General features: G+C 35.9%; 1 protein-coding gene across 1 annotated transcript; it reads right to left on the bottom strand.

The window, feature by feature from the left end:
• Positions 1-24,692: 24,692 nt before the first annotated feature.
• LOC145665345 (uncharacterized) lies at positions 24,693-25,532 on the bottom strand. Its single transcript, XM_081732643.1, has one exon. The coding sequence runs from the start codon at positions 25,530-25,532 to the stop codon at positions 24,693-24,695; it is 840 nt and encodes a 279-aa protein (XP_081588769.1).
• Between the last annotated feature and the right edge of the window lie 35,416 nt (positions 25,533-60,948).

Below are 60,948 nucleotides of genomic sequence, written 5' to 3'. Positions count from 1 at the left end.
TTCCATTTGTTAAGACTTAAATTGTAGGTTGCATAGTAATTTACCTATGACTGCTCACAGCTACGTCAGTACTTTTGAACCTAGTTTCCCAATTACCTGGAAATTTAGTCCACGAGTTCCATATCTAATTTATTGTATAATTTATTTTTGAATCGTTTGTTCTTATTAAATTCATTGCTATCTCTTCAGTATTACACCTTTAAGGATCACTTATGTTAATTACGCTTGTCGAAAATTTAAATTTGTTTTATAAGCCTTTTGCTAATACCTGATGGCACGTAGATAATAATTTTTGTTTTTTCTTTAGCTAATGAGAAGGTATCATCTTCACAAATCTTCAGAAAATATAAACATTGATCTGATCTAGGTATATTGTAGCAAGAGTAAAAATTTGTATCAAACATACACTTGCGTATCCGCTTGAGTTTATATTCCATATAAAGCTTATATCTATTTGTAATTCAAAAACAATTGCTCATTTATACCTGTCTATTCTTTTCTTTGCCATTAATCCTAAAGTTTCGTCTTGTTACAAACTTTTACCTATACATGCACCTTTTCTAAAATAATATCTTACAGGTATCATTTCAGGGAAATCTGAAACAATCGCTAGGCGATTATTATAGGAGAGTTGTAAGTCTTGTAATATTTCATTAATGGAAGGGATTTCTAACGCTTTATTGTCCCTGGTGTGAAACTAAAGCAATAGGAGACTTCCACCACATGAATTACTTGCGAATATATTATTTATGTATCAACACTTATTGAACCCGTAAATTATGGAGTACTAAATTTTCTACCCATTCTACGTATAACTTTAAAACGTTCCAGAAATATATGATGAAGCATTAACTTTAAAATAACATTTTTTTCCATTGACAAAGAGCTTGATATTTAAAGAAAGAGCGTAAAGTTGTTATTTATCTTTCGTATTTGTACTCATGATTCTGTATGTTCTAAAACGAATAAATTCCTTTAGCAATAACCTTAGTTCTCTTAAAGCATAACTTCGTTACTGCATAAATATATAGAATATTTATACGTCCAATTATATGTAAATGTTTAAAATTCTTACCTTTCTGAGGTATAAATAATACCCAATATGTCATGCAAAATAATAATATTTTTAATGTCTTAAGTTTCTTATACTTGCTGTACATGAAATTTGTACAGTGTAGAGTTGTAAAAATATTCGTGAGTTGTAAATTGTTTGTACTTATTTTGAATTTTGCATGAATTACGTTTGGATTGTTGTTACTTCACACATACATTCATACATACATTCATACATGCACACACATACGCACACATATATATAACAATGTTTCAGAGTCGAGACGTATCGGTGCAGCGGATTTTATAGAGGGAGCTGCTGTATGGGTTCGCTCTTTCTCCCCTCTCTCTAAAATCAAATGCACCGGTACAAGCTAACTCTCTCCTTTTGACTTCTCTAATAATTTTCTAGCTAGACAGCCTCAAGGTTACAATTTTCATGATTTTGGCATTCCGTAACTTGCAAACAATGCTTTTATTGCCCTATGTTTATATAGACTTTTTTAGTGTTTAGGTGTGAGGATTTCATCAGTGAATTTTAGCTACATAATAAATGAACAATATATATATATATATATATATATATATATATATATATATATATATATATATATATGTGTGTGTGTGTGTGTGTGTGTGTGTGTGTGTTCGTTTGTGTGTGCATGTGAAATATCCAAACAGAAGATTAGTGCATATGTAAACGTTAAGCATAGGGAGTTGGATAGACATAAGTATCCTCATAAAAAAAATCAGATGAGAAAAACAAAGAAAATTAATTGTTTGTTTCATTAGTGTTTTACCTCAAATTAAGACATTACATATCACTACATGTACTATAACTACCGTGTGTAAAGCTCAGAAACAAATACTAGTGACATCTATAGTCCTCCGACGTGCTATACCACTAGATGAATAACAAAAACTACAACTACATGACAGGATCAACTACATGAGAGGATCATAACGTCACAGCAATGCCACATGGACTGACTGCGAACGTACTCTACTGCTTTCGCACTTTCTTGCAGCAACATCTACTTTGGAATGTACGGAAGAAATGCCTAGAACTTGAATATGATGCACTTCATTTTTCTAAACACACCACAATCCACACGGTAGCGTATATTTAAAATTTACTCAAACGATGAGGATGGGAAGTATTCAAACATCCGCCTATTCTCAAGGCTTGTGACCATCCATTTCCGACCTCATACCGAAAGAGAAGGAGCCATTACTTGGAACATGCTATTGAACACGTCACGACATTGCCAGAAATTGAAAAATGAAATCAGAAGATTCGCTTATAGTGAGGCAATGGGTATTGAGTGACTTCCACATCTTGGTAGTATGTAGTACATTGTCCCGAAGGCTACTTTGAGAATGCCAGTGATATGTGCTTCCGGTCCTGTTTGATAATTGTAATTGTAATTCTAATCATTTCTCAAGTTGTAATTTGAGGGAAAACACGTACGAAACAAGCTTTTTGTAGTACTCACTTTTCATGTACTGTAATTCTGTTCATCAAACTCCCTATATATACAAAATAACTAGATTGAATGATGAAAGGAAGATGCGATATTTAAATATCATACAATGACTTAAACATAATTTTGCAATAAGTAACTGCTTAAGTAAGTCTGAATTTACAACTTTCTTCTTAATTTCAGCGTAAACGTCTGAAAAATTGTTTTACTCTATTATTATGCAAAAATAAAATTCATGTAATAAATATGTACCCTTGCAATAGCTAATTCTTAACAGATTGATTATATTGTGTTACTCTAGTTATCCATTTGGAGCGACGACGTTTTCGGCAAGTATGTGGAATTATCCATCTTTTATATTTGTTCGGGATGTCATTTACGATTGGACAGATTTGCTTGGTATGTAAGATGTAAGCTCAATGTTATAAGCAACACTAACGTTGTATAACTTAGTACATTATAGACATAAATTAAATTTTGAGGTTTGCAACTTAATATTCAGTAGACCAGCGGGTTACGGTAATTTCTCTGTAAGCGATCTCATCTTTAAATAAATTAGTTACATTTACAAAATTATTTTGTTGAGATAGAAGAATAGTACCAAAAGAACAATGTATTGGAAGTCTCAGGTACTAACAACCACTTGTTCAAAATGGCTTTTTGCTCATACAATGCTCTTGTCCAGTTTCTTTAGACGACTACTTTACTACAAAAGTTTTTTTCCCGTCAGAAGATATTCTAGTAGTACTAACAGACAATAGCAAAATCATTAATCTTCTCAATAACAGAGTAGTTGGATAAACCAAGGAAACTGAGATAAAATTAAAAGAAATCATGGAAAGAGACAAACGATCTTGTAAATGAAACTCTCTGTAAAGTGCATGTTTCATAAATACTCTTATACTTTTTTCTTCTTGTTATATTGCTCAATTTGTGACATATTTGTAAAGCATTCTCTGAGGTTAGGAAATTGATGACAACAATTGTTTCTACAATTTCGAATACGTTTTCCTTTATCTTTATGAATTGATAATAACAACGTAGCCTTCTAACAGGTTTCACTAGGCTACTACAGTTGTTTGAAGATTTCTCTTTGTTATTATTGTAATTTATGTATGTCTAAAGTAACTTTAGGATGAATTAAATGGTAACGAAAGTATCGAAAAACACTAAAGACTACACAATTTAACACTATTTTTATTGGGCTTTTTAAAACAAGTCATATCCTTGGTAAATCATAAATCTCTTTTAAGGAAATCAACGGTCTAGAGAAAACATTTTTAGTATTATTCAATACCTCCTAAACGAGTACCACAGAACCTGGGGAAAGTATTGATTAATTTATTGTTAATTATGTTATAGTCTAATTCAATATGCACCATGTTTCAGAGAAGTAAATAGCTTAGTGTGGCAATCTGTGCTATATTTTATCTATTTCTCACTCCCTTTACCAAACATTACTTGGAGAAAATTTTATGGCTAGAATACGAAACAAGATGTTGTATAGAATTGCAAATGATGTAGTTGAAAATACTATTACAGATTTAGGATATGAAAGAGCAAAAACATATCCAGTTGATTGAAAGAAAAACTTGTAGAAAGTGTATATTAGGACCTGACAAATACTTTTAACTGATTCAACTGGGGATTATTGAAGTCAGATCCAAAGAGTGTTGGATTAGTTAGAAGGATTTAAGACTCATAAAAATTAGACATAAGGCAACAAGTTATATAACGTTATGGATAATATTTAATCCGTCCTTATCACTCGCCTATACCAGTCATCCAAGGACAAACAAATAGTTTGCGGAGCTAAGAAAGAACAAGATTTTAGTCCACACCAACAGCTCTTAGTTTCTGAAATCTTGTTTCGAAACAAAAAAATGAAATAAAAATTATCACTAAATGTGCTCATTAGTATAAACTGTTATTAACGAAACAAGGAAGCAAAAGAAGAAATTGTGAATAAGAACTATTTCTTAATGTTCTATTGACACAAACTACTGTAAAGTACATACATTGAAATATTAGATGGTAAATACTGATTGCTGTAACATGTGTATCTACTCGATTAAAAAAAAACAGAGTATCATTATCTCCCCAGTAACCAGACATGAAACAAATTGTCAATTGTGGTAGATAATGCATCCTATCCCATCTCGTCCCTGGAATTTGGCTGAATAGACTACCAGCAAGTCGAGAGATATAGAGATACTCAGATAGGATCTCTTCCTAGTGTAATTCAGTGGTGGAAAATTGATAACCCAAGTCAATATGTACTATTTATCGTGTGTTCTTAGAGAAAATAAAGTAGACTAGTACATTATTCACATTGTTGTATTATCTGTCAGGAAAGTAAATGTACACCTATTTTTCGAGTCTGGCATTCCTGCGCTCCATCCGTGGAGAGTATGAGAATTAAATCAATCATTTTTTCTGAGGGGCAAAAAGAAAAGTTTAATCTGAATAAGACATTGCAGAGGAGCGCAAGCTGTGAATACGAATAGTGCATAGTGTAAATAAAGGACGACACGAAAGAGAAAGCCAGAAACAGCTGTTAAACTTAGAGAAGAATATCCGAACAAATGCCACCAACATTCCTCATATTTTGAATATAAACGCCATTTGCAATTAGTAAAGAATAAAAATTGAACGTTCCGATGTAGCTGCAAAAAGTAAAAAGAAAAACATGGAAGTGGAGTGTTCGAATCCATACTCATACAATTTTTACATGCTTTACACCTCCCGACCACGTTTCTACGTTAGCAATTAAGAGGTCTGTGTTTAGGTTAGGCTGGTCAATACGTTTTGCAAAGGGGCCCGGTTTAGCTCTGAAGCACCACAGGTGCGAACAGGGAGCAAAACACCTTTTCTCTCTCCCTCTGTGTGTTTATTTATCTATCCGTATATATATATATATATATATATATATATATATATATATATATATATATATAACGCTATTTGTGAATGCCATAACCACCCTATTTTTCAGCGGATTGAGACGAAACTTGGCACAAACATTAATTGTTGAAATATCTTGATGAGTTCGTTAACCAGAATAATCAGATGAAAATGTTCAAAATGGCGGTCCCTCAAACTCTTAAAAACTTCCAAGGGAACCAAATTTCGCCCATAAATAGGTATTCAGAAAGTTTGAATAACTTTTCCTCTTTTACTGAGATATATGTGTGCAGGGATTTATTGAAATATTGGACCCGATTAATAGCATAAAGAAGGTTCAAGCCCTTTCGCTACGATCAGGCTTTTTTTTGCAGGAGGGAGTTATTTTCGTATCGGAACAAGATGATTGTTAGTGATGATATGAAATTACACATTGAATGTGAAGTAACTTGTGAAACGTGTTATTTGAAAGAATAATATAATAAACGTGCGTTCCCCTAACACAGAGAACTGTAAATCATGTATTTCGAGTTCGGGAGCGTGAATGGCGAGAAGTGTTATTCGATTTGCAATTTGAGTAACATAATGCATTGCAAATAAAAGTAGGCAACATTAGTGGTAAGTAAAATATTATTATTATTACTATTATTATTATTATTATATTATGAATAATAATAATAATAATAAGAGTAATAGGTGTTGTTTGTGGCAAGGCAATATCTTCCTCAATTCTTCTTCAAACGTAATAATTGTAACGCCATATCTCCCTTCAAAATATTACCAATTTATATCGAGAGAACGGGAAATTGTAGAGTGATGGGAGCAACGTTGGACAGTATGCACTCATAGTAATCAGAATAATAAGCGATTTCAATGCAAAATGAACGAAGAGTCATTGTCATGAGTAGTCATGGAGCCACAGCAGAGCCCTCTTTAGGCAAAATGTCGATAACTTATATCAAGAGAACAGGAGGTGATAGTGAGATGGGACCACCGTTGGACACTGTGGACCCATAAGGCGCATAGAAAAAAATAGTGGGGGGGATTAGCCCGCCTTACTTATTTCCACATAATATAAAATTATATTGTCGAAATGTACACACGAGTTACCTAGTAATATTTGATATTATTATTATTATTACTATTATTATCGACAGCGACTTTCCATTACGTGTGCATGTTTGACATGAAGCCAAAGAGAAGGTCCATCATTCGTACAAAGAATAAGAATAGTCAGTTACTTTAACTGTGAACGACAGCGAAAAATACGAAAAGAGTGATTAGCTGTAGCGAAATGAAACAATACTTTCTCTCAAATGGATAAAAATCCAAGCCGAGATAGATTCGAACTCGCATGGACGGCGAGAAAATTCAGTGCTTTGTCCACTTTTCTTTTAACTGACTCACCGAACGTGTTTCAGTAACTTACTTATTGCTAATTTTACTTGCTTCAATCGTTTAACTTGTTTTTTCTAATAACTTATAACGACAGAGACACGAACACAGAAACATAAGGAGCAGTTAAAAATCATAGATGTTCTCCCGCCGGGAATCGACACCGGGACACCAGACACCAAAGTCGCACGTGCTAGCCACTAGACCAGAGGGGAGGGCACTGCTTACTCTCTGTGTCGTTAGGGATTTCGACCACTGTATTGCCAGCTATCACTTCTGTGGGTTGTATACTTTGATCACATGTTTCTTGTTTGCTGGAAGAGTTAAACCTACATTCTATGTAATACATGAGGTATTTAGACCTACATGCTCTTCATATAATGTAATAAAAGGGTCATGCTGGGGATAAGAAAAAGAGCATTCCTTGGACAAAACGTAAACTATTGGCATCAGAAATATTTATCTACGAGGCATGCGCAGTAGTATATTTCAGAATAGTTACTGTTTAGTTCAGTAAACACGTTAAGAAAGGGGTATAAAAAAGTAAATATGTCGCTTCAACGAGATCGACCAGAGTTGACAGAGGCCGAAGCAGATGTGTAGTAATACAACAACTTGGTTAAATTGATAATTGGTTCTTTATTCTGTAGTAGATCGTATTATAACTTTACGGGAGAGCAGAGAAAGACTTACTAACGCTGTCATATAGTAAGCTTTAGTAACACGATCATATAGACACAAATAGACAGCTACTCGATTAGTGTTCTGAAAGGTTGTGTATAAACTAGGGATAGCCAATTCCAGAATTATTACTTTCCGGACTCCCGAAGGTAAAACCGGATAAATTCCGGAATTCGGAAAATTCACATTTTGGAATAATTCCGAAATTCGGAATAATCCGGAATTTAGAAAGTTCTGATTTCGTTAACATTCCGGAATTCGGAACAATCCGGATTTTTTCGAAATCGGGAGTTTCTCTCAATTCCGGAATTTTCTAAATTCCTGATTCTTCCCGAGTTCCGGAATTTTTCGCAATTAGGGACTTTAACTGAATTCCATAATTTTCCGAAATCCGGAAAGTGAATGTTCCGCTTCCAAAAAATGAATTTATTTTGGTTAATATGAATCGTGGCGGAAATAAGTCTTTGACCGGGTAATGGCGACTGCTTTGAAAGAAATGGTGCGTATGAGAATTCAATCTGTCATATTTGTAGTTTCGTATGGAGAAAAAACAAACTTGTGAAGCAACGGTTTAAGAAAAACTCAAGTTATTAATGTAAACTTTGCCGACATCATAGAAGAAATACGAAAGACATTTTGAATGAAAGAAATATAACATACAAGTTTGCAAGCAGAGACAAAGAAACCTAACGTAACCAGACTAAAGACGAGTCGTTTACCGCGTAGCGGTCAAGGTCAAGCTGTTTTCGAGTTTGATAATGGCTCGCTCGGTCGTTCAGTTCGTTTTAACTCGTTTTGAAATAATGGTCTGATTAGACTGGAAAGTGAAAGCCATGAGAAATGTAAGCAGTAATGTGGAAAACTTTTAGAGTTGCTCACGACAGGGGTGCGTTTCGTCTCGTAATTTTAGTGCATCTCGTGGGGCAATTTTAGTGGATCTCTTGGGGCAATTTTAGTGTATCTCGTTTCATCTAGGTAACGAGAAGACAAGAGATTTTTTTTACAAGACAGCCTCAAATGTCGTAATCACCAATATAAGTATATACTGTAGTTCTTAAAATCAAGGCTGAGACCTCCACTGTCGAATTCTTGAGCCCAAGCAGAAGACCAACTCGGGTAGTGATATCAACCGGCTCGGCTCGTATCAAGTAAGCGAAAAGCTCGAGTCGGCTCGGTTGAGATGAGCCGATGACCCGAGCCGGCTCAGTTAGAACGAGCCATCGACTCAGCTCAATTGAGCCGATGGCTCGAGCTTTCTCGGTTGGGATGAGTCCCCTACTCGGCACATGTGAACCGATTCAAGCCAGCTAAGTTGAAACTAGTCCATCGGCAAGTTTCGATTCAGCTGAACTAAGCCGATGGCTCAAATCGGCTCGGTTGGGTGAGCTGTTGGCTCGGCTCACTTCTCGGTTCGGTTCGATAGTGAATGAGCTGTAAGTTGAGCCGCTCGGACCGTTGAAAAGCCTAAACCCGGTCCCAGCTGTTTTGAACATGTTTGGCTGAACCCTATAACTTTTAACAATTTTTGGCTCGAGCCCGAATACTTGCCACTTCGGAACTCAAACCCAGAACGTGACCGATGTCCTTCCCTCCTGAAGACTTCTCGACGACCGAGATCGACAGTCAATTGGCTTTTACTATTCAGATACAAACCGTATATCTTTTAAAGATTATACACGGTGTGATATAATAATAATAATAATAATAATAATAATAATAATAATAATAATAATAATAATAATAATAATAATAATAATAATAAAAGTTTTAACCCTGCCGTTGAAATTTGGCAAAACTTACTTAAAAGTAGAGATTTCGGGGAAAGGGTTCCGTACCTTCAAGACACAGCTCTGCAACTACCAACATTTTAAACTACAACGTTCCGTTGAAGTTTCATGTAGAAAGTATCCTACTGTATGTTTTAAGGAAAATAACTGTAATAAATATAACTGAATATCATGCAACAGTAAGGCATATAATAAACTAATTTTTAGGATATGCAGAGGTAAATATAAAAGCTTTGCTACAAAATACCTACACAGAGCATAATTGAATGAGCTCTGAAATATAATGTAACGAAATACCCTATGAGATTCAGTCTACAGAGCAATTGTTACTTAAAGAATGGACATACACTATTTCGAGAATCGAGACAAGACGGGAAATGTTTACCATACTTTTCGTCTCGTATCGATTCTCATCTCCAAAGAGAGACGAAAATTTTGAGTTAGCTTTGACCCGTCTCGAATGTAAAATGTTAATTCTCATGTTATTTTATTTGTTTTAGAAACGAGATGAGAAACTCCTCTTGACCTGAGCGATAATTAGCTCCTAGATTTTAATCTTCTACGAGATAATAATAATTATTATTAGTTTATTATTATGACTATTATTATTCCTGAAGTTTTGATAGTTCAAGTATTAAAACATCCGAGTATTCAAATATCTGAATATAATAAAACGTATGTCATCGCTGATCAATCGCCATCAAAGATCCTAAAGTAAAAAAAAATAAATGTGCATTCGCACAAGCACATTGACCACTGAACCGCGATCGCTACGCGGTAAAAGATTCGTTTTTAGTCTGGTTACGTTAGGTTTCTTTGTCTCCGCTTGCAAACTTGTATGTTATATTTCTTCGATTCAAATTGCCTTTCGTATTTCTTTTATGAAGTCGGAAAAGTTTACAGTAATAACTTGAGTTGTTCTTAAACCGCTGGTTCACAAGGTCCTTTTCTTGCTCCACACGAAACTACAAATATGACGGATTGAATTCTCATACACCCCATTTCTTTCAAAGCAGTCGCCATTATCTGGTCAAAGACTTATTTCCACCACGATTCATATTAACCAAAATAAATTCATTTTTTGGAAGCAAAACTTTCACTTTTCGGATTTCGGAAAATTATGGAATTCAGTTAAACTCCCTAATTCAGAAAAATTCCGGAACTTGGGAAGAATCCGGAATTTAGAAAATTCTGGAATTAAGAAAAACTCAGGATTTCGAAAAAATCCGGATTTCTCCGAATTCCGGAATGTTAACGAAATCCGAAATTTCTAAATTCCGGATTTTTCGGAATTCCGGAATTATTCCAAAATGGGAATTTTCCGAATTCCGGAATTTGTCCGGTTTTACCTGGGGAGTCCGGAAAGTAATAATTCCAGAATTGGCTATCACTAGTTTATACACAACCTTTTAGAACACAAAACTAATAGCTGTCTACAAACAAACAAGTAATGCAAAGCATTTTGTATCCTGCAATACGTCATGTATTAAAATCCGACAGCAGTTTCAGTATCTAACCAGAAATTTCATGTATCTAGTTACTGGAAGTTGAGGTATGAAGAATTGTATTGTGTCATATCTTTTGTGTCTTATACAACCCTGCAAACCACTGAATATCTAAACGGCTTTCGTTAAATCCAAGTTGTAGTACTCAGAGTTACACCCATTTGTGTCTATATGATCGTGTTACTAAAGCTTACTATATGACAGCGTTAGTAAGTTTTTCTCTGCTCTCCCGTAAAGTTGTGATACGATCTACTACAGAATAAAGAACCAATTATCAATTTAACCAAGTTGTTGTATTACTACACATCTGCTTCGGCCTCTGTCAACTCTGGTCGATCTCGTTGAAGCGACATATTTACTTTTTTATACCCCTTTCTTCGTTTACTGAACTAAACAGTAACTATTCTGAAATATACTACTGCGCATGCCTCGTAGATAAATATTTCTGATGCTTATAATTTCCGTTTTGTCCAAGGAATGTTCTTTTTCTTATTACCAGCATGATCCTTTTATTACATTATATGAGGAGCATGTAGGTCTAAACACCTCATGTATTACATAGAATGTAGGTTTAACTCTTCCAGCAAACAAGAAACATGTGATCATAGTATACCACCCACAGAAGTGATAGCTGGCAATACAGTGGTCAAAATCCCTAACGACACAGAGAGTAAGCAGTGCCCTCCTCTCTGATCTAGTGGCTAGCACGTGCGACTTTGGTGTCTGGTGTCCCGGGGTCGATTCCCGGCGGGAGAGCATCTATGATTTTTAGCTGTTCCTTATGTATCTGCGTTCGTGTCTCTGTCGTTATAAGTTAATAGAAAAAACAAGTTAAACGATTGAAGCAAATAAAATTAGCAATAAGTAAGTTACTGAAACACGTTCGGTGAGTCAGTTAAAAGAAAAGTGGACAAAGCACTGAACTTTCTCGCCGTCCATGCGAGTTCGAATCTATCTCGGCTTGGATTTTTATCCATTTGAGAGAAAGTATTGTTTCATTTCGCTACAGCTAATCACTCTTTTCGTATTTTTCGCTGTCGACCACAGTTAAAGTAACTGATTGTTCTTATTCTTTCTACGAATGATCGATCTTCTCTTTGGCTTCATGACAAACATGCACACGTAATGAAAAGACGCTGTCGATAATAATAAATAATAAATAATAATAATAATAATAATAATAATAATAATAATAATATCAAATATTACTAGGTAACTCGTGTGTGTATTTCAACAATATAATTTTATATTATTATGTGGATATAAGTAAGGCTGGCTGCCCCCCCCCCCACTAATTTTTTACGATGCGCCTTATGGGTCCACAGTGTCCAACGGTGGTTCCATCTCACTATCACCTCCTGTTCTCTCGATATAAGTTATCGACATTTTGCCTAAAGAGGGCTCTGCCGTGGCTCCATGACTACCCATGACAGTGACTCTTCGTTCATTTTGCATTGAAATCGCTTATTTTTCTGATTACTATGAGTGCATACTGTCCAACGTTGCTCCCATCACTCTATAATTTCCCGTTTTCTCAATATAAATTGCTAATATTTTGAAGGGAGATATGGCGTTACAATTATTACGTTTGAAGAAGAATTGAGGAAGATATTGCCCTGTCACAAACAACACCTATTATTATTATTATTATTATTATTATTATTATTATTATTATTAATAATAATATTATTATTATTATTATTATTAATAATAATAATATTTTACTTACCACTAATGTTGCTTACCTTTATTTGCAATGCAATGTGTTACTCAAATAGCAAATCAAATAACACTACTCGCCATTCAGGCTCCCTAACTCGTAATACATGATTTACAGTTCTCTGTGTTAGGGGAAAGCACATTTATTATATTATTCTTTCAAATAACAGGTTTCACAAGTTACTTCACTTTCAAAGTGTAATTTCATATCATCACTAACAATCATCTTGTTCCGATACGAAAATAACTCCCTCCTGCAAAAAAAAAGCCTGGCCGTAGCGACAGGGCGTGAACCTTCTTTATGCGATTAATCGGGTCCAATATTTCAATAAGTCCCTGCACACAAATATCTCAGTGAAAGAGGAAAAGTTATTCAAACTTTCTGAATAGCTATTTATGGGCGAAATTTAGTTCCCTTGGAAGTTTTTAAGAGTTTGAATGACCGCCGTTTTGAGCATTTTCATCTGATTATTCTGGTTAACGAACTCATCAAGATATTTCAACAATTTTGGTTTGTGCCAAGTTTCGTCTAAATCCGCTGAAAATTATGGTGGTTATGGCATTCACAAATAGCGTTATATATATATACAGATAGATAAATAGACACACTGAGGGAGAGAGAAAAGGTGTTTTGCTCTCTGCTCGCACCTGTGGAGCGTCAGAGCTAAACCGGGCCCCTTTGCAAAACGTATTGACCAGCCTAACCTAAACACAGACCTCTTAATTGCTAATGTAGAAACGTGGTCGGGAGGTGTAAAGCATGTAGAAATTGTATGAGTATGCATTCGAACACTCCACTTCCATGTTTTTCTTTTTACTTTTTGCAGCTACATCGGAACGTTCAATTTTTATTCTTTACTAATTGCAGATGGCGTTTACATTCAAACTATGAGGAATGTTGGTGGCATTTGTTCGGATATTCTTCTCTTTCAAAATTAAGAAAAGAATAAAAGCAATACGCAAAGACAAAAAGTATTATCAGTACTAAACATTACCAATAATAATTGCTACGAAAGACTAAATACGACCTCTTTTACCCTCTCTCATGAGCTGTATGTATTATTAACAAAATTTTTAAAAAACGTCTTGACGTGGATTCGAACTCGCGTCCTTCTCATTTGTAAGCCAGCACCTTAACCACTACACCAAGATCATGGCGTGGTGAACGTTTAGTTGTCGGCGTATTTGTTGTATTTGTGTTTTATGTTCCCACTTCGACAATTTTTACTCTTTTTTCTAAGTTTAACAGCTGTTTCTGGCTTTCTCTTTCGGTGTCGTCCTTTATTTACACTATGCACTATTCGTATTCACAGCTTGTGCTCCTCTGCAATGTCTTATTCAGATTAAACTTTTCTTTTTGCCCCTCAGTAAACATTTGATTGATTTAATTCTCATACTCTCCACGGATGGAGAGCAGGAATGCCAGATTCGAAAAATAGATGTACATTTTCTTTCCTGACAGATAATACGTCCCTTCAATTAATATTATCACGATTAAACATCATCAGATAACTCACAACAACACTTTTTTATGCTCGATGCACCCAAAAGGAAAGTACAATGGAATTTGCGCAAGAATTGTGACTATGAGTTTTAAAAAAATGATAGTTAAAGCAAGTCATTATAGTTCCTTCACTTTTTGCAAAAGTAACAAATGCTAGAATGTTTAATGAAATAAAAACTTTTCTGTAATAATATTTTAACAGGAGCATTTGTTGTCATAGGAAACCGTATAAAATTCATGTGTTGATTTAGGAGTTTCATAGCTCGTACAGTCTCATTCACATGTATTTTATGTTCATTTGTCGCTGTAAATATTTTGATTGGTATTTATTGTTGTTGTTGAGTGGATGATCGATTACTTTACGTTTCATACGGACTTCAAGGGCGCGACTAATTGTCTCCGTCAGGACAAAGACAAATTTGTTGGTACACTCTGTACCTAATAAACACATAGGAAAAGCTCACGAATTATTTAATCGAAATAAGACGTTGTTAGAAACCAAGAAAAGAAAAGAATAGTGTAAAATTCAATATGGGAACTTAAAACAGCTAAGAAAAAGATAAATGAATTATAAAATAAATAACTAGATAAAGATCACGGACATCTATACGCGTAACGTATAACATGAACATTTAAAACGTAAACCTCAGAAGACGTTGCCTATTTCACTCTCATGAGTACATGACAGACTTGGTCAGTAGACATCATATTGCACTCTAAGAAGTGATTAAGGTTTTCCGACTTACTCACAAACTCGTCATTGAATAGTTGAACGTAAAGTTGTAAGAAGGGTGTTTTTCAAATTTCATTTTCTGAATATTCAGATACTTTATCTTAATTCACAGCGATCTCTGTGTAACTTACACCACTTTTGTTTTGACAGCATGCACGTTTTTTTGTGAATGTTAGTTAACCCAATACTCTACAGAGGACAGCAGATTGCAGATATCACTTACATCCATGTTCCTGAAATGCATCAAGGTGCCATCAACTGATCAAACATGATACACTATTTCACTCCACAGAGTTACTTACGTCACTGTTCTTTTCAGCCCCTCAAATAAAATCAACAATCTTAGGAATGGGGGGTGGAACAGTTAGGAAGAAGAGCTGTATATTTTGTGTTTTTGTTCATAGCGTTAAGAAAAGAGCTCTGAAGATATTTAGTGGTTAATATTGAACTACATTGGGTAAAGAAATAGACATTACACGAAAGAAGGGAAAAAGGAGTTTGTGAAAGAATAGACCAAATTGGATGAAAATGAATTTCCGAATAGATAAGAACACAAAGGCAATGGCGATTCTTGATTAGAGAGAAAAATAAAATGAAGAAAGTAGATCATTAAAGTACATTAAGGTGGCAAGCAGTGATATTGCTCGAGATTTTTAATGACTCATCGAGACAGAACGTAAACCACCAATGTTAAAGTGAAGGAGAAAAAACTGAGCGCTAGCCAACACTGAATACTAGAGTGCATCGAATTTCCTGTCTTCTTAAAAAAGCTTACACTTCATTATTTTTATTGTGAAATTGCTTCCATATAACCTGTTCAAAATTGTAGATCAATTGGTAAATTTCTTGAAGCATCATCAACAACCTAGTTTTAGAAAACAGTAAAGAATGTTAGAAGAGCATTGCCAGAAAGAACTTAAAAAGAATTTTTTTCGAAATTTGTATGAAATTCTATATTAAATTTATTGGTTAAATTCAATTGATAATACCATATATATAATTATATTAATATAAATTAGAAGTGTGAAGCAAAAAATTCATTTCTTTCAGATAGTTTTTAATACTCCGTCAAATGCAGGGCTTGAAATTGAAAAATTCGCCAATAACAGACACACACACTTACACAGATATAGAGAATCAGTAATTAATATTTTGTTTGTTGAAACTTTACAAATACACATTTGCGTCTAAAGTTACAATATTTACTTTTACGATATGCATAACACTACTCTTAGTTGAATTTTTGTTAGAAAAGTCTATGTTTACGTGTCAAGATTACCGTTTTATCAGCCGTCATTAAAGAGCTTAAAATTTGGAGAATTTTTCATTTCTGTAAAATTAGATTTCAGTGTTTCTTGTTATTCGGAACAGCTTATTAGGTACCCGAAAGAAACAAAACTTTAGCATCTGCATTTTTGATTATCTCCAATTATTGATGATGAAAGTAACCCAGAGTTCTTTAGCAGTGTAAAAGTTACTGCAGCTCGTTTACCGCCTACCCATTCATTTTAAGTATTTGGTGGTAGAGGTATATATACTTACTCTTTTTAATTGATCCTTTGTTAAATTGTGTATGTTTTATCTCGATTGCCTGGTTCGTGAGATAAATCCATTTCGCGCCTTCTTCGTGTCGAAAATTATATGAAGCTTTTCCAAGTTCAAGTGTTTTATTAGCGATACCTTAATCATCATATAATCTATTAATCATATGAACTTAGTTTACACATACCAAATCCCGAAAACTACGATTCTAAGTGGAATAGGAGAAGTAAGTAAGTTCTACAATATGTTCCTCAATACCAACCTATGGAACAAGGCAGCATCAGATCCGACTCAAAGCTCGCCCAGAAGACACATTACGCAAAAGAAGAAAAATGCCAAATCGGAGCTTCTCCAATCCAGAAGCACCGGAAATGTGCTCCACAACATAACCAACAACGCGACAATATCGAATAATGAAAACGTTGAAATATACCTGTTTATATCGGAAACGGAAAGGGTGAGGAGCACAGGGATGGTATCAAGATACCTGCTATGCTATAATCCTGACTTCTCAGTCGTCTGGTATACCGATATCGTGTAGATATCGTAAGGTACTGAAACATGAAGGGGTCGTGTGAAATCAATGTAGGCTATAGATGGAAACTAAAAACAATGTCCTAATCCCTGATAACGTATGGAGCATGGATGGACTGAATAGGAATTCATGCGAGCAGAAGATGAGAAAAGAACTTCCGTTATGCACTGAAAAAAGGTTTGGTCAGATTGATCAAAAAATAGATGCTCGTGACCAAATCGTTTGGTCAATATAGTACGAACCAAACGTTTGGTCACCAGCACGAAATCATTTGATTACGATTTCTTTGGCTGCAGGAACCTAGTATTTGGTTACCAACACCAAGTATGTCTTTGATGATTCTGAGCAAATAATGACCAAGTAAGTAGGATTTTGTCATGAATACCAAAACCTTCGTTAAAGTGATCCAGTTTTGGTTCTTGGAACTAAATAATTTGGTTGTAAATACAAAACTTGTATATTGTGAATTTGACCAAATCATTTCGTAGAAATCACCAAATACTGTTGGTATAGGTACTAAACTGAAAATAATAGGTTAACGCAAAAGTCATGGGAACATTCTTCTAACAAATATGGCAACAAAACAAGAAATTCTTAAGTACAAACAAGAGAACGCCAAAAGTCACCAATCGTGTGCACGTCATGGTACATTTCCACTAATCGCAAACCATCTGCGTTAAATGACTCCCACAAGCAAAAGTCGTAACGCAACCTCCACAAAATGAAATCAAATCTTTCAGGTTTACGACCTATGCTTATAATGCGGAGGCAAAAGGAGACGGTGATGATGATAAACGAATGGCATGGTGGAATGAAGAAAGTGGGAGGAAAGTGGATAACCCCGAGGAAACCCACGCACACGGTGTTTGTCTAACAGCAAGTTCATTTGACGAGAGTTGGTAGCGAACCAGGTACCGCATGCACCAGAGATGAACGCTCTACCAAAGTTCCACCGCTAGTCCTCTCCATAAAATAATTCGTTTCACATACTGTTTGTGTCTTTTATGTCAAAGGTGACAGGTTGTTAATGGAAGGTAATAATTGTAGAAAATATTGGAACGTGAATATCTGAGGAAACTGGGGAACCTTGAGGCAACTCACGAACAAGATAATGTCCGCCACAAACTCTCGTGAGCGGAAAGAATAATGATTTTTCAACAATTACTTCTGGTGACCCCTTGAACTTTACCTATAGCAAGTAATATATTTTCTTGTCGACCAGTGAAAATCTTTTAGGGGTCATATTTCCCATGGTGTCCTAAACGTAAACTACCACGCTTTTATTAACATATTTCTTAGGAAATAGCGATCTCACAGGTACGAATTCCCTATTAGAATTCCATATGAAACGTTCTTTCAAAATTGTGCTTCATATTTCGGATATTTAGTATTTCCCCATCTCCCCCAAATCCATCGACGGCTCCGGAGCCGGTACTGTGGCTTAGAGTTCTTAAATATCTTGTTTATATCAATACCCACTGTTGCAGACTCGTCTGCTACTATGGACGCATCCCGTTGCTAAAGCATGGACACATCTGTTGCTAAAGCATGGACAAAGCATAGGCGCACCTACCTGACTCGGTTAGATACCATTCGCACTTTATAGTTGCCACGTAGCATAAGTTGGTTCGCGTTTCATGCACCATAATTTCAATTCTATACGTTCACACTACTTTTATATTCATGACTACATCACTGTTACAAATAACGAATGGTAACCACTACCAAGGTAGCCAGAGTCAATACCAAGTAATCTGGGGAAGAAACTAAACAATACTCCGTATTTCTTCCATATATTTTAGATCTTGTGCATCAGTAAAATGTGAATGCAGCAGTTTTTTTTCAAACTTCTGGTGTGTCGCTTCGTTTACCCCTTCCGGAAGATTCTAATGACGGAATACGAAATGCCCCATCCCTGTCCCTAAAATTTTACTCCCTACCCTTGCGATATTAATACAACTTGACCGCTTCATCTGTATACAAAGGCCAATTTACGCCAAATTTACCACCACTAAAACAACCAATACATATTAAAATACAGTAAAGTAATATATACGAAAAATCAAGATTACCTTGATTTACAAAATTAATCAAAAATTGAAATATTAATTCTGCGTTTTCAAATAGTAAGTTTTAATTTTCACTTATGCTCAAACCGTTGATACTTTCCATTAAAATGACCAAGAAATCAAATCGATACACGTAAGTAAATACTCTGCTCAGGAAAACCAAATCTTTATCAAATAACTCAACATATGGTTGGCATAATCAAATACATCAATCAAATGTTCTGACCCAAAAATATAGTGTTCATGACCAATCGTGCTTGGTTTAAATGATTACATTTTGATTAAACTAACCAAATGCCCTGACAAAACAAATTTGGTATTCCTGCCCAAGTCATTTTTTTTTCAATGTGTTGGTAACTCGATCAAACAGAAATGGAAAAAGAACCCGGAACATATGGGTGGCGCGTCAAAAAACATACACAAATAAGGAAAAGCAAATCCGTGTGTCAAAATTCTACACACACACACACACACGCATATATATATATACAGAGTGTTAATGAACTATACTGATAAACTGCAAGGGGTGATTGCTCGCATCAAAATTAAAGAAAAAGTCCATATGGACCTACGACGAGAAATGCATAGTTTCAGAGCTAGGGGTGCCCAAAATCGCGGAAAAGCCAAATTTCGACAGGCCCTAACTCGAATTCCGGAAACTGTCGGTGATGGTCCTTAGCGTAAAGGAACCCACACATTCACAATCCAAAAATGCATATTTCATGAATTTTCAATAGGTGTGCAGGATATTCCCAACACTGAGTGATTCTCAAATATGCTCTGAGTACACTGAAAAAAAATACTTGGACAGGATTACCAAATTTGTTTGGTCAGGGTATTTGGTCATGAACACTATATTTTTTTTGTCAGAACAATTGGTAGATTAATTTGGTTATGCATACCAAATCTTGAGTGATTTGCCAAAGATTTGGTTTTCCTGACCAAAGTATTTAGTTACAAAGTCACATGTATCGATTTGACTTCTCGGTAATCTGTATGGAAGCTATCAGTGTTTTGAGAGTATTTAAGTGACAAGTAAAATAAACTATTTAGCAACACAGGATGAATATTTATAGTGTGTGATTAATTGTCTGAATCGAGGTAAGCTTATATTTTCGCATATATTACTTTACTGTAATGTAACGTGTATTGGTTATTTTAGTGGCCGTAAATTTAGCGTAACAAATAGGTCTTTATATACAGATGAAGTGGGCAAGTAGTATTGACGACGCTAGGACAAGGAGCAAAATCATACTGGCAGAGTTTATGGCATTTCCTATTCGCCCACTAGAAATATTCTAAACGCGGTAAATAAAGTGACACTAACTGCAGAAGTTTGCAAAATAAACTGGTGCCTTCACAGTTTACAGATTTACGAAACCAAATATGAGGAAGAAATAAGGAATATTGCTTACTTTTTTTTCCAGACAACTTGGTATTGACTCTGGCTCACTTGGTAGTGGTTACCTATCGTTCTTTTTAACTGTGATGTAGTCATGAATATAAAAGCAGTGTGAACGTAAGGCATAAAAACTGCGGTGCATAAAACACGAACCAACTTGTGCTAGGTGGCCACTAAAAAGAATGAATGTTATCTAACCAGGACAGGAGAGCAGAAGGGGTTTCCAAGCGTTAGCAACGGGGTGCGGCCTTAGGGAGCAGAGGCGCCAACGACGTGGGTATTCATAAAAGTTAAGAACAGCTCACCTTAAGTCGCAGTACTGGCTCCGGAGCAGTGGATGGTTTTTAGGGAAATACTAAATGTTATCCGAAATGTAAAGCGTAATTTTAAAAGAACTTATCATATAAAGTCAAATATAAAATTCAAATTCTTACCTTTGAGATCGATATTTCCCGTGAACATGTGAAACAAAGCTTGGAGGTTTACGTCTGGGACACAAATCTAAATAATTATTGAAGAAATATAAGGTCTATAGTTTACTTCTTACTTACTTCTAAAAGATGTGAACTTGGCGACATGAAAATATCTCACTTGGTATAGGAAAAATTCAAGGGGGCCTCCAGAAGTAATTGTTGAAAAATCACAATTCTTTTCGCTAACGAAAGTTTGTGGTAGACATAATTGTGCCCGTAAGTTTTCTTGAGATTCTCCCGTTTTCTCACACATGCACATTAAGCCATTTGTTTTATAATGATTCTATACTGATTATAATGAAGCACCTATAATTTGGTGAATTTGACCAAACCTCTTTTTCAGTGTAGTTTTCAGATATACCCTGATTTCAAGAAGGGTCCAAAGTAGGCAGGAGATAAGCCTTGACAATAATGGACATCCAATGCTTCGGAGTTATGTCGGAAGAGTTAGAAACCGACAGCTCCATTTTTCGTGTGTGTGTGTGTGTATATATATATATTGCAATAACGTGTGATGCGATATATTTAGTCATGGTGTAATTCACGTTTTCTTCTGGTCTGAAAGAAAAAAATCGCGGCACGCGTTTTCGCGAGTACAAGAGATCGTACTGCTGACGATCCTTTACACTTCCTACATCGCACCAAAGAATTCCGTGTTCACTGCTATCAAGACTTATCATTTGCCTTCTTTGGACCTACCATAAAGTCAGAGCATATCTTAAAATTCGGTTGATGGAATGTCTGGGAATTTCACCCTGTATGGAATACTCTGTACACCCATTGAACTTTAATGAAATATACATTTTTGGATTGCGTATGGGTGCCTTCCTTTACGCTGATAAGGGCCACCATCCACAGTTTCTCGAATTCGAAACAGGACATCTGGAAATTTTGCTTTTTGCGATTTTGGACACTTTTAGCTCTAAAACGATGCACTTCTCCCCACAGGTCCATATGAAGTTTTTCTCTTATTTTGATGTGAGGAATCATCTCTTACAGTTTGTCGGTTTATTTTATAAACACTATCTATTCTGTCTCTCTCCCTCTCAATATATATATATATATATATATATATATATATATATATATATATATATATATATATATATATATATATATATCGAGAGGGAGAGAGACAAAATAGATAGTTATGTATAGAGATAGATACGTATATGAGTATATGTCTATTTAGATAACGGACGAACGGGAAAAACAACGGTGTAGATGAGGCAAGGTTGTGTTATCGAGAACATGCTACACGCTGCTAGACAAATATGCGACATGCACGATTTGCATACGACAACGTGTATGGTGTGTCATGATTGTACTTATTGTTGAAAATCTCAGCAGTAGTTGTATTGAGTAAAGAAATGGATGACATCAGCTCCTGCAAACACTAAGCATATTTGATTAAGGGAGTCCCTGGCACTTGCCTGTATAACACTCACGCTGTAGTAGATTGAAACAATAGTCATGTACTGAAAAGTAATGTCATCAGGTTAATCCAACTACTTTTCACCCGCATTGACGCTTGATGTGAAATCGTAGTCAACAAAATTTGTTTTTTTAATAGTGAATGCCCGTTAAGGACAGTGTCTCGCTGCTGAACATTCACGTTGTAGTGGCTCGCTCGGATCATAGTCACTATCAGACGAGGACGGTGTTGCATGTGGTTCAGATGAAGAGTCACTCCAAGACAGTGTGCCGTCACCCCTATTCGCAGCATCCACTTCACTCATTTGGACCGGACCGAATTAGTACTCATTAATGCTGAGAGTCTTATCCACATTCTTTCTGCTGTATCGTAGGGGTTCAAATTATCCAGCATGGTTCAGCTACTTTTCGTTCAACTATGTCTGTTCCGTCAATTGGTTGTAGCCTTGTTTTCAAAGCTCACTTTTCATCATTAACACCACATGTAAGTGGGTTCATCACTGCACTTCTACAATGAAGTTTGTAGATGAACAATAGTGCGGACACATTCACTACATCGGATATTACTCGTTTCGACTCGCGTATGTCACAAACACACTATCACTTCTCACTGGTAGGCCCCTGCTATTACGTTCACTTCGGTCCATCTATGCCAATGAAACCAGCAGACATAATTCGAGTTGTCTCATTGTGTGATAAACTAGCCCTATCGTTGGAGATTCCGACAACTCATGGAACTCATCGAGTAAATGCGGAACACTGAGTTTCGCTGATAGTGTGACTTTGTTTGTGACAGTCCAAAAACAGTGCAGCAGAATGCGCAAAGGAAACGAAACATGTGTATGTAAGCTAGAACATGGCTGGGCTTTGTCAACAGTACACACTTTGTTTCAGATACCGTTGTTTAAGCAAATGTAGGCCGAAAGGTACTTCATTCACATCAACAAAGAAGAAAAATCGAAAATGAAACGTACAAAACATTGTTTAGTAGTGAGCTGCGATCCCAGGTAGGTCGTGCTTCCGATCACCCAGGGGTGCCCATCTCCCCCAAAGATGATGGCGCACTCCCCCCCAAAACTAATAATCTCTTCCCTCCTCAAAACTCAAGTCCTCTAAAAACAATTGCCCAGTGTAGCAGTAGTTTTTATAGTACTAGTAATTGTTATTTTTGTTGTTGTTTTTATTTCCTGTAGTAGAATTATAGAATTCTTGTAGTAGTAGTAGGGGCAGTAGTAATTATAAAAATGGCATTACTTTTATTAGTAGTCTTGGTAGTGTACAATACTAAATATGTTCTATAAGGATATTGAAGGGTGTAAAAACTTCTACACACTGTGTATGGCACAGGTATTCTTTTTTTACAATTAGTAGTATTTTTTCTTTACAAAATATTGATATAATTCCCTTGTACTGTACATGAAAAGTAAGACGCAAGTTGCAAGTTATTGAGTTTGATACCAAAAGAAAATGTTATCCTCGAAATTAGCCTACAAAAAGAAGTGATATCCAACAAAAAACATTCCTGTAAAAGAGCCAAGTACGAGTGCCCTTAAAAAGAATTGAAATCACAAAAATAGGCGCCAAGTTTGGGTGGACAACAGTTACAAACACTCACTGGCTCACTTCAAATTTAGATTTGAAACTTGGCTGTTGTCTGTATGGTTACCAGTAGCTCACAATTATGTCAAACTACTTTATAATATTCAACAGACAACATAGGCAAGTTTCAAATCTAAATTTGAAAGTGATTCCTTGAGTGTTTGTAACTGTTGTTCACCAGAACTTGGCGCCCATTTTTGTGATTTCACTTCTTTTTTAACGCCGCTCATACTTGTTTCTTTTCTTTTTTTTTACAGGAATGATTTTGTTGGATTAAATTATTACTGGTCGTGGTGGTGACATTAACCTACCCTTGATGTCCTTTATAGAGGAATATTTTTTTTCTTTGGTCACTCGACAAAGCAAATTTGTCTATAATATCGCTGTTGGGAATGCATTTTAAAATGTCTTTTTCGGAAGAAAGGACAAGCATGTCAGAGAGCCATACATCTCCCATGCTGCTTCTTAGTCTACTTTTTACAATCTTTACTTTACTCCTAATCCTCTCTGTTGAGCAACTCGTTGCTGGTAATGACAGAAGTATCTGGTATAATATTGTTAGGTATGGAAAACCAGACATATTTAACAAACACCTGTAAGGCCAAATGAATCCTTTCTTCACCCACTGATCCAGTGATCTTTGTTTGGCCATTTTATCGTCATTACTTACACCATCAGATTTGTCCTCACAAGAATCTTGGAAGTGGTCTTCATTATTTTCACTCTGACTCCCGTCACTCGATCAAAGTACATCGGCCAAATCAATGTTCGGGACAAAGTTCTTCACACTCGATGCCATAATACTCACACAAATCACTGACAAGAACCGGGCTTAGAGTACCATTCATACTTTCAGCAACACTGAGTAACCCTTCATGTGAAAAATATGCCATTTGTGAGAATATTCAGAGAGCTTTCAGGAAAACGATCCAGCCGCTGTTGAGTCAAAGAGTCAAGTAGTTGAAAGTACACTTCTGTTCTCAGTTTGGCTATTGGGTCACTAGGTGTATCATCAATAGCAAGTTCGTCCATGAATCTTTTTCTTTTGCGAATTCTTCTATTGGAAGTTTGCTGGAGGTTGTGTTGAACTCTAAACTGACTAATGCAATCCGCGATGTTGCTCCAAGCTCCGTCGTTTCTCATTGCCTCCAGTTTGGCTATAGTCTCAGAAACAACTGACGGAACAATTCCATAGTCAATGTTTTTTGACTGTAAACAAACAGTCACTGGCGACAGAACTTTAAAAATTTCTGAAACGATCAGCATGGTTGCAACGGTATCATAATCGGATATGGATTTTAGAAGTCCTTTTGCTGAGTCTGTTTCTGACTCTTCGGATATGTCCTCTAAATCTTCTATTAGTTCATCGTAGCAACTGATGATAGTTTTAAGAGCATCACTTTTGCTCCACCATCTAGTCGTGTTGATTCTTTTCAGTCGCATTCTTCTAGCCTTACATAGACCTTTTTTCAATTTTTCAATGAAGGTGTGATGCTTTTTGTGGCAAGACATAAACACATAGAGCTCTTGTAGAATTGAGAACATGTGTCGTACTTGAGGACAAATATCCATAGATTTCTCAACGACCAATGCAAACCTATGTGAACTACACCAAATGTAGTAAGCTTTAGGACATTCTCCAAGTACAAATGACTTAAGTCCATTAAATTTACCAGACATATTTCCTGCGCCATCCATACTCTGACCAACCATACCATTTGTATCAATTCCAATTGTTCGCAGAGTATTAAACAGCTCAGATGACAAGTGTTCGCCCGTTGTGTCTCCACTGGTAAACACTTTAACAAGTCACTCCTCTGGCTACACATTTTCTTTCATTTCTCCATGCCCATCTCTGTGTTCGACATATCGAACTAACACGGTGGTACATTCCTTTTTGCTTACATCTTGTGTAGAGTCAAGAATTACGGAGTATGTGTTGGTTTCATTAACACGCTTCACGATTTTTGAAACAACCATTTCATTCATAATGTTTATTAAATGAAATATGTTTATGTAACTAAGGAAATTAGATCCAAGTTTTGTTTTGCTTTCTTTTGATTTCTTAAGCTTACCCAAATAAACTCTTTCGTCCGGGTTATATTTGGCAAGCACTTTGAAAAGATTTACAAGTTTTCCGTTCAGCGAATCGTTATTTCTAAAGGGCAACATCTCCTCCAATAGATAACGGCAGCAATCTATAATGACAGATAGAACTTGACGATTGTGATTTCCAATTTGTCACCTTGTTCAGTCAGACCTTCGTCAACCCTTTGTTTACAGATCCACTGAAGCCTTGCAATTTGCGAAGATGTGTGGTTTTTGAATTTTTCATGGAGCTCTATATCTCTATCTCTTCTGTGGTCTGTCCATCCCCTATAACCTGTGGTGCACCATATACTTCTTTCTGTTGGTAAAGAAAATAACAAGCAAAAGACAGCATCATAGTGCTTACTATAAACAAGCCATTTCCGTTCTTGTGTGGTTCCGTTTGGTAGAATAGCTATCTTAACTTTTGGATTTAATTTCCTTCCACACGAATTTGGAAAATCCATAGAGTTTAGATTTTGGGATTCTAATTTTAAAGCCTGATTAATAAGTTCTGGTGAAAGCTTTTTATTTGCATAGAAAGCTGGATCTTTTGAATCATCCAAACATGTTGAAGTTTGCGTTGAGAGGGAAGGCTTGGTTATTTTTCCGGTTCATTTTGAAGAATGGGACCTTCTTCTCATGGCAGGTCAGGCTCGTTGACGGAAAATTCAATTCCTGCGTCGGGAGAATATGATACATACGTTAATTTAACATCGTCTGTTGTTTTAGTGTCAGACTCAGAGCTTAATCTGACTTCTTCGCCGTGCCTAATTTCATTGTGGTTTTTATTAGTGTTTGAACTGGACGCAGATGTAGAAGCTCGAATGTATTCTTCTTCAATAACCGGTAATCTGAAAACAGACAAACACCCGAGCTGTAAATATTCATCTTTTGTAAATGAAAAATGGTAAGTAAAATAGATATGTACGTTATTTTTAACCTCGCCACAAACATTTAAAAGAATTGCGTTAAAATTCTGTACACTTCCTTTAATTATAAAGGATGTACTACCATGAGCAAAATAAATGACGCGTCTCTTTATTTTGAAATTTTTAGAAAATATCTCTGTTTTCTTTATATGTTCGAAATTTCGGAAGGTTTCCCCAGCAGGACAGGTTAATAATAAACCCGGTTTTAATATTTGTGTTTGATATTAGCTTAAAATAAATAAAATGGAAGCAAAAAACATTAAATCGACAGAAATCTCGAGAATTACCAACTCTGCTAAAGTGGGAAATTTTCAAGAACGCGAGGGAATTCTGCAGTTCAACACGAACCAGCGACATCTATGTCACTCAGAGAAATGTGTATAAAATCTACAAACGAAACTTTTAACGAAATATGTCTAATATGTCTTATTTCATGCATTATCTGCAAACTCCAAATATATGAATATATGCCAAGTATTAACGTAAAGATAGAGCAAAAAGTGGAAATTGTCTATGGAAAAGGACGAATTGGTAGCGCGACCGTAATGAAAAATCGTTTTTACCGTAGAACAGGGTCAGTTCACGTAAGAAAACAAATAGCTGAGTTAGTTAAAGCAACTAGTCTGTATGCTGAAGGTAGCGGGTTCGAATCCAGATGGAAGTGACGTTGTCATTTTTATTATTATGGTTATTTTATTTATTTGTTTATGTGGGAAAGAATCAAATAGTAACATATGTGTAAAATTCATGACGATACCAAAAAAAGAAAAAAATGTCGTTGTCGCAGTTGCATTAGCATCCCTAATTTTGTTTGCAAAAGGTTTAGTAATTATTTCCCCTGTGCTCAATGCTCACAATACGTAATGCTCGCTGGCGCGTTGTTTCCCAGTAAATGTTAATCCTAATTTGGAGAATTTTATAAAGTTTTACAATATTTCTCACTAGATAGTCTTCTATCTACTTGTTTGGATATTTTGATAACAGATTTCCCTATTAAATGTTTAATTTTCCCTAGATGTTTAATTACGGAAAAGTTTTACAATGTATTTGTATTAAACTGAAATTGTTTTGAATTTACCACATGAGATAAGTAGCTCAAAGGAGGAAAACTCAAGTAATTGATATTCTACGTAAAAGCTACCTATTGTAGAATGATGATACTTCTTGCCATCAGCACATAATCTTCACGTTAGAGAGTCAGACAGAAAAAAAATTCTGGTTTTTCCTCCCTATGACCACCCGTCTTAAACCTCTACATTCCATTGTTCGTCTCACAAAATGTCGGTGCTCCAAAAACATTCATATAATAATAATGATAATAATAATAATCCTGAATATGCCATCCTTACATAATGTAAGGATATCTTAGTTTCTTAGTTTAAATCTTAGATATCTTAGTCTAAAGTGCTTTCTTTAGTAATTATTTGAACAACCATGTAGGAGGGGGTACGGCGTTATATTTTGCCCCTCTCGTTTCAGTACCCTTCCAACAGAAAGTAATTTCTGATAAGCAGGGTAGACAAAATGAATAAGAAATATATTTACAGCATCCTCTCCCCTTTCATGATTGGAATATCACGTAGCATTTTTTTATTCTACCAAAGATGTCCCTGTGCGGTTAGGGGTAGGTAACTAAAGAAATACCTAATATATAGCGCCCCTTGATTGTAATATTACCGCTTCTTTATTTGTACGAGGGAGCCCCAACAAGGTGATAAAATGAATAGGAAAAATGTCTATTGAATCCAGTGGCGGATCCAGCACAAACTTCTGGGGGGGGGGAGTGAAATATTCTTTTGATGATGTGAAGCTGTCACAAATTACCACTTAACTAAACTAAACATAATAGTGGGGTGAACTGGAACCCAGTCAGTTTAAATTGATGTAAAAGTATAATTTTTGGCTTCATATTAAAGTTTTTGTTTCAAATGAGAATTTCAGTCCCAGTGGTCAAGGATCAAATCTCGTGCGGCTCTTCAGTGTAGGCTAATACGGGCCCCTTATGAGAAAAGGCAAAAATATTAAAATGTTTATAAGGTTCGAATTTTTCGTCTATTTTAAAGAAATGTTGGGCTTCGTATTAAAGTGGTGGTTCCAAATGGCAATTTCAGTAAGATGGAGAATGATCAAATCTTGGAGTCGGGGGGGCTCATCATTATAGTGTGCTACGGCTCCATTATGGGAAAAGGCAAAAATATGAAAATGCTTATAACTTTCGAATTTTTCGTCTATTTTAAAGAAATTATTGGCTTCATATTAAAGTCTTAGCTTCAAATGACAATTTCAGTCCTTGTAGAAAATTATCAAATCTCGGAGGGCTCTTTGGTGTAGGAGTTTCGGCTTCTTTATGGGACAAGATTGACGTAATTGATATTGCAAAATTGTTTTGTATACATTAGTGTAAACTTGCACCATTTGGTTAATTTTACCTCTTATATTTTGCAGATTTCAAATTCCAAGCATAGTAACTTCTCAAAGCTAATAGGCACTTACTAGTTTCTTAAAAGGAAATGTCTTTTATGAAAAGTTGTCATGGAGTAGACGAACAAACAGGCACCCAAACATTGGTTGAGTCGGACGGTTGAAACTCGTTAAGCTCACTTCAATTATTATTATTATTATTATTATTATTATTATTATTATTATTATTATTATTATTATTATTATTATTATTATTATTATTATTATTATTATTATTAATATTATTATTATATTATTATTATTATTATTATTATTATTATTATTATTATTTTATAGAGCATTCGTGGGGTCCGTGGCTCAACTCCACTTCGCGCCAAGTGAAATTTGAGGTAGACAAATACCGTGTGCATGGGTATGGGTTTTCTTGGAATTTTCCATTTTCCTCCCACTTTCTTCATTTCATCATTTCATTCATCATCATTCTCCCTTAGCGTAGGTGCATAATCGTGCAACGTTAAACTCGATATTCCATTTAATTTTAATTTCAATAATAATAATAAACAATTAATTCAACTGAAAGAACTATAATTTATGTTGACGGCAATTATCATAAATATAAAACCATTATAAAAACAATGCTTTGAGTAGAAAGATAATCCTTTCCAAGTGTTAACGAATGCGCACGAGATAAGACATGTCTCGAGAAAGAGATGAGACGCGCTTTGTGACATCCAAAAGAAGACGTAACAAATGTTTTGGACACGACATAGCTTTTAAAATGTCTCGTCTTGTCTGGAATGTCTCGAAAACAAAAGTCTAAGTTTTAAAATTATTTTTAAAGATCTATTCTCTCAAAAGTAGCTCTCTGCCTTAAAATTAATAACGGCATTTGCGATTTAAAAAAAATAAACAATGTCTAAAGTTAATAGTTAATTTTCGAAAAGAAGCTTCATTAAGGGTGAACCTGAAAGATGTCCACAAACTTCGGGAGATGATTCGTGACATCAAAAGGAGACAAATAGCCCTCTTGCAGTTTTCGAGTTCAGCTTCGTTGTCGAGATACAGGGTTGCCAACTGGTCGTGTTTGAGAAACTCACTGGAAATAAATTCAACTCCAAGAATAAGCTACTACAGGTCAATTGACTTATACCATGCTGCAAGGTTAAATATTTGTTTATGAAGTTTGTACAAAATTTGCCAGTGTCCTTTCTGAGAACATCGTCGAGAAAAAGTCACCTCCAAGAATAAACTACCCTCGTAAATCTTTCTAAGAGAAATATCTGATACTGCAATATACGGTTGTTAATTAAATATTGATTAATGAAAAATAAAAAAAAATGTTAAAACCATTTTGGAGAAAATAGCTTTTCTCGATTTTCGGCTGTTAGTAAACCACACTTATTTTAGGCGGTAGGAAAAAATGTGAAAATCTCCTGTAGGAATACTATGTAAACCCTAAGTTTAAAATTTGGTGTAGATACGTTGAACGGTATGGCCTCTAGGCGAGTGCACAGAAAAGTGTACCGAACGGACGGACCGGAAGGACGGGTATCGCAAAATCACATTTTCGGTATGTAGACGCAATGAAGTATGTAAATCCGTTGAAATCTGAATTTGATATACTATTTTCACAATCACCATATTTCCTTCTCTCTTTTGTCGCTCGAAAAAGAAAAGCCTGAGTTTACCACAAAAAGCTAGGGTGTTTACCAAAAATATTCAATTACAGGGCCACCGCACTAAGCCTATTCAATTCAATTTCTTAACTGTGTTAGGCCGCAGTTGTTACTGAAGTGTGTATTTGGATAATACGAAAAAAATATCGTATTATTCAAATACATCGAATGTCAGATTATCGAATAAAAAACTTCGATTGAAGAAAATCCGCACTACAAAACTAACTCACACTTTGAGCACATTTTCATTAGACATATAATAGAGCAATTAATGCAATAATTGTTTATGAAATATGAAAAAATCAAATGAGTCATTTTCGAGAAAGTCGTTCAAAAAGAACACGTCAGAAGTAACCTACCTCTTGTGCATGGTGGAAAGACTACCATGTAGTCTTTCCACCATGCTCTTGTAAATTGTTTCGAACAATGAGTTAAGATATACTTTTGCTTATTAATGAAATATTTATTTGCGAAATGTGAACAAAATCGCCTGTCGTTCGAGAAAATTCTTGGGAAAAACCTTGACCTCCAAAATAATCTATCCGTCGTAACTGTTTTTCATAGAAATGACATACTAAAATATAGGGTTATTAATGAAATATTTATTTACGAATTATCAATAAAATTGTCCACGTAAGTTTTGAGAAAATCGTGAGGGAAAAATAACTCCCCGAATAAACTATCTCTTAAGGATTCTTTCAGGGCAAGCGAGTTATTCCATATTATTAGGTTTTTAATGAAATATTTATTTCTGAGTACGAACAAAATTGCTTGATTCATTTTATAGAAAACCGTGGAAGAAAAACACCCCCAAGAATAAACTACCCCTCGTATATTTTTTTCAGGACAAACGAGTTTTGCCATATTGTTGGGTTATTGACGAAATATGTATTTTGGAAATACGAATAAACTCTTTTGAGTCATTTTTGAGAAAATCGCCCAGAGAACACACTACACCAAGAATAAACTACCCCTCGCATTTTTGTAGGACAAACGAGTTATTTATGCCATATTGTTAAGTTATTAATGAAATATTTCTTTATGAAATATGAACGAAAACACTTGAGTCCATTTTGAGAAAATCACTGAGAAAAAACTCACCCCTAAGTATAAACTACCCCTTGTAGATTTTTCTCAGATAAATGCCTTATACCACAAAATAGGGTTCCTAATTAAATATTGATTTATAAAAAAAGAAAGAAAACAAGATCGTTAGCGCCAGTTATGAGAAAATATATTTTTTCTATTTTCATCGTACAGGAAACTACCCTTGTTTTGGGAGTAGGAGGGAAATAAAAGAAATTATAGGAAATACTATGAAAATCTTAAACTAAAATTTGGTGCAGATAAGTTGAACGGTTGGCCTCTAGGCGAATGCACAGAAAAGTGTAGCGAACGGACGGACGAACAGATGGACATGTATCAAAAAATAACTTTTTCGGTATTAGGGGCTATAATACGTGTAAATTCGTTGAAATCTCAAATTCGATTTTTTTTTCGATCACCATACTTATTCTCTCATTTGTCACTTCAAAGTAAAAGGATGCTAAATTTACAGAAAAGTTGGGATTTCAGAGGGGGTCCGCACCCCCTGTACCCATCCCTAAATGCGTCCTTTTTTGTCAGTACCGGGTAACGTTTCCTCATTTTGAAACCCTCAAAAACTTCGGATATATAAAGGGAAAAGAGTTATTTTCGATAAAATATCACTTCAAGGAGACGCAACAGTTTTATTGCACATGGTGGTATCCAACGTTCATAAGGGCAAGAATTCCTTCCCTTTTATTCTTTTGCTGTTGTGCTCTATCGAAAGGTTAGGTTTGTGTAATATTACTCTTACGAACAAGCGTGATTGCCAGATAGGAACACTGAACAGAACTCCACAGAAATGCATGCTGAACTTACGTTTATAGCTACCCTTTGGTGATTTCGCCTCAAGGTCAATCGATTGGTAATTCAGTTCCGTCTCTGTTCTTGAGCCATGTTCGTATTACTTTGAACAGTTTTGCTAATGAAAAGCATGCCTCGTAATATAACAGACTTCTTTCGTGTAAGAAATCGAAACTCAGTTGGTCAGAGCAACTAGTCTGTACGAATTAGGTTGTTAGTTAGAGCCCAGTACGAGTAAGGGTTTTTATTACTATTGATTGTTTTTATCTTTTTAGGTGAGGAAAAATCAAATTGTGACATCGCGATATCAAATGCATTTGGTTAGGTAACTTTGTCTCTGCTAAACTTTAAACATCAGTAACCGTAGAAATGATTTCACTAACCGATCAGTCACTGAACATTTAAAACACGTCAAACAAGTGGCATAATATGAAGGTTAACCTCTCCTCCGCAGTCCTTAGTTATGCGTCCGTACTTTCAGGTGCGTGCCAAGGGCCAGGCGACTGCCCGGGGCGCCAGAGGAAGAGGGGCGCCAAAACGAGCCTCAAAAAGTAAATTTTAGAACGTGTTTTCTACTGACGTTTTTGGTTTATATTCTTGTAAAGTAGTGGCAATTACATAACCATGGAAGAAGAGAGTTTCATAGTAATAAGGGGGCTGTATCGAAAAATGGAGAGATGGCATGCAGAATAAAGAGTGGCGGTGGTGTAAGTATTGTTTGTTTGTTTGCTTGAGTTTAGCGTTCCACGGTTACGCCTTAATGGCCAAAGGAGATGTGGATACTAATTATAGTGGAATCTGAACCACTTTTATCGTTCAACAGTAATCCACCGGGAATTGGATCCGGTACCACAGAAGGCAGGCGTGCTAGCCACAAGACCAAGTGGCGGGCGGGGAGTTCGTATTGTTTATAGCGGGCCATATTCTTTGTGAAGTTTTCCTAGGTAATGAATGTCTTTTTGAAAAATGGGTTTAAAATATTAAAAACACTATGATAAAATGTAAAATATAGACTAGTACTAGGGAGGAGAACGCCAAAAAGTCACTATGCCCGGGTGAAAATTTGGCCTGGTCCGCCCCTGCGTACTTTCTGTATATTTTTGGCCTTGCAGCTTGTGCGGTCCCCACGCCACAGGGTTGCGGAGACGCTATTTACGCGTATGCTTCGAACGTAATTCAATAACTGCTTAAGAAATTCTACCATCAGCGTGGAAACGGGAATACGGTATATATATTTTTCTAATAGTCCCATAGAACTTTCATTCAGAACGCCAGATGCTATTAAGTAGGAGGATCTGATGTTTCCTAAGTAAGTTCCTTTCAGAAAGTTTGCTATTTCTTTAACGGTGATGTAAATAATTATACTCATCGTTATTAGCCCGACACAAAACCATCCTGGACAAATCCTTCTAGAAAAATTTATTCTGCCTAATTTTATAAGTGACTCAATGGTGAAACACTTGTTAACGAAAGCAATGCTGCGTATACACTGCCTTGTTTCTGACAAAATATAAAGTGTTTTGTAATATTTAGACACTTTTCCTATTCTTTTTGTCACCCTTGGTTATGTAGGGTGGCCTCGAACAAATAAAGAAGAGGTGATATTACAGTCAAGGGGCGCAATAAATATATTAGGTATTTCTTTTGTTACCTAACCATAACGGCCTAGGGTCGTCTTCAGTAGAATAAAAATGTTACGTGATATTCCATTCACGAAGGATTAAAGGTTACTTTAAATATATTTCTTATTCATTTTGTCTACTCTGCTTGTCAGAAATTATATACTTTCTGTTGGGACGGCGCTAAAAAGAGAGAGAGAGAGGGGGGGGAATAAAACTTCGTGCCCCCTCATACATTTTAAATTTTGTTACATGGTTGCTCAAATTATTACTAAAGAAAGCACTTCAAACCAAGATATCTAAAGTTACATTATGTAAGGGTGGCATATTCAGTAATAATAATAATAATAATAATAATAATAATAATAATAATAATAATAATAATAATAATAATAATAATAATAATAAATGTCTTTGGAGAGCCGAAATTATGTGACACGAATCATTACATGCAGAGCTTTAAGATGAGTGGTCATAGGAGAAGAAAAAACAGGGGTTTTCTCTGTGTGACCAACGTAAAGATTATGTGCTGAAGTTAAGAAGCATAATCATTCTACAATAGGTTGCTTTTACGTAGAATATCAGTTATTTCAGTTCTCCTCCTTCGGGCTACTTACCTCATGTGGTAAATTCAAAACAATTTCAATTTAAGACAAATACATGTAAAACGTTTCTGTAATTAAATATATATAGGGGAAATTAAACATTTAATAGGGAAATCTGTTATCAAAGTGTACAAAAAAGTAGATAGAAGACTATCAAGCGAGAAACATTGTGAAACTTTATAAAATTCTCCAAATTAGAATTAACATTTACTGGAAAACATTCGTTATGCACCAGTGAGCATGAAGTGAGTAGTGAGCACAGGAGAAATTATTACGAAACTGTTTGCAAACAAAAATTAGAGACACTAATGCAAGTGCGAGAACAGCATTTTTTTTTGGTATCGTCATGAGTTTTACACATATGTTACAATTTGATTTTTTCCCACATAAAAAATAATTAAAATAACCACAGTAATAAAAATTACAACGGCACTTCCATGGGGTTCGAACCCAATACCTTCGGCATACAGACTAGCAGCTTTAATTAACTTTTTTTTTAATTGCAACTTAATGTCAGTACAAGTCAATAAACAAACTAAGGAAGGTAATACAAATGGGCAGATACAAGAAAAGGTACATTATGCAGATAGAACACTAAAAAAATTTGCAAACAACCTATTGCGCATAGCAAAAGGAATTTGGTTTAGCTGAGCATATAAAAACATAATATAGGTAGTATGAACAAGTTTCTGAGATTCTACGAACAAGTATAAAACAGTGTTGCCAATCAACCAATTAACAGCTTGATATTTTGTTCTCGGAAAAAAATTAAAGTCCGGAAAAAGTATAAAGTCTGTTGAAATAGCCGTGGGAGTAGTGCGGCACATGTGGGCCATATAGCGACAGAATTGAGGCCATACCACTGTTGCTTCACCACATTCGGTAAGACGATGTGCAATAGTGTCCGTTACATTGCAAGAATCACAAAGGTCAGAGTCACTAAATCCAAGTGAATGTCGTCGGGATACAGTATCAACAATTTGATGCACTATAATAAACCATACGGATCTTGCACCATAAGTTAAATAAGGTGCATGTAGAACACGCCAGATACGTTGCCAATTATGATGGGGATGCTTAGTAACAATGGTAGGAAAAAGAGTACAAGGTTGTCGAAGTACCGAATACAGTCTTTTAACAGTGGGCACTTCGTCTAAATCATGATTTAACAATCGATAACAAATCTCATACAAAACCGGTTTCAGATATGTATATTGAGGCGGGAGGTGTCCAAGATAGAAAGGTGCTTCTCATGGAACACGGTGTAATAAGTCCATGAGAAGCTGAGTGGTAGGATGATCAGGATGCTCGTGGTGTAAACGTAAACATCGTTGGAGAGATAGGGCTTGGGTCTGCAATTCGACATCTTTCAAATTTAATCCACCTTGTTGGAAATCGTTGCACAAGATTTGGTAGGAAACACGAAAAATCATAGGTTTCCACAAAAAATTACCCACAATTTTCTTAATTTTTAGCAAGATGACAGTTAGAAAAAGGCAGGACTTGGGCAATGTAATATAATTGAGATAATCCATACAAACGCACAAATTCTAAGCGAGATAAAAGGCTAAGGTTCCGAAATCGATGTTGGTCAAGAACTTAAGTTAGCCGATTCACTGTAAGGCCAACATTATTAGTAATAATGTCCACCACACTGGAACTGAAAGTCACTCCCAAGATTTTAACTGACTGTTGTAACTGACCAATGGAAGTAGTAGTAATAGTGGTTGACTTACCCAGAGGCATAACGTACGTTTTATTAGGGTTAAGCGTGGCTCCGGATACTGATTCGTAAAGCCGTATGTGCTGTAGTAAAACGGCGAAGTCAGAGTGACCAGTCGTGAAACATGTTACATCGTCCATAAATGAGTAAACTCGCACAGAAGTATTACATATAGTGACACCATGAAGGGCATGTTGGACATTATATAGAAATGGCCCTAAACTAAGAATAAAAAGTTGACTGCTCAAGGGACCGCCCTGTTGGATGCCATTACTAATGCGGAAGGCAGAACTGAGATATCCATTAATTTTGAGTTTGATTGTCCAATTACAATATAACAGCTTAATCCAATTACAGAAATCATCGCCAAATCCATAGGCTTGAAGACAAGAAAATAAGTATGTATGGTTCACTTGATCAAAAGCATTGGAATAGTCCAAGGCAACTAAGGCCGCAGCACATTGGTCAATATCTTGATGGTAGGTGATGACGTCACGTATAGCAGCAAGAATATCTTGAGCACGTTTATGTGGTAGACCACCATGTTGAAGAGGCCCAACAAGTTGGGCAAGAACAGGTTGTAATCGGGCACTAATACATCGACTAATTATTTTATAATCGCAGGTGAGTAAAGATATAGGTCTATAGTCCACCACTGTACGAGGATGAGTCTTCTTCGGAATTAACACAATGACAGCAGTCCGAGAGGATTCTCCCAAAATGCCTACTTGCAGTACATAATTCACCCATTCAGTAAGCATGGGTCCCATTAAATGAAAAAATGTCTTGTATAACTCTATACCTAGTCCATTTATGCCAGGCGTTTTAGAATTCTGGGCTGTGAGGACGGCTTGCTTCACTTCCTCCTGAGAAAATGGTTGAGTGAGCGCTTGTCGTTGTTCCACTGCTAATCTATGCGGCAGATGGGCAAAGTAGTCAATGGGAGGTGCTGTGACGACATCCTGCATATTGAATAATTGTTGGTAGTGTCGAAGGATGATAGCTTGTATATCACAAAACTTAGTGACGGATTCTCCATGTTCATCAGTGAGATTTTCAATAAGTTGAGACCTAGAGCGCTGACGCTCGCGCAATACTTGATATACAGACACACACTCATCGGAGTCCATGGATAGAGTTTTACTCCGAATATGAATTCCCGCTCGTTGACGACGATGGATTTGTAATAGTTTTGCCTTCACCTCTTTAATGGATGCTATTCGTTTGTCCCCTTGAAGAGCCAGAGTATATAAATTGTGGAGGACACCATAATAAAAATTGTACATTTGATTAAAACCCTGCACTTTATCTTTGCAATAGGAAATAGACATATAACGAATCGTGCGTTTAACATTGTATTCCCAATAGTCAACAATAGTTTTACGAGGAGAACACCGCTGAACGAGGCGATGCCAGGTATCGGTAAACTTTTGCACATATAGTTGATCCACTAGAATAGATGTATTGAGATACCAGAGACCTCTGCCTCTCGGTATTTTATTAACATTTAACATAATACTTAAATGTGGGACAAAATGATCAGTAGCACATGTGGGCGAAATTTGCATATCAAGTAGCCCGCGAAGCAAAGGTTGAGAAACAAAAAAAAACAATCTATTCTGGACGAGCTTGTATGCGTAAAAAAAGTAAATCCTGGAGAATCCGGATGTAACGTAAGCCAACAGTCTTTTAACCCAAGGCCTGTTACCAACCTATGTAGAGTAGCACAATAATTGTAGCCCGGAATTTGCTGTGATTGATGTATGACACAGTTAAAATCACCCCCAATGATAAGACCTGCATAATTTCCGGCACATTCCGGAGCAACCACTGTGTCGAAAAATTCGTTGCGGGCAGCCCTTTGATTCTTCCCCGAAGGTGAATACAAGTTCAAAATTTTGACATCTCCTATCATATCACTAATTAAGCGACCAGATGGATGGTAAAAAATATTGTCAAACTGTATACCCTGACGAACAAAAATAGCTGTACCGGTAGCGTTGTAAGTGAAATTATTATAAACATTGTAACCTTGAATATTCACAAAGGATGCAGTACCAACTTCCTGTAAGAAGCAAACATCAATGGAATGACAACATAAAAAGTCCTGTAAAGCAGTAAATTTAAGAACGCTGATAGATTTGTTAAAATTAATTGTTGCAAAATGGAAGGGAAACATAAGATACTGAGTAAAAAAAACTATAAGAATGCACAAACTCCAATATGTAAACAACATCTTGGTGAACGAGAGACAGGTAAGTCGCTCGTATCAATACGAAAACAAAGCACCAAAAACGTAAACACTATGGTTGAGTGGGAACTGCAGAAGTAACCTTGGGAGGTAACTGACCTTCACTTGGTGCTTCTGAAGTAGGCTTAACACTGTCTGGAGTAAGTACACGTGGATCACGTGACGGTTGTTTGGTTGTTGACACTTTGCGTTTTTTGTTCCGACCACCTGTGTCTTCAACGTTAGGCAAAAATAGCTTATCAGCACACTTTTCACTTGTAGAGTTTTCGGGTTGTAAAGCACTTAAGTTAGCAGACACATCACCACTATTAAGGGGTAGACTTGATGAAGTAACAGAGAGGGGAGGCACAGAATTATGCTGGGAACTCTCCGGAACTTCTGGAGGAGAGGCACTTGTATGAATATCGGAACACGAGGTGATACCACTAGTAATAACAGGGGATAATGCTTGTGAATCTGATGTTCGTAAAGAGGGGAAAGTTGCACATCTTGTATGTTAGGAACACCTGGTTCAAGTTCGGTCATCTCCACAGCTTCTGATGCGGCAGGGGAGGGACGAGACGCAGTAGAGCTGGAATACTGAGGAATGTGGGGTAGAGGTCCTACGAACAACTCAGTCATCTGTAAAGTACCAGACGAATGTCGGGCAGGTAGATTACGAGGTTGGCGTTTATTACAATTACTATATACGTGGGAACTGTTGCCACAGTAAAAGCAAGTAGGGGGCTGACCAGGATACATGACTGTAGCACGATGACCTTGAAATGTCACTTTAGACGGAATATGCTTTTTTAGAGTCATATACACAACACGAACTCCATTAGACACTGGAAATTGTAATTTATCAGACCATTGTTCATTTATTACTTTAGAAATAGTTCCATAAGGACTTGCTTGAATCACTTCGAGACTAAATTCAATGGGCAACTCTAAAACCCGCACTCGTGTGACATCTTCACTTGCACTGGAAATATGGACGAAACTTTCTGCTCCAGTGGAGTGAGTAAAAATCAACTTCTCAGGTGTTGTACGCAAAAAAATTATCATAAGTACTAGGGGCACTGAACTTAACATAAAGACAATAATGTTCGTTGTGCAATTGAATGGCTTCAACTTGGTCCAAGGTGAGCTTTACTTTCTCGGCAAGCCAAGTATGAACCTCAAGTGGCGTCGGTCGTAAATGGCGTAAACTCTTATCAAACTCAAATTTGACGGTATTTTTGCGTATTGTATTCATATTGCACTAATAAACCAAAACACCAACAGAAACTAAACGTTTAGCAAATAGCTCGCTAAACAAACAAAACACTATAGTAATATACTCGCAGAGCACTTTCCACACGTCCGCGCAGTAAGACGGCTAGCACTCGAATCATTAACTGAGCTACTTGTTTTCTTACGAGAACTGACCCTGTTCTACGGTAAAGACGATTTTTCATTACGATTGTGCTAAGAATTCGTCTTTTTCCATAGGTAATTTCCACTATTTGCTCTATATATACGTCAATACTTAGCATAGATTCATATATTTGGAGTTCGCTGATAATGCATGTAATAAGACACGTTAGAAACGTTTCGTTAAAAGTTTCGTTTGTAGATCTAATCCACGTCTCTCTCAATGACATAGATGTCGCTGCTTCGTGTTGAACTGCAGAATTCCCTCGCGTTCTTGAAAATTTCCCACTTTAGCAGAGTTGGTAATTCTAGAGATTTCTGTCGATTTAATGTTTTTTGCTTCTAATTTATTTACTTTAAGCTAATATCTAACACAAATATTAAAAACGGGTTTATTATTAACCTGTCCTGCTGGGGAAACCTTCCGAAATTTCGAACATATAAAGAAAACAGAGATATTTAAAAAAAAAAAAACTTCAGAATAAAGAGACGCGTCATTTATTTTGCTCATGGTAGTACAAGCTGATTTCAACAAAGCTTTCTTATTTTCGTTTAGTATTGCATTAAAGTACACTTACTGCAGTGTAAAAGTGATAGTGCAGAGATCATATTACCATCTAACATTTAGTAATTAAAGAAATATCAGAGGATGAGAGAAATGGCCCTTGCATCTACCGGTAGAGCTACTAGTAGAACTCGGAATACGCCCATAATATGCTCATTATGAATGTTCAAGTCGAAAATGGTTTGTTTTCGCTATTCTCAAGAAAGCGGAGCCATAGACTACTAGCTTTGAACGGTGATGATCTAACCGCTAGGACCGGGAGACCATCTGGTGAATAATCTTAACCACCCGGTCGCAGCAGTAATACATCCACATAATGTAAAGCTAATAGATTAACGTGCATTTGTGTTGCGACCAAGGGGTTGCGATTGCTCATCAGATGATTTGCTAAATTCTCCAATCGCTAGGGTCTGCCCATCTGCACTTATTCAGGAGCTTGTCCAATTCGTACGGTTTATACACGAATTTTCACCATCTTTGCAAAGTCGTTTTGAAATTGTCTTTTATGGAGCCTACCAGCCAATAAGAAAAGGAGAATTCAGAAATGTTTATGAATACACCTGGTACCGAGGGGGGAAAGATTTTACTAAGTGCCGAACACTCAGAAAAAGTGGCTGTAACTCTGACAAAAAATCTTACGTACAAGGGCAAAAATGTTATTAAAGTTAGTCACTTAAACTAGAAATGATACTTAGTAACATTTTTGCCCTTGTATTTAAGAATTTTAGTCAGGGTTAGTTACAGTAATTTTTTCGAGTGTTCGGCACTTAGTAAAATCTTGCTTCGAGAGATAAGAGTTTTTATATTCTCCTTCGATTACTGTCAAGCAAGCTTCATTGTCAAAATGGTCTAAACCATGACATAAACCATGGAACTTAGACAAATGTCCTTCGCGGTACGTCTATAGTGTTTTGGCACTTCGCTTTATCCAACGGATTGAGTGCATTACTGCTCGGAGCAGGACTGTCGTTTGAAAAGCGGAGTGAAAACAATACATCCAAAGCCTTTACATTCCTTACCTAGCCTTACTTATGACGTGGGTATGTCACCGTGTGTCTGTTGTGAAAACTTTACATCACTCATCGCCGTCAGCTTCTTTATAGCTATTTGTTAACAAAGATCGGAAGAAAAAATTGAATTTGCTATTGTAACTGAAAGCAAAAGGATATCACAATTTCAAATTTTAAAGGGAAGCGTTACGTTAGCTGGTCCCCCATACAGACTTCAGGTTAAATCAAATTAGGTTTTAAATCTTAATTGGGATTGAGGATAGCCTGCTCCTTGCAGACGAGAAAGCAAAGGTCACTTGCTATTTTGGACTTCAGGTTAGTTTAAGTTAGGTTTGTTTGCTTTGACAATATTAAAATACAGATATTTTAAGCAAAAATCACAACGGTATACATGCTTCGACCTGTGAAATACCAAATGAACTGCGGTGAGCGGGCTATACACAAGCCCATAATGGATATGAGAAAATATTTTAAAAATTATTTACCTTTCTTTAGTTCATTTCGTAGAACTTGATGATGTCACTTCATTAGATTCCATGTAGGGTGTGCATGGCTTATCACCTTCTTTCACTGCTATAACTTTGTACTTTATGTGTATATTATTTTTAAACTTGTAAGCGTGTCTCTTTTTGCAATGTTCTGCATATTTGTCGTGTCGATGCACCCTATTACACATGACCTCTAAGCATTTATATTTCAACAATCTTTTCAGTTTTCGAGGCATCATTAAATCAATCAAAATTCTAGATTACAACAAATAAAGCAAACAACACGCCTGCTGAAACATTCTCTCTCCACTTTAAGTCATAGAGATAAATACTATACAGAACGCGTGCTGAGGTCATTTTATTGATGTCATTTCACGCAGTATAAAATTATATGAAAGAACCGCAGTACCAGGCTATTTTAACAGATTTATTGTTCGGTTACGTTTACATTTATTTATTTATTTATTATGGACGACATATAATACGTAACAATATTCTGTTGCTACTTGATGTATGATGAATGATCATATTTTCTATAGTTTTCTATGTGTGTGAATGTGTGATTACATTTTCCAGGAGCTACGAAAAACGAACAACTGCCTAGCTGGCTTCACTGTACAATACATGGAGCTGAATATAAAGAATACTACTGGAGCGACCTCTCACGGAAAGTTTCTATTGTACACAGTGATGCCAGTTTTGAGCTGGTTTTCAGTTTACCGCAGGCCCTGGAAAATGTAATCGCACAAATAGAAACCTATACAAAATATTATCATTAATTCATTTATTATACATCATGTAGCAATTGAACAGCATTACTTAATAAGTGTCTTACATGGTATAAATAAGAAATAAATAAATGTTCCCAGGAGAAAATGGGTAAATTACCTACACAAAGCGATAAACCGACCAGCCCATCCTTTCATATAGCAACTTGCGCGGTACTTCATTCATAGAGTTTCTAAGCAGCGGGTAGAGGGCTTCATTCTCGAGATTTTTTTTTAAAAAAATCGCATCGTGTTCCAATGTTATTCTGACGACAGCAAAATTATTTATTCGACATTAGAGTAAAATTCTTCCCCAATTTTTTTATTCCCCCCAATTTTTTTCTTGATGGCACAACTTGCGCCATTCATCCCTCCTGTGGGCGGCCCTTCTCTCTTAAAACGAACCAACCTTTCCTTTCATACGTCTACTTGCGCGGTTCTTCATTCATCTAGTATCGAAGCCGGGGGTACGGGGGTTCACCCCGGAATATTTTTGAAAATTAGCTTCTCAAAATCGTGTTTTAATGCTAATCCGACAGTAAAATTGCTAGTTCGAAAGTAGAGTAAAATCCCCCCAAAAATTTTTCTCAATGGCGCAGCTTGCGCCATACATCCCCTGTGGGCGGCCCTGCCTTCACCAATCCACGATTTTTTCTACACTCCGGAAAGAGTTGCCGACTTTCTGTTCCACAAGAGATAGTCCTTTGTAGTTTATGAAGTGTCCAAACTTATGCTCGTAACGCGGGTTGTAAATGCAGTTTTCGTTGTCGCAAACCTGGTCCCATTATCATTGAAAGGGAGAATGCGTAATGCAGATAAACCTCAATGCACATTCACTTTCGCGCTTACTTGTCGCGTACCACTGACGTGGTGTTTTGCACTATTATTCTGTACTTTGCATGTACGTTTGTTTTTCCTGAGTCTTCCACACTTCGTCCCGTCCACCCCATTACACATATTTTTTCACCGATTCTATCATTAGCTTTTGTTTTGAATTGTAAATGCAATTGACATTTCACAACCCCCTTCCCGTTCCAATAACTTACGCTATAACCAAAATCACGGCCTTGAAGATTGCCGCCAAGTCAGTTTTATAGCACATCAGGTATCTTAATATCATCCCAGTCCTCCTCATCCTTTCCGCTTTCGATATAAACGGGTATCTTGAGACGTTTATCTTATTCTGTATTGTCGGGTGGTGTGTTATGTCGCGGAAGATATCTCCGGCGTTTCTGGATGGAGGCAGCTCTAGTTTGGCATTTTTCTTCTTTTGTGTTCTGGATGAAGTTTGAGTTGGATCTGATCCTGCCTTCTTCCACATGTTGCTTGTCAGTATACAATGATAGTGCTGACGTTGTCTTCCTCATTTACAGGAAAGTAATTGAAATGTTTCAGATGCATTATGAATAGTACTTAGCGCTTAGGCGAGCTAGTCATATATAATTTCATTTCAATACAAATAGGCATTTTAAGAGGTAGAAAAGGAATTCAATGAAACATTTAAATATTTTGTACATGTAACAATCTTATCCAAAATAAACCCACTACTTAATTTTCTTGTAACCTTTATTCTTAATCTGTTCCCTATATTTTCATTGTAACCTTTGCTAATCACTCAATGAAACGTAATCCACAATTATACTAATCTTCTTATAACCAATCAATATATCCATTATCTATATCTTCATGAACTATAACTTCATAATCTATCCCATAATAATAATCACTCTTACTTTCTTTCTCTCTTTCTTAACTAACGTAAAAGTCTGTGTGTAATTTCAATTACTTCATGTCTCGTTATCATATTTTTCACTTCCCTCCCCTTTACAAAATCAGAAGCTAAATCAAAAGAAAGAAAATTTAGAACGAAAGTAATATACAAATTTAGAAATCGGACTCAAATTCATTATCTTGCAATTCGTGTGACTTGTTTCGCATCTTTCGCTTACGCCATCTATCCATCAGAAAATCAATCTGCACCATCATGTAATCAATTTGCGCCTGCATACTCTTCTGCTTTTGATCAACTGGAGAATAAGTTGGTCCTGATTTTGCAGTAAATTAGACATCTCAAATTTCTTCGACTCTGCACTACCATCACTCTTGAAATTCCTTAAGTCAGAAATGTTCCTTCTTTCCTGTTTTCCGCTTCTCTTTGTAAACCAATTTGAAGTAACTGTTTTAATCGCTTGGGCGAGGTAACGTGATTAGTACCGGTATCAACTGGGTTCACACATGGATAATTAACTATCTTTCCTTTTTTATGATCTGTAGATGAGACTTGAGCACATTCCGTTTCCTCCTTACCTGGAAGTTCCCGCCTTTCGACTTTGGCTTGCTAAGCTTCGTATCGGACTGAGCAAAAAATAAGAAATCCGATATACCATATTCAGCATTACTACCTGATGATAATCCTTCATCGTTCATTTTACAAGATATTGAATCTAACCTTATGAAATTAGCTAAATTCACTAGTTCTTCTTGTTCAGTGCATGGTACTTTTTTTTTCCCGGTGACTGCATGTCCTCTGCTGGGGGCATATGTTCTTTGCAATCCTTTGATTCCGCTACTCCAAAAACAAACTTATCACGTAAAGTTACGTGTAAACAACATGTATATTCGCACAATGACGATTGCGTTTACAGATCTAAAACAAAACAGGTGATCGTTTCGTACGGTTTTTGCTTCATACAATGTAATTGGTATATTTCAGAGATTACATTTACTTTGACTGTATAGTACATTTGCATTGCTTGTTTTATCTCTGAATATGATTTTTCAGCAGGTAATGTTGGCCAGCAAATATTACATAATTGCTCGTATGTTTCTGTACCCATGATGATTATTAATGTGGATACCTTCCTATCCTCACGAATCTAGGTTGCTATACATAGATTCAAATCGTTCTAAATAGGATTGTATACGGCCCGTTTCACTGTTGAAGGGACGAAAGTTTCGAAACATTGCCATACTAAAGTAGTAGATTGCTTCTCCTACTGAATACGCCATTGTAAAAATCTTATCCAAAATAAACCCACTACGTAATTCTTCTTGTAACCTTTATTCTTAATTTGTTCCCTATATTTTCATTGTAACCTTTGCTAATCACTCAATGAAACGTAGTCCACAATTATACTAATCTTCTTATAACAAATCAATCAATACATCCATAATCTACCTTCATGAAATATAACTTCATAATCTATCCCATAATAATAATCACTCTTACTCTCTCTCTTTCTTAACTACCGTAAAATCTGTGTCTAATTTCAATTATTTTTGCTTCGTTCTCATATTCAACAGTACAAATCATTTCTTCACTTCCACGAACAGATACAGTATTTCTGCTAATCTTTCTACTGGAAGTCGTCAGCAATTTTTTTCTCAACGTAATCTTTATTTGTAAGTGATACCAAATATATCATTTCAATCTACGGACCTTTCTTTCACTTTTCCACATCGTCTCCGTTTTTGTTTCTTTCTTGCACACAGCTTCCCCATCGTTCTGCAAGTTTGAAAATATCCCTGAGATAGAATTCCGTTCCAGCTGTCCACAGACACTGACGCACTGCTTGTAGAATATTCTCCAGTGTCTCGTAGAGATGGCTTCACATCTATACCTTCACAACACTGAAAATATATTAGTCGAAGCATGTCATGTCGGGTCTGTAGGGAGGATGTGGAAATGTTTTCCAACAAAATCTCCTTATCTGCTAAATAGTTGTACTTTCGTTATGTAAACGCGCATTACCCTGTTGAAGGATGGGCTCTTTCCAGGATGTTTATCACGCAAGGCGCGACGGAGCTTCAAAAATGTCAGGATGTAGTGGGCGGAATTTATTGTCTGACCAGGCTCAAGAAAGTCAACTATATTGCAACCCTGTGCATTACAGAAGACGCTCAGCATAACTTTCACTACCGATTGCACTGTCTTCGCTTTCTTCTTCTGTGGCGAATTCAAGTGGTACTATTCCACACTCCGTCGCTTTGTTTCAGGTACATAAGAATGGAAATTGCTTTCACCTTCAGCCACAATACTCGTCAAAATGTCATCACCTTAGTATTGAAATTTTTGAAGAAAGGTATAGGCAATAATTTGTGGTCCTTCGTCAATATATGTGGGAACCAACGGGCACAAACATTCCGATAACCTAAGCTGTGAATCATTTCTCGCACCGCTCTATAACCAACACCAAGTTTTGCAACGATTTCATTCACAGTGATACGCGTATCTCCTGTAATCAGCTCATCAACCCTTACGTTGTTGCGTTCCGTGGAGGTAGTTCGAGGGCGCTTGCTGCGAATTTTATCTTCGATTCTCATGTTCCCATTCTTAAAATGTTTCCTCCACTTCCTAACACTGCTGGCAGCCAAACTACTATGTCCATAGGCACGCTGCAGTCTACAATGAATTTCACAAGCATATTGGTCTTCTTTAAAGGGGTTCAATCACAGCAGGCTGTCGAAACGGAACACCAATGCCCGCCATTTTGAAAACTATACCTGTTGTCACGTGTCAGCAACAAACAGCGTCATCATCTGGAAAGAAGGAAAAAAAGGTCTGTAGATTAGGATGATAGATTACGATTTTGAAAACATGTTGCACACGATTGTCAGTATGCATCTCTTATATTGCTTTTGTAAACGATATACATCACACAGAGCTGAAATTTTGGATCGGAAATACGTACATTTTATACGTATGTATTTTTACTACTACATTTTATAGTAATACTACTGGAAACTAGTACATTATATGGCAATGGCATGTTTCTAAGATTTGTGATAAATTTTAGTCGCATTAGGAAAAAATTATCAGATAGAACATTGTTTCAGATGACTGTCAAATATTTGTGTGAAACTTTGTAATAGCTTCGTTTTCCTAGCTATAGGAAAGTGAACATTTTGCTCACAAATTTGCGGTTAATGGCTTAATTGTTTTGTAAGTATATATGCACTTCCTTTACATTTTCTAATTTTCTAGTTTACGTTTCTTCTTTTCTTTTCCCTTTCTTGCTTTCCTTCATTCTTTCTTCATATATATATATATATATATATATATATATATGTGCCCTTTATTCATTTATGTTAAATAATTAATCAATAATATTGTTTATTTATTTATTAAAATACATTGATTTCAACATTTGATGTAAACAACATTATGAGTCGGATAATATCTCTGCTTTAAGATTGTGTTTATTGGAAATGTATCACAGAAAAATTACAAACAAGTGAATTATTATGTAAAACTAGTTATTTGTTGTTGACCTCGATACTCGTATATCATACAAATAATGCTGCTGTAGTGCGGTTAACACAGTTTGAATCAGTCTCATACTGATCATTAAAAAAGGATTTATTCGCCTATCATTTCACTGTGATGGTTAATTGGTTATGAATGAACCTCTGTAGATTATGCAATCAGATATTCGTGACAAATCGTCCGTTTCAAGTTATCCCAAAGGCCTTGCATTTTGTAATACTTATATTACTGGGATAGTCACATGGGTGAGAATATTTAAAATAAGTCCAAACACTTATAAACCGACTTGAAATAAGTGCACAAAATTATTAAATAAAAATGTGTCTTTAAAACTTAGTATCCGATTTGAGAAAACTCATAAAGGATAAATATTTTTAAAGTACCCGAAACGAGACAACTACTTCAAAATGCATTAATACATCATTCTTATTAATACAAAAGTTTGAAGCTTGTGCAAAAATATTTTTAAGTAATTTTCTTGTAATTCCAAGTTTATAGTTTAAATATTTGTAACGTTTTAGCGACTTTGAGCATTGTTTCCTTGATTGCAGCACTTCTACAATTAGTATATGCTTCCTAGCGCTCTTCGAATTCGGTTAATACTTTTTGTTTACAGGAATAGGTTGTTACAAATAAAAATTAATTATAATTTTATTTATATTTAGATCGGGAAATAAAGGTGAAGTAAACTAAGCTAAGAGAAGTAAAGTTCAATCCGTTACTCTGAGAATCGGTGATGATAAATTTAAAGAAAGCTGGGTTACAAGGAAAAATTAAAGGCATAAGACAAACTTAAATATGAAACAGAAAGCAGGTGTTAAAACAGAGGAAGAAGTGGCAAATGAAGGGGCAATTGGAAAGAAACGTTTCACTTGATGTTGTTCCCTGTCAATGGTTTTTAGTATGTAGAAAATATAATGAGGTAGAACCTGCATAAAGAAGCTCTAGTTCCGTTAGGAGATGTAATAATTATTAGTATACGGTTTGCAGATGATAGGACAATTGCTGTAGGCACTGTAAATCACATTAATAGAAAGTTGAAAAGTATTAGAGAAGCTTGCGAAAACTATGGAATCAAAGTGAGCATTCGAAAAACAGAAGCAGTGGTTATTGGAACGTGGTGATTATTATCAAAGATACAAATAGATGAACGGAACGTAGAACGTGCGTATAGGTTTGCTACATCATTTCTATTATTAGTGAGAACATGTAGGTATAAGTCGAAGTAAAATCGAATATAGAATTGCTTAAATAATGATATAGGAAAAGTAAGTGTTATTGTGTAGGTTGATGAATGGATATAGACACTGCGATAAAGCAATGGAAAATATTCAAAACCTCATGAAGTAGTGGTTTGAAGAAGAATAAAGAGAATGAGAATAGTAGAGAAGAATAGAGATAATTACAATAGTCGAGCAGGAAACGAAGCAGAAAGTACTAAAAATGGCATGAGAAAAAGGGATTTGAGATGCAATGTTACAGACGAGGAAAATATGGTTGTATACTGGCGAATTGGAAAATATGTTATAAAGGACGTGCTAGAAGGAAACATGGAAAAGAAGATAGAGAAAAATAAGTATACAGTTCATGAAAGGTAGTAAATTAGAAAAGTCGTACTTAAGGCGAGAAGGTTAGGTGAATACAGATGTGCATGGAGATTCTGCATTTAGTGTATGTAACTTACTAATAATGTTTGAAGTACTAGTATGGTGAGGATTGTGTAAAGAAATTCCTAAATTGTCCTAATAAAAACATAACCATTTATATTGTTGTAAAATTATACTTTCTACTTCACTGAAGAAAAGACAATGGAATAATGTCTCCCTACTCCGTGTACTGAGGTAGAAAATTCTTATCAGTATTTACATTTACTACGTTTTAAAATGACGAAAACACTTTTAAAGTCTGTTCATCAGATCATTAAATTCCTTATACAACTACGAGAATAGTCGTGATATCTGTCAGGTGCTAAGGTTGTCATTTGAGTAGTGTAAAAGGTTGTGTTTTCCGTTCTTGGTGTATATGCCGTTATGCTATCAATGTTGTTTCATTTTCAGATTTGTATTAGTATTAGTATTCACATCTTATTATATTTTCTTTCTTATGCCATGTTTCACGTAAGAAAATGGAAGTGTCCAACTAAATGGATGTGTTTGAATCGCCAACCTTAGGTTTTACGATACTTTAACCAGCTATTTTAAGTACTAGTATGTTTGCTCAGTGGCTGATAGCCTTGACATGTTGCAATACTTAGAGTGACGGTAAAAGAAGTTAGTAAATGACTAAATCAACATTTTTTCCATGGTTTTCATGTCGTTTATGTAAATTAATGTTTAGCCACAACTTCGGAATAATGGAGTGAATATCCCTAATGGTTTCATACTAGGAAATGTAATAAAATGTATCGGTGCTTCTGTGCCGGTGTGCTGAACAAGGGTAGGTAATATTGGTATTTATAGTATTTTACTCATAATTACCGAACACAATATATTTAGTAATATTAAGATAAGTGGCTAGCATTGGGATTGGCCTTCTTCCAATTTTCCCCCTCTATTCTTGTTTTAAAGATAAGTCTAAATGACCACGTTAGCATTCAATTACTTAATAAGCATTGAACTTTATATATATAGTAAGTTGCTAATCAATATCAAGAATCATTGTTGAATGTAGAACAATTACTCCTTTCTCGTTTAGGATATTTATAAATCATTACATGAACTACGATAATGAACGGAAAGAAAATTTAAAGTAACCCACAATAGCTCATTTAAATCTAAATAGTTTCAAGATAAAAACGATTCAAATATTGACTGGAATTTTTGTATGCGTAAAAAGATATATCAAAATTATATTATTTCTTTACTATTATATTATTTTTTAACCTTCCATCCGTTAGTATTATCAATTAAAGGCCTACTTTGTGTATCTTATTCTAAAGTGTTCTCATTTTTCTACTTTTTCAATTACATAATGAACAAGATAAGAAAAAAAGATTTCACGTGTTAATTCTATTGGTCAAGCACGTAGCCAGGATTTCGTAATAGGGGGGTCCGTAACATGATATACAATCATTATCACACCAGATGCTCGATCATTCTAAATTATTTTACTGGTAACATATATTGGTTCGTTTAGCCAGGATTTCGTAATTGGGGGTGGGGGACGTGACATGAAAGGGGCTTGATCAATCTAAACTTTTTACTGGCAACATATATTGGTTTATTAGGACAATAAAGCGAGGATATGTTGGTAAGTCGTTGAATAACAAACAATGAAAATAAGTAGGTAGGGGACACTTGGGCTTGCTTTTTTCCTACTGCGCATGCGCAAACCCTTGACGCTGATTGGCTGGCGCAGGTCACGTGACCCCGTCCCCGACCACGCCCCTTCACGCTGATTGGCTGGCGCCGCCCCCCGCGCACACGCCACATTGCAGTGGAGACTACGACCACATATCATAGCAGATAATACATAAGATTCGTTCCCTGTTATGAGCACTTTGTGAACACATAGCACATGGATAACACATTCTCCAACCGCCTATTTAACATAGCACATATTACATAAGACTACATAACATAGCAGGGGAGTACTCATTCCCTTTATGAGCACTTTTAACATAGCAGATCGATAACACAGCAGAGCATCGAGACTACGAACACATAGCAGAGCGGATAATCTTTAAGGTGTGTACTCGTTCCCTTTTATGAGCAGATTTTCCGTCCCTTATGGCTTATTTGAACATAGGATAGATTATTTCTTTTACGGGGGTAGCAACCCCCAACCCTCCTCCTTTTTCATCCAGTGCTTGGGACCGGCAATGGCGGAGTTTAAAAAAACAACATCATCATACTCTCATTAATGAATAAAGCATAATTTCATTAGCATCACTCGTGGTGAGTGAGAATTTGTTTAAGAAATCACGTAGTGAATAACCAGATGCACGGCATGTTAGATATAGAAAACAGTAATGTCCACAAAATTGAAATAAATCACCTTGAATACGTCTATTATTCCATGTATAATACAGACAGTTTCGTTTTAAAAACCTTATATGATGTTGTATATAGGGAGATATACCATAGCTATCGAAATACTCTCCCACACACATATTAGATATATAACCAGCAACCCAATGTTCACCAGGCTTATCACTAGAATCAGTGTTTATAATTATGGCAGCTGGAAATGTATGAATAAACAGCGGTAGCTCATCTGCAGCATACACACCAATAAAATGATATTTAGGTAAATTTTGTAGTGCCTCATAAAGTTCAATTGTATTTAACATTTTTAATTAATATATATTTTTCTCTGGAAATCAATTTCTATTTCTGAAGAGAATTTACCATAAATAATTGCTGTTACAGGAGATGGCAGTACTTCTTTAAAATGAACCTGTAAACGTACACTTCCTTGTCGTTGTGGACTAGTATGAAATGCAACACTTGCGCTAGAATCGGAGTTAAATCAAACACCAGTAGAGTCTAACCATTAGGATATTCGGCAAGTGAAATATCATTACCTTGATTAGAATAATAAATACCTGAACCTATAATTAACGTAGAATATGCTTGTATGTATAGCTTATTATCAAAATCAGGTTGTAGTTGTTTGGATGGCACAGCCGTTCCATCAACATACAGTGTAAAAAACGACATACTAAAATGTTGAAAATTGATCGGATTTGTTTGATAAGTACCATTGAAAGCAGTATTAGTAACAAACCCAATAATGATACGTTTAGGCACTAGGCCTGAAAACAGATCTGGAAGTGTACTATCCATAATTCCTTGTGGCAGAGTTTCTGTCTTTACCTGCACTTTTGTTAGAAGATATTTTATTCTAAATTTAGGATTTTGTAATACTTTATTTTGTGCTATTTTAACGGCTGTTGATACATCAACCTTTATCACAAGCAATGTTGCATCTGTAATTACAACTTTTCCATCAGCATCTGCGTCACCCATTAGACAAAATGTAGGTTTAACTGGAATTAGTTTAATACGCAATTGTACACCATTGAGTAAAAATTTATCCTGATTGAAAATATCAGCATCAATATAACCCAATAATTCAAATGACTGACTTTAATTAGTGAGAAGAAAACGTTGTTTAAATCCTACATTACCATCGTACACACTGTCCATATACCCTGCAGTATCTTTAAACCACGTTGATGTTTGAAGATGCGTTGATTTAGCATTAGCAATATAATTTAGCAGTTTTTCAATATACGATCGATATGGATATGTATGTGAAGAGGAGGAAATAACTTGAATATTTAAATATAACAGCACTTCACTGAACATTGCATTGAGAAAATCATTTACAGGATCAAATCGGCAGAAGTTAAATTAGAACCATCTGATTTAGTAATTTTACCTTTAATATATATCATTAAAGTGCTGTAAGTGCGGTGTGCGGTAAGTCCATATAGTCATCCCCATGACGGGGGACAACAAATTCTATTGGTGCATTATCAGATATTGAAGCCACAGGCTTATATGGAACTATTTTATTACCTATAATACTAGTTTGAGTGGGTAAACCAGCAAATAAATCTAATTCTGATTTCATACACTCACACTGCATTTTCTCTTTTTTTAGTATTAATATTCACACATGGTAAAATTTACAATACCGTATTACGTTTGCGAAAATGTAATTTTACACATACACTGCCATGTTGGAAAGCAAGTGGATTACCTGTACTATCTCTTAAATCAATAATAATTTGATCAAATTGTTTACGTTGCACGGGGACATAATGAGGATTGTCAAAAATATGTATTATGTGTCAAGAAAGTAAATGTACACCTATTTTTCGAGTCTGGCACTCCTGCGCTCCATTCGTGGAGAGTATGATAATTAAATCAATCAAATGTTTACAGAGGGGCAAAAAGAAAAGTTTAGTCTCAATAAGACATTGCAGCTGGGAATACGAATAGTGCATAGTGTAAATAAAGTACAACACCGAAAGAGAAAGCCCGAAACAGCTGTTAAACGCAGAAAAAAGAGACACAATTGTCGAAGTGAGAACACAAAATATAAATACAAATAAATACACCGACAACTAAACTTTCACCATGTCCTGATCTTGGTGTAGTGGTTAAAGTGCTGACTCACAAATGCAAAGGACGCCAGTTCGAATCTCCGGTAAGGTAGTGTTTAAATTTTTTTGTTAATAATACATACAGCTCATGAGAGATGGTAAAAGAGGTCGTATTGCCTTTCGTGGCAATTATTATTGGTAATATTTAGTACTGATAATACTTTTTGTCTTTGCGTATTGCTTTTATTTTTTTCTTCATTTCCAAAGAGAAGAATATCCGAACATATGCCACCAAAATTCCTCTAATTTTGAATGTAAACGCCATTTGCAATTAGTAAAGAATAAAAATTGAACTTTTCGACGTAGCTGCAAAAAGGAAAAAGAAAAACATGGAAGTGGAGGGGTTCGAATCCATACTCATGGTTATTAAAAAATAACTTCTACATGTCTTACACTTCTCGACCACGTTTCTACGTTAGCAAGTAAGAGGCTTGTGTTTAGGTTAGGCTGGTCAGTACATTTTGCAAAGAGGCCCGGTTTAGTTCTGATGCAGCACAGGTGCGAGAAGGGGGCAAAACACTTTTTCTCTTTCCCTCTATGTGTCTATTTATCTATCTATCTGTATATGTAACGCTATTTGTGAATGCCATATCACCCTAATTTTCAGCGGAGTGAGACGAAACTTCGCACGAACATTAATTGTTGAAATATCTTGATGAGCTCGTTAACCAGAATAATCAGATGAAAACGTTCAAAATGGCGGCCCTTCAAACTCTTAAAAAGTTCCAAGGGAACCAAATTTCGCCCATAAATAGATATTCAGAAAGTTTGAGTAACTTTTCCTCCTTTACTGAAATATTTGTGTGCAGGGACTTATCCTCTTTTATTGAAATATTGGACCCGATTAACCGCCTAAAGAAGATTCACGCCTTTCGCTACGGTGAGGCTTTTTTTTTTTTTTTTTTTTTTTGCAGCAGGAGGGTTATTTTCGTATCGGAGCAAGATGATTGTTAGTGATGATATGAAATTACACATTGAAAGTGAAGTAACTAGTGAAACGTGTTGTTAGAAAGAATAATATGATAAATGTGCTTTTCCTTAACACAGAGAACTGTAAATCATGTATTTCGCGCTCGGGAGCGTGAATGGCGAGGAGTGTTATTTGATTTGCTTTTTAGTAACACATTGCATTGCAAATAAAGGTAGGCAACATTAGTGGTAAGTAAAACAATAATAATAATAATAATAATAATAATAATAATAATAATAATAATATAAAATAATAATAATAATAATAATAATAATAATAATAATAATAATAATAATAATAATAATAGGTGTTGTTTGTGGCAAGGCAATATCTTCCTCAATTCTTTTTCAAACGTGATGAGTGTAACGCCATATCTCCCTTACAGACAAAATATTAGCAATTTATATCGAGAGAACGGGAAATTGTGTAGTGATGAGAGCAACGTTGAACAGTATGCACTCATAGTACTCAGAAAAATAATCGATTTCAATGCAAAATGAACGAAGAATCATTGTCATGAGGAGTCATGAGCCCACGGCAGAGCCCTCTTTAGGAAAAATGTCGATAACTTATATCGAGAGAACAGGTGATCGTGGGATGAGACCAAAGGTGCATCGAAAAAATTAGGGGGGGGGGCGCCAGTCAGCCTTACTTATTTTTACATAATAATATAAAAATTATATTGTCCAAATACACACGCGAGTTAGCTAGTAATATTTCTTCTTCTTCTTCTTCTTCTTCTTCTTATTATTATTATTATCAACGGCGTCTTTTCATTACGTGTGCATGTTTGACATGAAACCAAAGAGAAGATCCATCATTCGTAAAATGATTAAGAATGGCCAGTTACTTTAACTGTGAAGGACGACGAAAAATACGAAAAAAATGACTACCTGTAGCGAAGAGGAACAATACTTTCTTTCAAATGGATAAAAAAAATCAAGGCGAGATAGACTCGAACTCGCAGAGACGGCGCGAAAAGCCAGTGCTTTATCCACTTTTTTTTAACTGACTCGCCGAACGGGTTTCAGTAACTTATTTATTGCTAATTTTACTTGCTTGTGCTTTAACTTGCTTTTTCTAATAACTTATAACGACAGAGATACGAACACAGAAACATCGAGGACAGTTAAAATCATAAATACTGTACCGCCGAGAATCGAACCCGGGACACCATACACCAAAGGCGCACGTGCTAGTCACTAGACTAGCGGGGAGGGCAACGCTTACCACGTCTGTCCTAAGGGATTACGACCACTGTATTGCCAGCTCTCACTTCTGTGGGTTTTATACTATGATCACAAGTTCCTTCTTTACTGGAAGAGTTAAACCTACATTCTATGTAATACATGAGGTATTTAGACCTACATGCTCTTCATATAATGTAATAAAAGGGCCATGCTGGGAATAAGAAAAAGAACATTCCTTGGACAAAACGGAAACTATTGGCATCAGAAATATTTATCTACGAGGCATGCGCAGTAGTATATTTCAGAATAGTTACTGTTTTGTTCAGTAAACGAAGAAAGGGGTATAAAAAAGCAAACATGTCGCGTCAACGAGATCGACCAGAATTGACACAGGCGGAAGCAGATGTGTAGTAATACAACTTCTTGGTTAAATTGATAATTGGTTCTGTATCCTGTAGTAGATTGTATCACAACTTTACGGGAGAGCAGAGAAAGACTTACTAACTAACGCTATCATACAGTAAGCTTTAGTAACACAATCATATAGACACAAATGGATGTAACTGTGAGTACTTCAACTTGGATTTAATGAAAGCCGTTTAGATATTCAGTGGTTTGCAGGGTTGTATAAGACACAATACAATTCTTCATACCTTAGCTTCCAGTAGCTAGATACAGGCAATTTCTGGTTAGATACTGAAACTCCTGTCAGATTTTAATACATGACGTATTGCAGGATACAAAATGCTTTGCATTACTTGTTTGTTTGTAGACAGCTACTAGCTTAGTGTTCTGAAAGGTTGTGTATGAACTAGGGATACGCAATTCCGGAATTTTTACTTTCCCTACTCCCGAAAGTAAAACCGGACAAATTCCGGAATTCGGAAAATTCCGATTTTGGAATAATTCCGGAATTCGGAAAAATCCGGAATTTAGAAATTTCTGATTTCGTTAATATTCCGGAATTCGGAAAAATCCGGATTTTTCGAAATCCGGAGCTTTTCTCAATTCCGGAATTTTCTAAATTCCGGATTGTTTCCGACTTCCGAAATTCTGAAATCCGGAGTTTAACTGAATTCCGTGGCGAAAATATGTCTTTGACCAGGTAATGGCGACTGCTTTGAAAGAAATGGAGAATATGAGAATTCAATCTGTCATATCTGTAGTTTCGTGTGGAGAAAAAACAAACTTGTGAACCAAGGGTTTAAGAACAACTCAAGTTATTAATGTAAACTTTACCGACATCATAAAAGAAATACGAAAGACATTTTGAATCGAAGAAATATGACATACAAGTTTGCAAGCGGAGACAAAGAAACCTAACGTAACCAGACTAAAGGCGAATCGTTCGCCGCGTAGCGATCGCGGTTCAGTGGTCAAGGTGCTTGTGCGAATGCACGTCGCATTTTTTTATTTGTTTGTTTTTGTTTTGTTACTTTAGGATTTTTGATGTCGATTGATCTTCGATGACATACGTTTTATTATATTCAGATATTTGAATGCTCGTATGTTTCAATACTTGAACTATTAAATCTTCAGGAATAATAATATCAATAATAATAAAATAATACTGATTATTATTATCTCGTAGAAGATTAAAAGCTAGGAGCCAATTATCGCTCAGGTCATAACATTACAAGCAGAAAGTGACATTTGGAAACAATATTTCGGTTTGGTTTAATGTTGCCCACGAGAAGAGAAATTTCTCATCTCGTTTCTAAAACAAACAAAATAACATGGGAATTAACATTTTACATTCGAGACGTGACAAGGCTAACTCAAAATTTTCGTCTCGCTTTGGAGATGAGAATCGAGACGAGACGGAAAGTATCGTAAACATTTCCCGTCTTGTTTAGATTCTTGAAATAGTGTATGTCCATTCTTTAAGTAACAATTGCTCTCTAGACTGAATCTCAGACTATTTTGTTATATTGTATTTCAGAGATCATTGAATTATGCTCTGTGTAGGTATTTTGTAGCAAAGCTTTTATATTTACCTCTACATATCCTAAAAATTAGTTTATTATATGCGTTACTGTTGTGTGATATTCAGTTATATTTGTTACAGTTATTTTCCTTAAAACATACAGTAGAATACTGTCTACATGAAACTTCAAATGAACGCTCGAGTTTAAAATTCGGGTAGTTGCAGAGGTGTGTCTTGAAGGTACGGAACCCTTTCCCCGAAATCTCTAATTTTAAGTAAGTTTTGCCAAATTTTAGGGCAAGTTTAAAACTTTTAATGCCATTATTATTATTATTATTATTATTATTATTATTATTATTATTATTATTATTATTATTATTATTATTATTATATCAACACAGTATATAATCTTTAAAAAATATGTGGTTTATATCTGAATAGTAAAAGATAATTGACTGTCGATCTCGTTCGTCGAGAAGTCTTCAGGAGGCAAGGACATCGGTCACGTTCTGGGTTTGAGTTCCGAAAGGGCAAGTATGCGGGCTCGAGCCAAAAATTGTTAAAAGTTATAGGCTTCCGCCAAACTTGTTCAAAACAGCTGAGACCGAGTTTAGGCTTCTCAACGGCTCGAGCGGCTCGGCTTACAGCTCATTCACTATCGAACAGAACCGAAAAGTGAGCCAAGCCAACAGCTCACCCAACCGAGCCAATTTTGAGCCATCGGATTAGTTGAGCTGAGTCGAACCGAGCCGATGGACTAGTTTCAACTTAGCTGGCTCGAACCGGTTCTCATGAGCCGAGTAGGTGACCCATCCCAACCGAGAAAGCTCGAGCCATCGGTTTAATTAAGCTGAGTCGATGGCTCGTTGCAACTGAGCCGGCTCAGGTTATCGGCTCAATTGGGCCGATCAGACTGGAGTTGTTCGCTCAGTTGATACGAGCCGAGCTGGTTGATATCACTACCCGAGTTGGTCTTCTGCTTGGGCTCAAGAATACGACCGTGCAGGTCTCAGCCTTGATTTTAAGAACTACAGTATATACTTATATTGGTGATTACGACATTTGAGGCTGTCTCGTAATAATAATAATAAAAACAAACTCTTGTCTTCTCGTTATCTGGACGAGACGAGATACACTAAAATTGCCTCACGAGATGCACTAAAATTACGAGACGAGATTCACCCCCGTCGTGAGCAACAATATAAGTATTCCACATTACTGCTTACATTTCATATGGCTTTCGCTTTCCACTCTAATCAGGCAATTATTTCAAAACGAGCTGAACGAGCGAGCGAGCAATTATCAAACTTGACTCAACTCGAAACTCGACCTCGAAAACAGCGATATGGCTCGGAACTCAACTCAAGAAAATTACCTTTGAATCGACTCGAATTGAACTCGGGTCGAGTCGTATTTTGGCTCGACTCGTGCTCACCCCTATTCGTATTTGTATTTTGTTTCCACTTTAACAATTTCTACCCTTTTTTCTCAGTTTACCTCCTGTTTCTGAATTTCTCTTTCTGTGTCGAATTCTTCCGAATTCCGGAATGTTAACGGAAACAGAAATTTCTAATTCCGAATTCCGGAATTTGTCCGGTTTTACTTTCGGGAGTACGGAAAGTAATAATTCCGGAATTGGCTATCTCTAGTTTATACACAACCTTTCAGAACACTAAGCTAGTAGCTGTCTACAAACAAACAAGTAATGCAAAGCATTTTGTATTCTGCAATACGTCATGTATTAAAATCTGACAGGAGTTTCAGTATCTAACCAGAAATTGCCTGTATCTAGCTACTGGAAGCTAAGGTATGAAGAATTGTATTGTGTCTTATACAACCCTGCAAACCACTGAATATCTAAACGGCTTTCATTAAATCCAAGTTGAAGTACTCACAGTTACATCCATTTGTGTCCATATGATCGTGTTACTAAAGCTTACTGTATGATAGCGTTAGTTAGTAAGTCTTTCTCTGCTCTCCCGTAAAGTTGTGATACAATCTACTACAGGATACAGAACCAATTATCAATTTAACCAAGAAGTTGTATTACTACACATCTGCTTCCGCCTGTGTCAATTCTGGTCGATCTCGTTGACGCGACATGTTTGCTTTTTTATACCCCTTTCTTCGTTTACTGAACAAAACAGTAACTATTCTGAAATATACTACTGCGCATGCCTCGTAGATAAATATTTCTGATGCCAATAGTTTCCGTTTTGTCCAAGGAATGT

Source organism: Thermobia domestica, chromosome 11 (genome assembly GCF_964235325.1).
Source record: "Thermobia domestica chromosome 11, izTheDome1.hap1.1, whole genome shotgun sequence".
In the NCBI taxonomy this organism is placed as follows: Eukaryota; Metazoa; Arthropoda; class Insecta; order Zygentoma; family Lepismatidae; genus Thermobia; species Thermobia domestica.
The sequence above is the reverse complement of the archived record's forward strand: the minus strand, read 5'-3'. Positions and strand labels throughout refer to the sequence as shown.

Coding starts and splice junctions, on each gene's coding strand:
- LOC145665345 (XM_081732643.1), bottom strand. CDS start 25,532: ATGGTTGGTCAGAGTATGGATGGCGCAGGAAATATGTCTGGTAAATTT.